Source organism: Diadema antillarum, unplaced genomic scaffold, assembly GCF_040938485.1.
Source record: "Diadema antillarum isolate AM-2024a unplaced genomic scaffold, OU_Dant_1.0 seq00002221_RagTag, whole genome shotgun sequence".
NCBI classification, from domain to species: Eukaryota; Metazoa; Echinodermata; class Echinoidea; order Diadematoida; family Diadematidae; genus Diadema; species Diadema antillarum.
In genome coordinates, this window is record NW_027272855.1 from 158,936 (window position 1) to 231,024 (window position 72,089).

A 72,089-nucleotide genomic window follows, 5' to 3' on the forward strand; every position below is an offset into this window, starting at 1 on the left:
AAGTGGTAGTCTTCTTCAGATCAAAGTTAAATGCAGCATGCACAGTGCATTCGTAACAAAGCTGGATAGTCAGTGAACACAATATACTGCATACATGAAACATCTTGCATTCATTTGGCAGTGGTCATTCATGTTTTAGACAATTAAAGTCAAATTTCTTTCATCAACAGCTTGCCAAATCTGCTTCACACACATTTCTTTTGTTGTTGTTGTTGTTACTGTTATGCAATGTCCATGGAACAGAATTTGGGCAGCGGAGGTACACATGTATTCCTGTGCTACTTGCACCATATACTGCACCATTTTGGTAGTAGCACCTGCCGATGTCCTTGCTTTTACATGCTTGAATATAACAACAGGAATCCACTGCAAAGGGAAAGCTGGATCAGCACCGACTTCATATCACACTGTTGTGTAAATATAGATGTGATGCTCAAAGAGCAGAACCCTGCGAGAATTATGATTTTGATGAAAAAAGATCAAGATTTCTATCAGAGATGACTGGAATGCATAAAGGAATGATATAGTAAAAGTCTGCGCAATCGATGAGTCTTTGTCCTTTCTTGAGATTTTTTTTTTAACTCAACCAGTATGTCACATGGAGCTCATGATAGGACAGCCTCCTCTCAAATCCAGGCTTGGATAATTATTTTCTTCACAATGAGAAGATATCAAATTAAAGGATGTGTACAGTTCTGGTCGAGGTGAGGATTTAGCTTTTGACATTTTGCGAGATATTCAGAAACCACTCTATGAGATGTCAAAGAGCATGCAATTCTAAAGGGTATCAAAAGTTTATTTGATGAAAATCGGTTTTGAAATGGCTGAGATATCCAAAAACAAGGTGAAACAAAGAGATCTTAATAAAGTTGTGGCCTGTCGCCTTTTATTATTATCACTTTTTTTTTTGGATATCTCAACCATTTCAAAACCAATTTTCATCAAATAAACGATGAATCCTTCTTAAAATTACATGCTCTTTCATATTTCATAAGTGGTTTCTCATTATCTCACTTACAAATGTTCAAAACATGAATCCCTTACCTCAACTAGTACTGTACAGTCCCTTTAAGACCTCACACTGCTAAATTAACAATTCTTTGTTTTTCTCCCTTGATCCTGCAAGATCTTGCAGTTGAATGAAGGTTGACATGCATTTGTGAAATGGATTTTACTTTTCTACATAGCTACATACAACCGACTTTGGTCATTCTGTAATGAGATTTATGTAAAGACTTTTATTTGCTGACTTCATGAAATGGACCCCTGGACTACCCTGTTATCTTATCAATGACAGTCACAGTAAGACTGCATCAGAGAAATAGATGTCTACAAGAAAAATAAACTGTATGTACAGTTGTATATGAGAGAAATATCTGTCACAACTCTATCTTTGTAATGTCCTCAAGATACAATTATAAAGACGGAATGGGTTTGTAGTAAAATGCCCTTTAATACAGAACTCCTTTGAAATTTTTCCATTGATGCATTAAATAATATCATGATAATTTCTCTTTATCAGCTGCAGCTACCATGCTACATGAACATTGGCAGACACTATGAGTCTTCAAAATATATATAGAATACTATATTCACTACACTAAGTACTGAATTACTGGGATGGAATACACAATTATTTCAAGATAAACGAATACAATGCCATTTCAGTACCACAACACAACCACAAACTTATTTATCACAATATGCACATTAAGAAAAATTGAATGTTTACCACTAAATAGCAAATATGCACCACAAATGCTAATGGAATACACTGTCTACTCAAGTTGAAGCACACAACTGCCTTGCACAAGATTAGAAATAAAATACAAACCTAACATTAAAAAAAACAAATATACCTCACACTGGAAAGTAAGTTACCTTGATGTTCTGATATAAATATCACAACCCTCATTCAAGACAGTTTATAGATGGAGACCAGATAATGGAATGATTACTGTAAAACGAGGAATGTTCGCGTGAATTTTAATTTCGCATGAACCACGATTCGCGAAATCAAAATGCACGCGAAAGTTCTTGTCTACACTATGATTGAATGCCAGTGGCAGTTCGCGAAAATTTCATGCTGCAAAAAAGGCCGTCGGCTCCAATTCGCGAAAAATTCATGCCGCGAATATATCATGTTTTACAGTAGTCCTTCAAAAGGAAATTCAACTAGGAAAAAAGTGTAAACTGCTTGTAGCAAACATTGACATGACAGCAAACTTTCCCTTAAACTTTAAAACCACTCTCAACTAAACATACTAAAAGAAGTGCAACCGATTGACAAATTGCCCTATATCGACGTAAATAAGCACTGAATTGATCAGTGTTTAGTAGTAGCCATGATAAAAAATCAAGGGCGTACATACTAAAAGAATGCTGAAAACATAGAGGACAACACAACATGGCAAGAAAACAATAAACCAGGATTACACAGAAGATGTTTGCTTATATAACCAAAGTCCCACTTAACATATGCAGATTAGTATTCCTATTGTACTCTTAATTTCATAACAATATTTGGCATTTGGTTACAGCTACAATGCCAGTCTGCAGAACTTGTCCTAAATTGAACACTGCATACACTGTAGGGCTTGTTTCTTGCAAAACAATATCCACACCAACAATAGAACAGAAAGAAGTTTTTGGTATTAAGGCTGGGACAGATTCATACAATCTACACTAATAATCTCCATGAGCATATATTTTGTGTTACATGAAAGTGACATTAATCTTGTTCTGCACAAAAATATCTGAAAGCGGCAGTCAGTGTACAATGTAGATATGCGTTGCACAATTTTACCAGGTAATTTGTCCCCATTGTGATGTCACAACGTGATAAACCACTATATTATAATTCATTATGTACAAGTACGAAGTTATCACCATCATTTCTCTCCCTACTATCATCTGTTGAAAATAGTCTCCCTCTTTGACATGTGATTTACAGTTTTGGAGGTGGAGTAACCACTGATCTCTGTAGGAAGTATCTAGATATGTCATTGGCTACTTGCTTTGAAACCTGCATGTCGCCATCTTACCACACATATAGCCCACACACTTGTGTACTGAGCTCAAAATATCATGTGACCTTGGTGACATTCTCTGTAGGTAAATGTGTGCATGACTCCCATAGAGTGTGCATGGTAACATGGAGGCATGGCAGCTTCAGTTGCTAGTATGGCATGAATGGGCAATGAGATGTCCATAATAATACATTCTATAGAGATCAGTGGGAGCAATAGACAAAGTGGAGCACGCCCTCTGGAGAGCCAGGCCATCACAGGTTGTGAATTAAAAGTGGCTGCATTACTCTACAGCCTCTCTGTGCAGTGCAGTGTTATGTCAATGACACAAATACGACAAAAGAAAAGGAAATGTCCGGACTGCTGGCTATGATAAGGTACAGAAATAACTTGGTGAAATGACAGAAGAATATTGTCATACTGTACATGTAAATTCTGATTTTACAATGATACAGAATGAAACATCACATGAGAAATGTGCCTTACAACCGGACTATGTCTGTACTGTGCATACTTCAGCACATTGATTCTTAATCATAGGATTTCCATAACAGCATCTAGAGCACCATGGAAATTTGTGCAGTCCACTATAAATAAATAAGACTGAAATGCTACTACATGTGTAGTTTTACTTTAATTTTGTTTTACTATGGCTAAAACAAATATCAAGCTATATGACAAAGGATATCCAAAGACATAAAAAGAATAAAAATCAGGCTTGAAAGGTGCCTGCTTCCTAGAGAAAATACATTGGCCTACATACTGTATGTGATAGCATTGATAGACATGCCACTCGAAGGGGATGACAACAGGAATAGAAACATACTGCACATATTCATATTGGAACTTGGTCCATATTGTACCAGAAGCTACATACATGTAGAATACCAGAATATAATCTACAGTGTACTTCCTGTATTTGACGAACTCAAGTAAATAATAGTAATTTTGGCCTGCTGCACTTGAAAAATTGATGCCATAAGATTAATTTCATAAATATTGCATCCATCCACGATGAAATTTAGTGAGATTGCATTGGTGACTAGTACTACTGGTGAATGAATAGTAAGCAAATAATCAACGTTGGTGAAGGTGATGGGACAAACTATCACTTCCGAGGCGATCTGGATGTAGCTAACTTTCCGAAGCGCAGCTGAGGAAAGATAGCGTACACATTCAGATCGCCGAGGAAGTGATAGTTTGTCTCATTGCCTGAAACTAAAAGTTGATTATTTGCTTTATATTCCACATCTAGGGTCCTAGATATTCCCATTCTATTCCACATCTGAAACCGTTTTAGCTGTCTTAGGGTATCCTCAGGGCTTAGGCTACGTAGTTTACTTTAGACGTATGCGCCTAGATGACAAAACAACGAATTTGCTCCGCGCCCTGCGCGTGGCACGGATATAAAAGTGCATTGCACTGTGGTCTATCACTTGACCCAGGTCAAATGATAGACCACAGTGCAACGCACTTGTCTTTCGCGCGTACTCAAAATTGTATAGTTATATCACGCGTTAGGACTGTGTGGACTAAGAGATCAGCGAAACAAAATGTCTTATCATCATAGAGTGTAACGAACTTTTCTTCTCAGGTGATGTGATGGGCAAAACTATGCTTTATCCCGTGATCAGCTCTTGACCAATCCTATAGCAAGATTCTTAGTATGTGGAATATAATAGTGGCTTAACCACTTGTGTGTTAGAGTGCTGACTGGCACAGAAATCCCATAGTGCTTTTAACACACTGTCCAAAGTCCCCTACACAGATAAGGTTAAGAATATGCGCCAAAACACAATTATTGTGACCTTGATTGATAAATAAACAAGATGCGACTAATACAATAATATTTCATGTACAACTAGGAAAGGTACAAATGTAGCTTTCATGTTTTCAGCAATATCATTCAAATTCACAGAAGATTGATACATTGTAAGTGTGACCATTTATGAGCTCAACCATGGGAATGTTTTACATTTGTACACACACATGCACATTCCACGCACAGATATCATGTAAGAGAGTGCTTGTATTTGGAATCGAGTGAGGTACTGCTGCAGTGTTTGTGACAAAGTTTTCTTCTGATACACTTTTCAAGACTTAGACTATGAAATTTATGTGATATATGTCTAATAAAGATATCAAAGCTCACTATCCACAAGTTCAAAACATATGCTCTATAATTATTTTATGGTATGAAGAAAGCAAGCAGCCCTGATCTCCTCAATTGTTTACATATTCATAATCTTCAAAATTTGTCTGATTGGTCATCGATTGATGATAGCGCCCTCTGGAGGCGAAATCTTGGTTATCTTCTGTCAGTTGCTCTGTTGTGATCTTGGGGGCAAAGTTCTGAGAGGGGACAACCATGTGCTCTGTTGAGGGTGGTGTGCGCCTGTAAAGTAAGAAACAAAAACAAACAACCAATGCAGATGTGAATGAAACAAGTACATCAGAAAGGCAGTGCTGGGGGAAGAAATTTATAATATTTTCTAACCAGTCATGTTCCACATATTATGATTGTGATTATGATTATGATTATGATTATGATTATGATTATGATTATGATTATGATTATGATTATGATTATGATTATTATTATTATTATTATTATATTTATTTATTTACTTATTTATCTATTCATTTGGCAATTCAACATAAAATACAAGCAGACAAAGAATACAAACAGATAATCATACTTATTTCCTCACATTTTATAAATGAGCAAATGATAAAGACAGCACCAAAATGATTGCAAAACATTGCAACATGTAACTTTTAAAGACATTCACAGTAAGAGGACAAGCATTTCTGGCTGTATGGACAGCAATGGATACAAGTCCAAAGGAAATGGAGATCCACTGAGCATCTGCATATCAAACTTGATGAGCTGCAAAAAAAGGTTGTCTTGACATATCTTAGTACTAAATGTGTGAAGGAGCATGCATTCTTTTTGAAAGAAATGGAGATTGTGACATTGTATTTGTATTTTCTAGTTAATGTTCACTTAAAATACAAAGAAATGTAACAAGAGTCTCTGATTTTTGTGCAAAAGTTGCTTGCAGTTTTATTTTTTGTTTGCCTTTTTGATGCATCCTATGTCAAGTGTAAGTGAAGGAAATGTGTATTCATCATAATGTAGATTTGTGAAATGCCATTATATTTCATGCTGTGTACTATTCTACCATCAAATTTGATTATTTATACAGTAAAATCCTTAATAAGGAAGTTGGATTTGCTATTAAAACAAAACACTCTTGGAACAAGATGACTCTGCAGGTTCCAACCCTTGATACATTTTTGATTTTGTACCTTGATATAGTGAGAAACCTGATATAACAAGGAAATATTTAATACAGTGGACTCGAGTTATAATGAAGTCCTCAGGACCGTCAATTTTCTTTCGTTATATCGAATTTTCGTTAGAAACAAACAAATAAACAATAAAAAACATATAGAGGATAATGTTGCGGCCTGAACTTTTATTTCGTTGTAACCAGAATTTCATTATAACCGTGGCCGTTATAACGGGAGTGCACTGTACGATGATGTGTGGATGTCAGCAATGTATGACAATGAATCTGAATGTTTGAGACAAATGCTGTAATTACAACAATGCACACTAGTAAAGACAACAAGGCAAAAGTAATTTATATAAATCTTTATTACACATGTGTCAGCTACATCCATTGCACAAGAAGTCAACGAGATTTTCGACTAGCTGTAGCAGGTGGAAACTGCTCCTTTCTACTAACAAAATAATAGAAATACTTTTATCTATGATACAGAAATTCAATATAGTTTGCACATTAGAAATGTTGCCTTAATCCTGTAATAGCAAGTGCATTAGAAATATGTATGGTACATTGGTTCTTTGGCAGTCAAAATCGCTAAACTATACAATGTACCATGTACATGGTATTTCAGCTATCATGGTGACTTTTAATTTCAGTGAGACATTGTTTATTTTTAAGTATGAATGTGTAGCATCTGCAAAGAATTTCAAGACATAAACACGTACAAGCCATTTGCTATGAAATAAACCAGATTATGATCCACCGGTGTTGGAGACAATCATAAATTTAAAATTTACCACATAGAAAGTGAATACATTTATGTAAGTTGCATACACAGGAATTTTGACAATTACATGGAAATTATGCAATCTCTCATGGCAATCTACCACTGTACATACAGTTCTATATCATACTGTCACGTAGCAAATGTCCCAACATAGAGAATTCTTTCGTGAAATTTGTGAAATTCCTTTGTGTGACCTTAGTATTTTTAAGTAAAGATGATATTACATAAACATGAAAATATTTCCCAGGGTTAGGGTGATACTTTTTCACAAATTTGCAAAAATAACAATATGCAGATTAATTTTGTATTTTGCTAGCATTGACTTACATATGCATTTACGATGAACAAGATGACATTAAGCCATATAAAATATATGCGAAATTCATCTTCACTGACTAACATATAAAGGACTTAATTATGTGAAAAGTTCCTCTACTAAGTTATAGATATTGATAAAATTGGTACTGCAGTTTTACAACAGAAAGCTATGTCACATCTTGACAGAACATTCTCATTTTAAATCCATAATCACTAGTAGAAAATAACCACATAAAATGTACACTGTACGTTTATATTGAGATGTCTCCAGAGAAGTCATCAAACATGGCATTGACGATTTCTGGACAAATCTGAACTTCCAAGCTGGTGTTTTCAAGCCTATGATTGCTTTCTTTCTTGTTGTGTGGCTGGTCACTTGAAGTGAAGTGGAACAAGTTTAAAGCCACTACTTACCACTTGCAGATGAAAAAAAAAAAAGCTTTAGTGCTTCAAAATAGTTCTAAAAAGTAAGTTAGGGATAGAAACGACCAATGTAAAAAATGATTATCAGTATAATCAATGTTAAATATTGTTGAATATAGAAAATGTGAACAATAGTTTCATTAAAACAGTTTCCAGAATAAGACGCCTAGAGTTACTGTATGATTTATTGAGAAAATTAGTGATATCTCCTTATATTTGGGGCTCTATTTCAACATATTTATATGGTAGGATGTTTTGAGATACAACTGTACAACTGAACTTTACATGTGCATCAGATGTGATGAATTGAACATTGTTTTTTTTTTTTCTACAATCACTGCATCCTACAGTAAACAGTGGCTTAAATATATAATATGATTAGAGATTGTGGGGTCTGGAGAATTTCAAAAATACCACAATCAAATTATTTTCTGTGATTTCCTGGAAATTTTAGTGTAAATGCAATATGAGATGACATTTGTGAAGTGCATGAAAACAAACTTTAAATGTAGAGTTAGTTTCATTATCTTACTTAGTAAAAAAGGAATACCTACAGAATCAAGCATAGATTTATGGTGATGTCTGCATGAATATTAACCATTTCCAACAGCAGATTTGGTACACACATATCATAACCACAGCAAATCCACACATACATTCAGTACTTTAGATCAAGGGTTTGACCTTTTAAGTAATGTGCAAAACATAAAAACTTTGTCTGTAGATGAAAGTAAGACAGAAAAGGTGAAATTAAAAAAAAATCAACATGCCCAACTGCAATATCAACTGACAGTGTCTAGCTTTCACTATTATCACTGGATATTGATGAATCTCATTTTGTTTTGACTGAAGGTGAAAAATTACTATATCCTGCAGCATCAGCAGCATAGATTGAATGAATACAATCTTGTGGTATGCTCCAATTCTTCCTGCTTTAAAGTTAATCACAATAAGTGCAATATTTTGGTGGCTGTATTTTCTGATTTGCTCCCATACCACAGATTCATAAGTTGCAGATTCAGTAGTACAAAGTCTTAACATGTCAGATTCATTTGTAGTAAGTCCAAACATTTACATTTTGTTGTCAGTATAGTGTCGAGCATCAGTAATTGGTATTCTTCTATGACAGCGTGCTAGAAAAGCAATCCCCAACTTTCTAACAGTGCAAAAATTTTTACTACATGCAGCTTTTCTTGTGAAAATCAATGCCTCAATTTAGAATCTCAAACCTTTCCTTTTGAAGAACAATTCCAGACAATGTTCTAACCTTTCAAACATGTTCAAATCATAGTTGCAATGTAATGTTTTATAATTGATTACAAATCAGGCTTTGGCAGTTTCCATCGATCTTCCGCGCAGGGGTGACCACTGTACAGTTGTTGGGGAATACTACTGCTAGGGCATGATCAATCATCACATAACATTCTACCAAACCACTACTGAATGGGGTGGGTGCTAGAACAATTTCATTTTGGATAAAAGCCATGTACAGTGTACTACTAGCATCAAAACTATTTTAAACTGTTGATCTCAAAATACTCTAAAATAACTGATTATCCTGGCAAATAGAATCAGCTGGATAAGTTTCTTGGTAGACCGTTGTGATATACTGTAAGAAAATTCCAAATGGTGGAAGATGAATCTGGAGTCCTTCTGGGAGGTACATTTTATTTTTAAAGTTCCATTACTTTCTAAGTTTATGTCTCATTTTCATGAAACTTCTGTCCCTCTGCTGGTACGGTTTTACTCTATTCACGACAGCATCTTGAACATGGTGTGCAATATTGCACTTTTAAGCTGTGCACATGTACATGTATATTGCACGAAATAAAAACCTATTACTGGTACACCTTTGATAATAGAAAAATTATATATAAGTAGCTTCTCTTTAATCTTAAGTTCAGAAATCTTTTGAAATGCAGCCTTCTTCATGATGACATCACTGGTCCTATACACCTTTATCACACATACAATGCAGCATACAACATTGCTGTTGCCAAATGTTACAGCAATCTTGAAAACAAAAATCCATCACATCTCCGAATATAATGTCAATCAAGACATCTGCTCCTCCTCTGTGCTCCACCAGAATTCTCACAGTAAACCATCATAAAATGCTATTAAAGGAGGAAAAGGTCACATGAGGTAAAAGTGGATGTTGTGACATACACACAGTCGTCAAATATCTGGGCCTTGTGTCACATCTTTGTCTTGAAGTAAAGGCTCAATTTCCCCTTTGACAAGTCCCTTCTCTTTCTGACTATTTCTCTCCAAACGATCTACAGCGCCCCCTGTGAATATCTCTTCCTCCGACTCGCTGTCTGGGGCGTGAATGGCGGACAGAGGCTGGTCCTCCACGAAGCTGTTGCCGTTGACGACGGACGAGTGGTGGAAGCGGTGGCGGTCCGCAAAATCCTCATTGTCCTGGTTGATGCTCGTCTCCCTCATTCCCAAATTGTCGACGATTGGAGTTAGGACCATCTGCGCTGGAGGTGGTGTGGCCCTGTAGAGTAGACATTGGGAAAGACACTGGTGGTTGTGACTTCAAAAAGGGCGCTTGTGTGTCTGGACAGTGTGTACAATGTTACATGGTGTTTTCTGTGCCAATAGGCACTCAAACCAAGGGGTAACACCTTGGAACAAAATCAACATTATAATATATAATTTTTTTTTTTTTTTTTTCAGTCGATTCTTGCCCTAATATGCTTTAATTGCTAACTACAATTGGTACATCTTGACCAGAAATATCAACATAGAATTGCTGCAAATATCCCATGGAAGTCTTCCAGTCCGGATGCAAACAGCAACATGTTATTTAATGACTAGATTGATCATATGTATACAGTCTTTATAATATCCAATCTACTACTTTTAAAATGGAAATGAAAAATGAAGCTCAGAACCAAAACTAATATATTTGAATGTTAGTGAGTCATCTACAAATAACACAATGAGTATATTACGTGAATTGAAAAACACATTTCTCTTTAGTTTGATATATAATTTATACATCTTTAACTCCCTCAATGGCTAATGTGTATACGTAGAAACCAGTATCTCTATTTCATGAACCTCTCTCCACTAAAATTAATTCAAGCTTAGAGAATATTCAGTATAAAACTTGTTTGTTAGACAAGTCTTTCAGCATTTCTCTTTGGCACAACACTCTTGCAGCTATGAATTTTACATCATTTATCTCTTCTTTTACAAATGAAATTAAATAAAAAGTAAAGAATCTACACAAACCCTTCCAATTCTGGAAAATAACTATAGTAGCTGGAGTAACAGGTGGTCATGAAATAAAGACTGGTGTTGCAAGGAAGATTATATTGCATGAAAAGCTTTATAGAAGTTTAGAGAAAACTAAACTATAGCTACATGGAGGCTACAGTGCTATGCAACTGAAAAATTAAAAAATGAAGAAATTTAGGCAAATGGAAAATAAAAGTCAAGAAGTTAATGTACTTACATCTGGGTACTTGTCAGAAATACCGAAACCGGCAACGAAAGAGTTTGAAAGCCTCAGGACCTCAGCTAGGAAACCCATCACCAAAGTTGCGCGCTCCGCGAGCATTGAAATCGCACCATAGTTTGAATTTTAACAATCTCTTGCTCAATGCTATATCTAGTGCTGTACTCAGGGTGTGTTTCATGATCTGTGTAGGTTATTGTACATAGTAACATACAGAGGGTATCGAGTTATTATCACAAATTATAATACACCTACAAGTTTTGTAGATAGATCCTTGTCATTTGATTGGTTGTTTGATAATGGTCAATCGTTCCATTTTACTATTACATCATCATTCGTGCAATTGTGGCTCCATTTATCGTGCATTCTTGGATCAATACGATTTGCTCCGTTGCATGCACGCCGAGAGCCCTGAACACTACGCATGTAAAATGCTAATGTTTGCAGTGTGTACTTGTATGCGACAACGCGCTGCGCACTCTCCCGATCTCAGAATCCCGCACATTCTCTCTTGTTTCTAAATTCATAAAATATCAAATGACAAGGATCTATTTTAATTGTTATAAAAATTAAATAAATACTTTTCATTCGTGCAATGGATAGAACAGTTCATTCCGTGAAAGATGAAATGATCCATTGCACTCATAACCAATCATTAATTGTATAACATTTGCAATGATGGCCTGCAAAGATATTTTACGCTGATGGAAAAATGTTCTTTTGTGATCACGTTCTTGCCATTAGAAAGAGTAATTCATGCAGTCCTTATACAGTGTAGCTATTAAAGTTAAAAAGTTGCCTCTTTTGCTCCAATATTTGTTCCCACATTCATCTGAGGTGTGCCTCATTTAGCAATAAGTCATGGCTTAGTTCTGTTTTATGTGTCAAGTCATTTTTCCTCAAGAAGTGTAACTGGAGGTATCAGAACTGCGATGCATTAGTACACTTGTCTTGCGTACAAAATCAATGATGAAAAATTAATGATTTGCTACCTGTGACAGTTATTTTGGAAAGAGGATTCATGAAATTCACCATCAAAACCCCCATCATCACCATCACCACCACCATTAGCGCATGCATTATAAATGAACCACTTGCAATGTTAAAAGGTAAATAAACCTCAGCCTATAGCATGCTACCATGACAAAAAACAATTTCTATGAAGCATTATCATTTGCCATTTCACATCCATTCCATTCTCTCTATTTCCATACAATATCAGCTCCAAGTACTTCTCTCTCTTTCTCACCCCCCCCCCCCCCCCCCCCCCCCCCCCCCCCTCGGCTCTCTACATTACACATTAGTACAATACAGACCCCAATTCATGATTTTTTTTTTAATCTTTTCAAACTGGGCACTGATATTACAATGTATACTACATTTATAGTGTAACAAAATATGACAAAGTGTGACATCATAACCTTTCATTGCCTCGGAAGCTGATTTCCAACAACCTCACAATGCTCAAATACCTGTGAACACAATGCTTGCCAGCAATGCTCATACCCCATTCCATTTCAGTTTAAAGGGATAGTACAGTATTGGTGGAGATGAGAATTGGGCTTTTAACTTGTTGTGAGATACCAAGAAAACACTTATGAAATAGTACAGAGCATGCCATTTTAAGAGGAATTCCAAGTTTATGTGATGAAAATCGGGTTTGGAATGACTGAAACATCCACAAACAAAGTAGAACAAAGTGATTGTAATAAAGTGTGGGTCCCACACTTATTACAATCGCTCTGTTATGGATATCTCAGCCATTATTTCAAAACCAATTTTCATCAAATAAATGTTGAATTCCTCATGGAATTACATGCTCTTTCATATTTCATAAGAGGTTTCTCATTATCTCACCATGAAATGTTAGAAACCTGAAATTAGATCTCAACCAAAACTATACGATCCCCTCAAACTCACTGCCCAAAGCTCATGCTCATGGCATGACTGGCATAAAATTTTCTGAAAAAAAAAAAAAACACGTACATGTATACACGGTTCGAAAAACAGAATGTTTTCCAAAAGTGCTCGTATGTTGCTGTCTAAGAACAGTGTGGCACACAGGGGGGTTATGCCATGGCACACATAAGGTTAATATTAATATTTTTTATAGTTTTTTGTCTTTTACCATCCTCTGGACAGTAGGTCTTGTCAGCAACATTGCTTTGTTGTTGTTTTTGTCACTCTCACCTCACATCTCACACTGCATATCCATGACATCTTGCTGAGATATAAATTTGCTTTATTGTTTTGCATGCTTTAACATGTGAAAAGCTTGAACAGGTGCCAATGTATCTCTCCAAATACACATATCAGTAGTATAATTAGAGTGGTTGCCTGATATATACAGGTGTAGATGCTTTGTTTGTTTTGCATGCATGAGAAAGAGAAAAGGTTGAAAAAGTGTAAATGTTCATCTCTCCAACTACACACATCTGTGTGACAGTGGTCCCCAAGATATGATTTGAACATGCATGCAATTTGCGAAGAGATAAGATGATCATGAATTAAACATAAAGGCAAAGAAAAAATGATAATGATCTTTGTGACATGTCACTGGAGTGCCTCCGTACCTGAACAGCCTCTGGCAGAGCGATTTTATCCACCGAAAGAACTGGAAGTCTGCGATCCCCGGTTTGACGCCCGGATTGGCCTGCCCGATGTAGATGTAGACGATGAGATAGACACAGACGTTGGCAAGAGCGTAGCCCCACTGGATGGCAAACATGATTGCAACAGAAACCACGGCCTGAAGGGAGAATGACGACAGAGAGAGAAAAGAAAACTTTTTTAACATTTCCACATATGACTGCGCAAACAAGAATCTCAATTTAGTATCTAACTCATCACAATCAAAATCCAGTGCAGCCTCGATATTATGAGGTGGTATAATGTACAATGAGGAATGTTCGCATGCATTTTAATTTCCCAAATTTCGGGAGAGGCAAGATTTATGAAATTAAAATGCACATGAAAGTTCTTGTCTACACTATACCCATTGAATGTTAGAGGCAACTCGCCAAAGTTTTATACCGCAAAAAAGGCAGTCGGCTCCAATTCGCGAAAATTTCACGCCGCGAAAATATTGTGTTTACGGTAGAGCCAGATATGTGTACCTGACATAACATGGTAATTTTGCCGGTCCCATTCCTTTTGAATACATTCTTGTGTGTTTATCCATGACAAAAGAAGGTACCCAATATATCATTATTATATCATAATTCTACATGGGAAATCTCCAAATTTTCTCATGGAAAAAGAATAGTGCTTGAACTTCCACTCAATCACTGTAGGTGTCTATCATTAATTTAATCGTTTGCGTAATTGTCACATTAGTCCCTATATGTGAGATATCACACTTACAAAATACACACGTATATGGTGTACAAGTATACAGAATGACAACCTTGATGGGGGAAATACGATGTCTGCCATCTGTGCTACTTACCCCTATGAGGGAGACCCATCTGTTACAGAATCTTGAGTACCACGACGGGGGCATTCGAGTTATCTCGTGACTGAATGGTCCTTTCATCTCTGAAAATGAAAACAAATCCATAATCACGACTGGTTGTCGATGAGTGTGATTGTGCTCAAGAAAAAAAATTTTGTGAAATATTCGCTATTATTGTGACTTAAAAAAACTTGTGATACCATTCTCAATTCTGTTTCATATGTAACACATCACAAAGAAGTCTACATAAATGTATGCTGAATCGTAAGTCATGGCTTCATTATACGAACACAAAAAATGCAAAAATTTTAACAGATCTGACTATTAAATGTATATCAATTTGGAAAATTATGGAATTAAGGAATGATCCTACTGTTTCAATTTTACCAGAGCTTTGTTCAAAATTATTCAGTCAACAGAAATGATACACCATGACTGTAGGCTAGATAGAAAGTAGCCTGAGATACAGATTTAACTCTTTATGTGCCATGGTGGAAACCCCCTGTGTGCCACGTTATTCTGAGACACGAAGGTAGTCATGCTTTGAGAAAGAATTCTGTTTTTCCAATTTGTATAACTTCTACAAATTTCTGTTAAGCTGGACATAATGGTGAGCAAAGTTAAAGAGGAATGCCAAACTTTGCTTCCATATACAATGTATGACAGTTCTATTTTCAATTTTTTTCTTTTGAATCACCAGTGGCTACATGTGTGACCCTGCACTTCAAAACAAACAAAAAGACGCCAGACATGAATTTTTAGTTAAGACCATATTCTGAAAGAGCAGACTTTAAGCGTTAAAATGATGTATAACTCAATTCAAATGGACTCTCCTAACCTATCTAAATATTGGAAAGAAAGCACAAACTCAGGAAAAGTGTGAACTGAGAAAAGAGGCTCTGAAGTACAGTGTCTATTCAAGCGCTTAATCTTTACCAAACCATGCTGGCTGTGCGATGAATGGGACAAAAAACAGGAAGTAAACCACCAGAGTAACAACAACGAAGGGATTATCAGATTAAAGTGAAATTAAGCATGCCTCATTAACACATTCTGTCTATAATTAATGCCAACTTTCAAAGCAGTAGCACTATCCTTTCAAAAGTTATTAGAGTTGAAAGTGAAGAGTGTGGACAAGTTTTTCAGAAATGAAAAAAGGATTCTAAAGACACACCTAATCACACTATTCCACCAAAAATGTTCGAGATAAACTGCTAAAAAAACACACTTTCCTGCCCGTTTTATTATATCAAATTTTAGCATTATGTAAAAGAAGACCCGCTCTTTCAGAAAATATGAAAAAGTCAAGTTCGGCTAGGTTGACCCATTTCACTTATTTTCAGTCCTCATGCAAAATCAGTGTGTGCGACTTTATGTTCGTTTTGAGGTGCACGGTAACATATACTGTAAAGGCATGACTTTTGCATAAAATAGAGACAGAAACTTAGAATGTACACGCAAATTTAGTTTGGAACACCGCTTGATAGTCAATCACCACATAGAATGCCAGCCGTATGTGAGAGGAAAAAAAGCGCGAGAAACGCTTTGATTGTAATGTGGGATTAGCGATTTATCGATCGGTTTTGGCGGCTTTGTTTGTTGAGCAGAACATGCGAAGTTGGCACGCCGTCGACTGAGTCGGACGTGCGAACGTGGCACATAAAGAGTTAAATAGCGTAAGATTTAGAAAATAAGACTTTTACACTGAGTAAAGTGATCTTTTCACATGAAAGAAACTATAACTCATAAAGTATTAATCAATAAAACTATACAAATACATAGCTTAAGTATCTTTAGATCATCCAAAGCATATTTTATCACAAAGACAAGCTTGAACAATGCAATGTTTAGACAACCTCTACCAATAAACCCATTACATAGTCATCTTTTGTAAATCTTGCATACACGTTATCTTGACTCACCCTTCTCATCTTGGTTGCTAATAAGTGACTCCTTGTCGCTGACGCCTACCACTCCTCCGTACTGGCTCCCACCATTCTCAAGTGATGCGTTCTTCTCGTTGTCGCCCTCTTTCCTGGCGGCGGGCGACACGCCAAACGCCTTCTCCGCCTTCTCGATGTCCTTCTTGAACTCGTCCAGGGAGTCGCGCCGCTCGTCCGGCTCATTGACGAGGGCGCCGTAGGACATGCCGCCGTCCTCGCGGTTCTTGTCAATGACGTGGGAGAGGAGGCTGTCCTTCTCCTTGCGGCTGGGGTCGCCGCCCACCCGGTCGAAGCTCATGGCCAGGGAGAAGTAGGCGTAGTCGATGCCGGCATAGGAGAGTAGGAAGGGCATGGTGACGATGGGGCCGAGGTAGTTCACCTGGCCGATGAAGATGAAGAGGATGGCGATGAAGCAGACGAGGAGTTGGGCGATGACCGGCTCCTTGTTGGGTCCTTTCTGTGGGGACAACCATCACACGAACATCTTAACTACTTGAGGACAAGCTGATTTTGCTATAACACACATTTCCCATAGACACCTGCCTGAGTATACACAGGACTTACTTTTCAACAGGCTACAGATATGCTTTAAATTTCACCCTTGCTCTCAACAAGACCAACCTTACAGGGCAGCTTGGAAAGTCCTTGTATTCCAATTTATGAAATTCTTCCGTCAAGATGTTTTCATTGCAACTGACTGACAAGTTGCCCGACATCGACGTAAATAAAACACTGATCAATTCAGTGCTTACTGTATTTACGTCGATGTAGGGCAATTTGTCAATCAGTTGCAAGTCCTTGTAGGTCTTCAACATCAACTTTAACAACTCACTGCAGATTATATCAAGCAACTACATTTCTACATGTAACATAACATTTGTATACTTGTTGAAGAAGTACATTTGCTCACATGATGTGATGAAACATTATCATTTCAAGGCTTACCAGTATATGGAGTAAATGAGATACTGATTCCAAACTCTCCTAAAATACATGACATTGTCACACACACACACACAAAAAAAAAACCTTTTATTCTGAATTCTACACTAGATGTGAATGAAAAAATATGCTTACTTTAAGAAATCAATATGACTTATTTCACTTATTCATACGTGTGATTACCTTTTGTATGAGCACACTATACATTTTGACATATTAAAAAAAAAATTAGAACAAGATATGTTTTGTACATTTATACTTTTTTCATTGAGAATAAAAATGAAAATCTAAATGAAATTAAAAATGAAATGTGTCTAACATGACCTCGGACACAGGTTGAGTGCTAACAACACACACACACACACACACACACACATGTACACACACACACACATCAAAAAAAAAAAGAAGAAGAAAATACTGGAAAGAGACTAACCCCATGGCCTAGAAATCTTATGATAGGAATAACATTCTCGTTGGCTATACACTGTAGGATCCTGGGGGCGCCGTAGAGACCCCCTAAACAGGATGACAGGGATGAGATGTAGAGACCTAGGAGCCACAAGAAGCCCGTCAGAGAAACCTGGAGGCAGAAAAGGTCAAAGGTCCTATGTAGGATCTGGATCTGAGGCTAGGGTAATACTGCTTTTTGCTTGCCTGAAATTTACTAGATGACATCAGGAACTTTGTTCAAGCTCTCACTATTGGTAAAGATTTAATGGTGGAATGTTACAGTCATAACTTTACCTCTTTCACTATCTAAAAGTCACAGCGACAGACACTGTATGATAATACTACAGATTTTTTTAGTTTGCTAAGAATTATAAAAATCTGTTTCCCCCATTTTACTGCCCTTGATAGTATACAAATGATGCACAGGATAGAGTGCGTTAGTGGAGGCGTTATGCATACTTGCATTCTCATACATCCTTGTAGTTCTATTGGATTTGACTGAAATGCAAATTTTATAACACTTTTTTCTAGATGTGGCTGCAATAATGTAAGGAATCAGGTAATCAGGTACTTATTCAATCATAAAATCAATTAACATAGACTATATATGCATCATTTGGAAAATAAATTGTACCCATGTTGGAGGAAAAAAAAAAATATAACTAATTGGGAAAGAAACTTTTTGAGAGGGTTTGTTAAAGTTGCCTCATTAACCTGGCTCTAAGACAGAAATAAAGATGTCTCACTTTAGGGCTTTTAGCAACAAAATTGTGCCACAAATACTTCACCTTAGAATTCAAATAGACACAGACCTGCTACTAGTATTTCTCAATCCCATATGAAGATCTGCACTACTGTAAACGAACTCCCCTAGGAACACAATATCACCTATTTCAGGTTGGAGACTTTCTGTGTCCCAGATTGGATGGGTGCACTCACCGTCTCGGCTATCATGTAGTCATTTTGTAGGTACCACCTGTCACAGGTTGCCCCCAGCAAGATGGCAAAAAGAAGGTAGAGGACTGTGGTCACTCCCAGGGCGGACAGCGTCCCCTCCGGAATGCTCTTGCGCGCATCCCGCAGGTCGCCGCTCATGTTGATGCCCGCCATCACCCCGGTGGCCGTGGGGAAGAAGACACCGAATACGGTGAAGAAGTTTTCCCCGGGCAGGTAGTCGGCGGCCGAGTTATTCTTGAAGACCGTCCGGTTGTAGCCCATGAAGCCGTCGTCTGTGGTGTGGAGTGAAGAGAAATTGAAAGGAAATTACTTAGGAATTTTGTGCTGACTTATTCTACTCTCGCATATTACTGGGTTATTCCTACCTTCCTCACTCTACACTTCTCATAAGCTAGAAATACTATGGATAGTTAAAATGTAAAGGTAAATGTAAGGCCGGCCTGCCTCAGATATATCAGGGAATCCCCGTAACAAATTGTACACAGCTTTTATCACTGATTGACAAAGGTATACTGTATATCTTTGAGGTATATGTAAGTACACACACAGCCAAAGAACCTCAGCTGGAGTCGAACATTAACGATGAGCATATTAGCATTTGCTGATGGCCAATTCTCTTCTAGCAAGCCTCTGCCAGTCATATTTTTCGAATGTACCCTGGTGGGCAGAGAATAAAGATAGATTCAATCTGGCCACCCTTCTCTCCCCATGCTACCATATTTTTTAACCCGTTGAGGAGGAGTCCTGAGACTACTCGGGTAGGTGTCTATGGGAAATGTGTGTTGTAGCAAAATCAGTCCGTCCTCAACGGGTTAAAGGGGCATTCCAGATGATTTTCATAATTTTACATCATGTAGTACATAAATCGACAGCTCCATGTATAGAATCGTGGAATCTTTTGTTGTCCTTGAGTAGAGAAACCAATTAACTGCAAATCTTAAACAAATTACACTGAACAGGGATGATGACATAGCAGCCTCACATATTTCAGAAATGTAGCAGTGTAATTCCGTTACAATATCGCCTGCTTTTAACAAGTTCACTTGTGAAGAATCTATGCATGCCTTATTCTTTTGTTCTGCTTCCTTGAGCCCAATTCATGCATTCTTATGGTGAGGCTGCCATGTCATCACCCTTGTACATTGCATTTGTTATAAATTTTGAAAACATTCTCAATCCTCATCCCAATCACTATCTAAATTCGGAAACTCCGTACTCAGTTTAACTAATTTAAAGTCGTTCAAATGTTAAAGTCTTAAAATCATCAGAAGGTCCCCTTTAAAGGACACGTCCACCTTCATATACATAAGGATTGAGAGGATGCAGCAATATTAGTAGAACACATCAGTGAAAGTTTGAGGAAAATTGGACAATCCGTTCAAAAGTTACGAATATTTTAAGTATCTGCGCAGTCACTGCTGGAAGAGAAGACTACTACAGTGTATGATGCCACATTTTACAACTATATAAGGAAAATAAAAAGAGAATTTCACAAAACTTGACTTTTTGAATAAAGTGCACATTTCTTCGACTTGCTACTGACGTATATTAAGGGTAATATTATTCCCCCTGCCTTCTAAAAGAGAGAAGTCGAGTGTTCTTTTGTTATGCGAGAAAAATGGAAATATGTTGAATTTTTTCTATTCTTTCTTTATATTGTTGTACTCATGTGACATCACAAGCTATAGTAGTCTTTTCATCCAGCCGTGACTGAGCAGAAACTTCAAAAATTCATTAATTTTGAACGGATTGTCCGATTTTGCTCAAACTCTCACTGATGTGTTCTACTAATATTGCTGCATTCACTCAACCCACATGTCTATGAAGGTGAACTTGTCCTTTAAGCTATCTGAAAGGAACCAAGGAATGTGAAGACCACCAACCTTTATCTGTGTGGGCCACAGTTCCCACCAGAAAGTCCAGTGTGGCCACACCCAGCACGGCCAGGAGAAGGAGCTGCATCTTAATGACCCACTTGACCCCTGCGATGTTGATGGCCAAGAGCAGGAGGATGACCGCTATGCCCACGCCTCTCACTGCCCAGGGGTTGGTCCAGTGAAACATCTCGGCCACCGATTCGCCAAAACCGGTGCAGTACAGAGCACATGCCACGGTCTGAGATACAATGTATATAAAGCAACGATGTTATAAGAATAGATGAGACAGCTGCATCAATGCTACAAATATTTTCAATTTCCATGGACTTTCACTCAAAAAAACCCCCCAAAATAAATGTACTGAACAAAATGTGCAAAATTTTGCTCGAACAAAAGTGTTGCAATGAAATCATTACAATACTCATTAGTTTTCCTCTTTTTTTAAAATACTTTAAGCATTCTCCTGTTTGAACATGTAAACAAAAACTGATCTTTCACCCTTATATTGAATGAAATGCTACACCATGCTCCTCTTGCAGATTTTCATTACAAATGAGTGTGAGTAATGTGTTAGTGCACACAAGTTCATTCTTTTTTACTCACACTGAAGAAAATAATCCATTATATGACCTAATGATACTTTTTTTTTCTTTTGTTAGAATATGGAGAAAATTGAAAAATAAAATAAAAAAATAAAAAATGTAATCAGCAGCAGCCTCAGAGAGAGAATGCCGTAGCCTCGGAATCAGAGATTTGATCGAGATTGAGGTGCTGCCACTCCATATTACAATTTGAAAGAGGAAATCCAATCAAAATGGAAATTACAAAATAAGATCTTTGTTTTGTGTGGTTTAACAACACAGTGACATTAGCCATTATCATTGTATAAAAGCAAATGAAATACATTTGAAAACCAAACAAATTGCCAAATGATACGCACACAGCTTCTTTTCTACATTTCCTTCTTAACTGATAACAAAGTGGGATCAAAAGAAAAAGAAAAAGAACATTCTCAGTACCCATATCTTTGAAACAAGCTGTGATATGATTTTATGCATCTAGAATGAACAACGGCAAAGAATTGATGCTACTTGTAGTAGCTACAGGATGTACACTCAAATTTGAAAAGGTATCTAATTGAATCGCAGCTGCTCCAGCCTTTCTCAACTTTGCTTGCATGTGTGTAACATGCTGGGAATCAGTGTCTTGGACAAGATTACAGAACACATCATATGCAGACCATGTAGAAAGAAGAAGAGGAAGAAGAAGAAAAAAGTGCACAAACAACTGCTAGACTCCGGCTATACAGGGTGGCCCAGAAAGAATGGAACACCTAAGATCTTTAATTGTAAAAGCAATATTGTTGCAAATATGTCATTATTTTGCATACTATTGGAAAGGCCATTCTTTTTCCAATAGAATGACATCAAGTTCTTTAATTTTGGTTAATGTATTATGATTTTATGACCATTTTTGTCAACCCTTGCAATTTTCAAAATGTAACCATTTTGCATTCTCAGAGATACCAAAACCAGCGAGAATTCGGCTTGCCATAGAACCAGTTGCGTTCACAATGTGTGGAATGTGGGGCGGACAGTGTGATTGTCACTGTCCGTTATCAATGTGAATAATGTGAATGTCATTGTTAATATCATTGTGAATGCTATTGGTTCTATGGCAAGCCGAATTCTCTCTGGTTTCAGTATCTCTGAGAGTGAAAAATGATCACATTTTGAAAATTGCAAGGGTTGACTAAAATGGTCATAAAATCATAATGCATCAACCAAAATTAAAGAACTTGGTGTCATTCTATTGGAAAAAGAATGGTCTTTCCAATAGTATGCAAAACAATGACATATTTGCAACAATATTGCTGAAATTAAAGATCTTAGGTGTTCCGTTCTTTTTGGACCACCCTGTATAGTAATGTACATTTTTTATGAGACCTAGATGATTTAATATGGGTAACAGCAAACAATTCAGATGTTCCATCTCCCAGACCCGCAGGGGTGGAAGACAAGGCACATACTGTCATTTCAGAAGATGTTCACAGTCACGCCTGACCTTTTGAAGAACTGAGTTCACATATATCGAGACAAATCCCTACAGAAGCAAAGTCTGAGCCATGGAGCGGCGGGGAAAATTACTCCAGCAGCTAGGAGACAGAGCTGTAATTGTTGTGCTGGATTACATCCCATTGGATGGAAATGCAATAACAGTGGCAAGTGGTGAAGGAATGAGAATGGAAAATGTGCACTGGACAGAAAAATAAAAAGGTGAATGCCTCACGTCCTGAAAATGAAGGCTGAGGGTGAAAAAAGTACTTTCCATTCAAGTCAAATGACACACGTATACAAAAAGAAAAAGGGAATAAATTGTAGAAAATGTTGGCACTTAAAAAAGCAATGAGATGGGGCAAGGTCAGTAACTTACAGCTCTCTGACAGGCTTGTACAAAAAGTGTTACACCAAAAACGAAATATCTAAAAAAGACACTGTTATATCTAGGGTCACTGTCCTTACCTGGCCAAAAGAATACAGAATGCCCAAAGTGGCCCCCATCCGGGCCCCCAGTACGTGGGACAGTAGGAAGTAGATGCCCCCGCTCTCCATTTTACATCGCTCGCAGACACCGATGGCCGCCAGGGAGGAGATCAGCGCCACGGTAACCGTCATGAGGATGATGAGAACCGAGAGGCCCACTCCAGCGTTGCCCTGGCAACAGATGATGACAAGTGTTAAAAGATCTATGATGAGAAACAATCACTACCAGACAGAGTTGAGTGCTTTTAATAATCCTTATCACCATCTCATCCATTCCACCTACAGAGGTAGTCCACAATCCCAGCCTTGGATGCAATGGAAGGACCATACAAGCCTCCAACTTGGGTGATGATATCATAATATATTCAACCTAATGCCTAGAAGACTACTCTTTAGCCTTAAACAGTATCAGTATCCATGGAAACAAACATTTGACAGTCTAAATTCAGTACTTAACATGATAAATCACATTATCACACTCAGCTACAGACGTATAATTACGTTACAACTTTCCTGTGTGATGTTTAGAATAAACCAACTAAATTCCTTGCATCACCAGCTTATTTCTGCAAATGTCATGGTACATTGTATTTCTATGCTCTCCTCATTCATCTGATCACACTGTTGCTGCTGTTAATACCTCAAACTTCCAAAAATAGGGATATCATGAATTGCATTTTGTCAAGAATAGTGTAAACCAGAAATTTTTGCATGCACATTATTTTTGTGAATTTTTCAAGGAGCCAAGAGTTGTGAAATCAAAATGCACCCATAGGGAAAGTTTTTGTCTACATTACAGTATAAATGCACTAAATGCCAGTGGCATTTGTGAGGATTTCATGCCGAGAATATTTTTGGTTTTGTGTACATGTAAGCTAATGATAGACTCTTTGCATGTACATAAATATGAACAGTGCTTCAGAGAACTCCTTATAAAAGTATCAGAAACACTTTTTACAGGAAGCACTACTTTATGTCCAGGTTACAGAAATCTGGAATAAAATCCATTTAGCCCTCATCCATGTTAACTTGATACACATGTACATTGTATGCTCGGAGGGCATCTACCCGTACTAGTATTCATACACAAAATCAATGTTATTACACTGTATTATGTATGCATGCACAGTAAAATACATTTATGTGTAGCAACATATGGATTGTACCTCTTGATATTTGAGCAAAATCAGGCAATTAAAACAAAAGCGATTACTATTTGAATGTGTGTTTAGTTATCTACAATGTATTATGGCTTTCCAAGAGCATACTGAATTAGTAGTCCAGTGTGGTTATGTTAAAATGAATGTTTGTTTAATTTCTACATATAATAAGCTTATGTATGGTTTGGTAGAAAGCAAAGAATATTAAACAATAATAGTGCTATATGTGACCGTGCATCACAAAACGAACAAAAAGTTGCACCCCTTGATTTACGTGAGGACTCAAAAAAGGTAAACCGGGTCAATCAAGTCAATATTAAGTTTTTCATATTTTCTGGAAGAACTATCCTTCTTCTACATTATTCTTAAGTTTGGGATCATAAAATGAATGGGAAAGTGGATTTTCTGCAATTTTTCTACAACCCTTTTTTGTCGAGTAGTGAGATCAGGTGTGTCTTAGAGGCCCCTTTTCATTTCTTGATTAGACCCTTTGCACGCTCTTCACTTTCAAGTCTGATAACTATGGAAGGGATAGCGCTACTGCTTTGAAAGTTAGCATTAATCATGGACAGAATGTGTTAATAGAGCATGCTCAATTTCATTTCAATCTGATAATCCCTTCATTGTTGTTACTCCAGTGGTTTACATCTTGTTTTTTGTCCCATTCATCACACAGCGAGCACGGTTTGGTAAAGATTAAACACTTGAATAGACAGATAGACCCTGTACTTCAGAGCCTCTTTTCTCGGTTCATACTTTTCCAGAGTGTGTGCTTTCTTTCCAATATTTAGATAGGTTAGGAGAGTCCATTTTAATTGAGCTATATATCATTTTAAAGCTTAGAGTCTGCTCTTTCAGAATCTGCCCTTAAATAAAAATCTGTGTCTGGTGACTTTTTGCTTGTTTTGTGATGCAGGGTCACATATACCATTTGTGGTTTTTATTAGGTCCACAACAATCATAACAGTTCCTGTACTCACTTAACCCCTTGAAGACGGACTGATTTTGCTACAACACGCATTTCCCATAGACACTTGCCCAAGTATACTCGGGACTCGTCCTCAATGGGTTATAAAGGTGTACGTGAAATATCTGTCATTTTGCATTTTCTTGTGGAGTGAATGCAAATGCTTCATATCAGTGAGTACATCAAAATATGTACATCGAAAAAAATTATCATTTGAGTTTTAATTAAGTTTGAAATCACTTTTTTTTTTCCGTCTTACGTGAACACGTCCGGATGGTGGAAAGGTCTGAATAAGAGATGGTCAGATACTAAACGAGGTTTGACTGATTTCACAGCCATGCCCACTCCGACGCATGCAATGTACTGTCTCACCAATACTTTGGCCATGAACTGCTCAAGGGACAGTATTCAAGTGCTACATTCATTCCCAGACGGTGTGCAACGTAGGGCACATCCACTACAACAATGTAGTTGTACAATGCATGTCATTCTAGTTTCTTTCCAGCAGTGTGTGTGCTTCAGCCTGCTAACTGCAACTCCCACACAAAACCTTGCGGAAGCAAATCTACATTAAAGTACCAGTATGTTATTTCATCGTTCGCGGTTCGAGTGGCTTGGCATGATTTCTGATGCAGTAGATTCATCCAGGCTCAAAAACAGGTGGTTTTATCTTACACACACTTGGAAACATAATCCCCAATCCCACACTCTATACTAACTTGCTGGCATGCAGTGATTTTATGTTTTCTCTTTTATCACAAACCAAAAAAAAAAAAAAAATAACAGAATGTACTGTATGGATGTACCTTGTGCTGAACTTTTAACCGGTCGAGGACGGTTTGCTTTTGCAATAACACACAAAATCACTACAAGGCTGCTTCCTCGTTAAAAAAGAAAAAAAAAATACACAAACTGAAGACATATAAATGCACAAACTACAGGACATGCAAATATCTGGGCACCATTTCATGAAAGATAAATCAGCCCTGACAAGTTATCAGTCTAGTACAATTTTAGTAAAATCTGTGGTTTTGATTCAGGGCAAGTCCAAGATAAGGTCCCCTCAGAAGGCAAAATTTCATCTGTGCTCAATATTGACATGTTTGGTATCATTTTGAAGCTTATGAGTTGAAGTTTTGATTTCCGTGGAGGAAAAAATGATGTTATGTAAATTTATGCAAATTTCAAGGGCTTCATTTGCATATATGTGAAACACAGCGTTACGTATGGGACATTTATAAAAATTCATATTAATTCAAAGGAAAGCAAATAATATTTGATTAATATGTGGACATAAGAAGTTCATCACATAGTTTAACTTGGTATGGAAATTTAGGGATTATGCAAATGATTATGCAAATTAGCTCGTGTCCTATCATGAGATGTCCCATACGTAACAAAATGAGGTCATTTTTTTAGGTTTTTTCTGAAATTGCTAAGGTTATTTTAATGCCCTTTTGAAAAGTTCTAATTTATTGTTTAGAGATATTAAATACCAGAGAAAAAAGAAAAAAAAGTAAAACAAATATTTTTTATTAGGCATTGAAATAATGTTACGTATGGGACAAATGCGTTACGTATGGGACATCGTCATACATATTGCATGTGAATGCATGTGTAGCTAGCTGGGAAGGTCTCTCAGTACACAAATGGTCAATCATCCTGAAGAAAGCATCCCAACATTGTACATAGTGTGTAGCTACTTTTTGACTTATAGAAACTTGAAACAATACATGAACTTGACTGAACAATTTTCAGAAAGGGGGAGGGGAAAATGGCAAAATACACAATGAAAAATCAGCATTAAAGGGATGGTATAGTTTTTTGTAGAAATGGGGATTCAGTTTTCAACATTTAAAGAGATGATTGGAAACCAATTATATGAAATACTTAAGAACATAAAATCCTAAGACTAGAGGAATTCAAAGTTTATGTGATGGAGATCCAATTTGAAATGGTTGTGATATCGTATAGAAAAAAAAAAAGTAAAATGATTTTTTTTTTTATTGCAAGTGATACACAAATTGTCCTTATTCAGTTTTCAGTAGTAGCCACAACAAAATTCATGGGTATACATACTGAGGTGTGACTCAAATCAATGACCTGACTGCTAGACAGACATCATATCTACTCGATCACTGGGGTTCCACGCAGCAGGTATTGCTTATTTATTAAACTTAATATTTCTTGTGTCAAGTTGTTTTTTATTGAAACTAAATGGCAAACTGCCCTTCATCAATGGAAGTAAACACTTTAAACTACCAGGTATTCAATTTTTCAGTAGTAACTATCCTGATAAAAATAGGGCATACATACTCAGGTTGGTCATAAAAAATATAGAATATGATTGAATGTGATTATGATGGTAAATATCTGGGGAATATTGTTCCCTTGTCAATATGGATCAGTATTTGAGTAATTTCAACTGATTCCACCTTAATAATTATGCAAAAATTTGTTAATGGGTATTTTGCAAAATTATTTTGCAAAATACTCATAAACATGCTTCTCCACACACTAAACGAATGGGGGACAAAGGGCATGCATACCCAGGTTGGTCAAAAAAATATAAGAATATGATTGAATATGATTATGATGGTGAATATTTGGGGAATATTGTTTCCTTGACAATCTGGATCAGTATTTGAGTAGTTTCAACTGATTCTACTTCAATAATTATGCAAAATACCCATAAACATGGTTCTTCACACACTAAATGAATGGGGGACAAACTGTCCCATACGTAACGGTCCCATACGTAACGCGTCATGTCTGTCTTTAATTAGAACCTGTAATTAGAGCTTTTTGCCTAATGACATGAAACTTACCTGTGATAATCTTGAGTGTTGTGACTTTCATCACAGTGAGTTACAAGTTATAGAATGATATACTTTCAGAGAGTTTTGAGGTTGAAAAAAATGTTCAAAAAAACAAAATTTTTCTGGTCCCATACGTAACGGCACATATTTTCTCTTCTAGAATATAATTGTCAAGGTCATTTTTTTCAATTTTTTACATGATAATACTTCTCGTAGATATCAATCACCATGATGAAGTTCAATATGATCAAAGGCCATTAACACTATTTTTCAGGTCATAAAAGTCTCTGAATGTCCCATACATAACGTGCGCGTTATCTTGGACTTGCCCTTCACTATAAAGAAGCTCTGGTTGCTGACTGTTACTATGGTAATTGTCAGAGAAGTACTGACAACTTGTCAGGGCTGTCAACTTTCATGAAATACTGTCCTGGTTATTTCACGTGTTGCAAATGTCCTAGATGTATTATTGTTGAATAATTCATGTGAATGATGACAGGATTTTGATTGTTTAATCTTGTATACACAACAAAGAGAATGCAAGGTATAAATTTATGTATCAAATATGAGGCATTACTTTAATACTGGTGGGTAATGCCCAAAGTGGATGAGGACTTTAAGATCTCAAGAAGGACAGGGATAAACAACTATTATACACCAGAAAATATGCTTTATACCTTGGTGAAAAAGACAAAAAAAAATATTCAAATGGAGTTACAATACAAATGATAATGTTCTCGTTTTAAGTATAAACATGCATAACTTTTGATTGACAAAAAAAAATATGTGATATTTCAACTGAATGAAATTCCTTTCCTTGGAAAGATTTGCAGGGGCGGATCCAGGAATTCTGTAAAGGGGGTGGGGGGGGGGGCGTGACTAATATTTCTGGTGCCACTTCCGGGTTTCATTTCATTTTTTTCTTTTTATTTCTTTTATTTTTAACGAAAAATAAAGGGGGGCGTGTGTGCCGGTTGCGCCCCCCTCTGGATCCACCACTGATTTGCATAGTTTATCATTAATATTATGTGTGCATAACTTTACAGTCAGCCTGTTTTAAATCAAGTACCAGCAGATGGTTAGGGGTCACTCACTGACCCATCTCTATTCTTGACCTCATTCCCTTTCATATGGCCATAAGGTCTGTCTGAGTGAGTCACCGTGATACAAATACCTGTGTGATATTGGCAGCTGTTAAATTGTCTCTTTTCATATTTTAATGAGGAATGGAGGGGAGGTGGGGATGGGGTAGTTAAGGAGGAAGGGGAGGGGAGGGGAGGGGAGGGAAAAGGAGAAGGGGAGGGGAAAGGGGAAGGGGAGGGGAGGGAAAGGGGGAAGGGAAGGGGAGGGGAGGGGAGGGGAGGGGAGGGGAGGGGAGGGAAAGGGGGAAGGGAGGGGAAAGTAGGAAGGGGAGGGGAGGGAGGGGAAGGAGAGGGGAAAAGGGGAAGGGGAGGGGAGGGGAGGAAAAGAAGGAAGGAGAGGGAAAATGGGGGAGGGGAGAGAAAGGGGGAAGGGGAGGGGAAAGGGGAAAAGGAGAAGGGGAGGGGAAAAGGGGAAAGGGGAAAAGGGGAACGGGAGGGGAGGGAAAGGGGGAAGGGGAAAGGGGGAAAGGGGAGGGGAGGAAAAGGGGGAAGGGGAGGGGAAAGGGGAAGGGGAAGGGAGAGAAAGGGGGAAGGGAGGGGAAAGTAGGAAGGGGAGGGGAGGGAGGGGAAGGAGAGGGGAAAAGGGGAAGGGGAGGGGAGGGGAGGAAAAGAAGGAAGGAGAGGGAAAATGGGGGAGGGGAGGGGAGAGAAAGGGGGAAGGGGAGGGGAAAGGGGAAAAGGAGAAGGGGAGGGGAAAAGGGGAAAGGGGAAAAGGGGAACGGGAGGGGAGGGAAAGGGGGAAGGGAAAGGGGGAAAGGGGAGGGGAGGAAAAGGGGGAAGGGGAGGGGAAAGGGGAAGGGGAAGGGAGAGAAAGGGGGAAGGGAGGGGAAAGTAGGAAGGGGAGGGGAGGGAGGGGAAGGAGAGGGGAAAAGGGGAAGGGGAGGGGAGGGGAGGAAAAGAAGGAAGGAGAGGGAAAATGGGGGAGGGGAGGGGAGAGAAAGGGGGAAGGGGAGGGGAAAGGGGGAGGGGAGGGACAGAGGGAAGGGGAGGAGAGGGGAGACTGGGGAGTGGAGAGTCAATCTTCTGGGTTGAATTTGGTGGAGATGATAGGATTCTGGTCATCCTTGAGTGATCACAGCAAGAGTCCGGAACCATCTCTAATGGCCTTAATGAAGGTGCTTTTGATGTCATCATTTCTGCAATTTTAAAATCTGAGGGGTTTAGTCTCCTTTGATAAATTATTTGCAGATAGGTATAAATGTATAAATCTTAAAGTCTAGATTTTTGCTTATCACAGAAGAAAAAGAATTCCAATGCAGTTCAAGAGCATGAATCATATAGCACTTAAAATTGCATTTATGATACAATAAAATCTAATAAAATGATACCATCCACCATTATCTAAATTTTCACACTACCAAAATTTCACTGGGACTGTACCAGTACTTTACAGTAGACTAGATACACAGTACCTTGCAACATTTTGAGCAGCCATTTATGACAGCATTTAACCCAATCCTTTGACACATACAAATTTGTATAGTCTGAGACACCTTTCAATGTACAAACAAATGTGGGTGTGAATTCTGCCCCAGCTGTTGCTTTTTCTACACGTGTACAAGTCTTCCTTGTACATCTGCAGTGCACAAGGGTACTAATAGTAGATTCCTGTTTTGGTAATTGCATTTTTTACCTGCAACAGCAAAATTATACCATTGTACCTTAACCTACATTTGTATACAATGACATATGCTGTCCTATTAAATCATCAATATTTTACTATCAAGAACCGCTTTTACAGTATTCACAAATGAAAGTGGAAAAGAAAAAAAAAACAACAAACAAACAAACTGAAGTGTTTACTATCAATATTAAAGCTATTACTATGAAATAGCCCAATAATGGCTATTCCCATCAATAGTTTCTATGGTACAGTGTACTTCGTTTCATGAGGAAATCAATTCAGAACATTTCTTTGTTTCTTTTTCCATGCGACTATTGTGAATCTAACTTGTAATTTTATGAATGTAGTAATACTTGATTGCCATAGCATAAGATATGTTATATGCTTACGGGATTTTTTTTTCTCGATAACTAGCAAACATCGAGAATGACACTGTACAGCATGTGATGGACATCTCCAACACGTACAGTGTATCCAATCCACTGTGCTCATTAACACAGGAACATACACACTGTACTGTAACTTTAAATTCCTCACAAACCTCAAAACCTGTGCGTATTTTTAAAACTCTCATACAAGTAATATGCTTGAATGGCAAGGGTGCAATAATTACACGAGTATTGATCTATGCAGTAATATACATTACTGTGACTGTGAGTGTCAGATTTTGATCATCAGCCATGTAGCATAATGTTAGTTAACACAATATTGCATATTAAAGATGAATTAGGTAGCATGCATGCTGTATGGTGTATAGTGTATTTGAATGAGTCAACTATTAAAAGTTTTGATGTACATATGTGTTATGTTCAGCCTCAAGTTTCCCACGCTACATGTATATTAGTAAACCGAGCAACCTCTGCCACTGAATATTCTTGTAAATAGTGGATGAATTTAAACGGGGTTAATTAATGTTGTTAGGCTTTTGGGATCCTTTTCCCATCATTTCACTCCAGTTGTTATCATCCAATCTTACATTGTAAATGTGATCAGGAAAACAAATCAGCAATTTGTGCTGGAAAAATGTAACTTACATTTTCATAAACACTATATTTTCATATCTTCCATAGACAGTTGGGATGCAATGCCTTTGATATTAAATTCATACAGTATAGTAAATGATTACTTGCATTCCTCTATGAATGGGCAATGTTGTATTCTTGAAGCACACACAGAAAATAGGAAATTAAACAATTATGGGGATACCTGACCTGGCAAAGGACCTCCCTAAAGAGAAAAAAAAATCTCTCAAGAGGGGTGCAGAGAAGTTATACAATTTCTTGGACAGTCCTTTGCTTCAATCTTAAAGTAAATCATATTCATTGGGCATCTGACTATGAGATCAAAAATGCTCAGATTTTCATCTTTTAATCTAAACAATGCATCACAATGATACAAAAACCTACAATACCTTTGTTCCACACCAGTACGGAGGGTTTAGTACAAAAATCATGTTTTTTCTCTGTTATCTTCAGTTGTTGGGGTCCCGCATTTACAACAGATCCACAGTATGAATTGATGTAATTGAGACTAGTATTTCTTGGTGATCATGTGTTCTAAACAGACCTGTTTAAAGTCTCCTCAAGAACATTAAAATGATAAACGCTGGATATCACATTTTATATCTACATTCACTGTACAAAAGATGTTTAACAGTGGGCAGTCAATGTAGCTCACTGGATACTTTGGTTTATAGAAAGTACATTAAATAAATTTGGATAATGAAAGTATTGGATGATTCATCGCTGTGCAACAAGAAAATAAAAAAACTATCCTGCTTTCAAGTTCTGAAGACAATGAATGCAACATCTGTCTTTTTTATATCCATGTACATCTTTACTCAGTGATGAAGGTGTGTGGATAATAGCTCCTGTTAGTGTTTGTTAGTGCTCCAATTGCTAGATGCAAATACTTTTTATACCGCACCCAAAAGTCATGCGATTATGATAATCGTGTAGTCTACCATTCCAAACACCTGCATTAGGCGTTGATTTCCGTTGTTATCCAATGGAGAATTCAGGGTTAGGTGAATAGCTTGCCAAAAGCATGTGGGAAGCAAGCAAAAGCATTTTAAAATAGTATGAGGCTTTTGCTACAGTACATACTCCTGGAAATCTTCTGGCATGCTGGCTGCAATCTCGATACATACCATGGACCGTTCTCTGTACGCTCGTCTGATGGCAACTAATTACTGTCTCTCGCAACCAATTCGCATCTCAATTGCAAATTCATCTGTGTGAAGGATAGTCAAGTGATGTATCGCGTGCAATGAAATAAATTTCAATGGAGCGGCAATTTTCGTTTGAGTATCGGAAATCCACATTGCGATGTCATTTCATTACACTGCATTTAGGGAACCAATTGCACACACACAAAAAAAAAAACACCAACAACAACAACATTTAAGCATATCCAGAAACTGTCGGTCAATTTATCTATCAAAATCTCCAGCTAGCATAATTTAGGCAATTTTTGCCATTATGCCATTCACAATCACTCACACCAAACTTTCCTCAATTACATGATAGAATACAGACTAACTATAGAAATGAGGTTTTGTCATTTTATTCCATTAATCCCTTGTGCAACTCTGAGGTGTTCAGACTGAGGTATCATGACGTTTGCTGCAAAGTGATGCGACATTGAAATATTAGAAAGGTTTCTGTATATTTACAGGGTCAAGATTTTATTCCTGTGTGTCACTGTTCATGCACAAAACAATATAGATATGTTGGCAATGATAACACAGTATGTTGAGATGGTTCAATCAGTCTTTTAAATGTCACTCTGTTGCATTGTACAGTCAAACATCATGATCTCAGTGTTCTTCTGGTAGAAAAAAAAAAGAATAATTAACCAGGAATGGCAGTCAGATGTGTACTTATATGCAGGTAATGGTAATACACTGGAATACATGATGATGCATAGCATCTTTGACGTAGAATGCACACAAAATTTGGTGCAATGTATGAATGTTGTAGATTGCCTCACTTTAAATACTCAGCTGGTGCTGCAGATTCTCCGAGCCAGGTTGCACTATTCTCAACTGGAAATAGACAAATTGACAGATAAAAACCCAGCTTTAGGACCTTCTGTCACTTCAGTAGTCTATTCTTTTAAAATTGTTACTCTGATCCCTATCATGTGTCATGTCCTATTTCCTTTATGAATTTCCCCCTCCATTTCTTTTCTTTGTTTTGTTTTGCTTTGTTTGTTTGAACATTTGTTTGTTTTTTAAAGGACAAGTTCACCTTCATAAACATAAGGATTGAGAAAATGCAACACTATTAGTAGAACACATCAGTGAAAGTTTGAGGAAAATTGCACAATCGATGCAAAAGTTATGAATTTTTTAAATTTTTGTGTTGGAACCGCTGGATGAGGAGACTACTACAGCTTGTGAGTCATATGCGTACAACAGTATAAAGAAAATGTAAAAGAAAATTCAACATATTTTCACTTTTTTGGCATAATAAAAGTGCACTTGACTTGCCTCTTTCTAAAGGCAGGGGGAATAATATTACCAATAACATTTGTCGGTAACGAGTCAGGGGAATGTGTACTTTTTTCAAAAGATGGAATTTTGTGAAATTCTCTTTATATTTTCCTTATATTGTTGTACGCATGTGACATCTAAGTTATTCATACACTGCAGTAGTCTTCTCATCCAGCGGTTACTGCACAAAAACTTCAAAAATTCATAACTTTTGAACGGATTGTCTGATTTTCCTCAAACTTTCAATGATGTGTTCTACTAATATTGCTACATTCTCTCAATCCTTATGTTTATGAAGGTGAACTTGTCCTTTAAAGACAAAACCACCCTTTGATAATGACTCATGTGTCCTTACCACCATCCATCCTGTTCGGAGAAATATGACCACACCAAAGATGTTAATCATACAGGAGGTGAACACCCCATCCCAGGTACCGAAGAGGACCGGTTCCCTCACAAAGAAGTTGGCCTTCCACCATGGCGTCTGGCTGTGGCTGCTCTGCCCCGCCTACAAATGAGGAGAAGAAAAAAAACAAGAAAAAAAAAAGAAAAGAAATGATTAACTACAGATCTTGACAAAATTTAACAACTGGTGTACCTTTACTGTGTCACAATTCAAAAATCAGCGGTAGATGTGAAACAAGGACAAACATAATGTCATCAAAAACAAAAGAATACTGACAAAAGGAACAATAACAGCCATCAAAGCCATTACAGAGCTCTATTAAAAACAAAATGATTGCAGTTTTAGGTACTAAAGAACAAGTACTGACAACATCTTTGCTTTTGTCATATAGATTTGACAATATTGTTTAAGACTAATATAATTTTGTAGCATTTTTTTTACTGATTATAATAACATATTTGGGATGGTCGACCCCCCAAAAAACTAGAAATATCACTTAAGGTGATTAATACCCCCGCCCCGTGACGACAGTCTTACCCAAGGAATGATCTTTCCTTGATCTTCTGCCATTTAAATGCCGTTACCATGGCAACGCAGCTTCCGACACGTCCGAAAAATATGTCTTGCACATCTTCCCACCAAGACTATTGTGTGTGCCACATTTCATAAGCTTTTGTCAAAAACTGAGGAAGTAGTTCAATCCACAAGATCTTTCCTTGATCTTCCGCCATTAATATGCCGTTACCATGGCAACGCAGCTTCCGACACGTCCAAAAAATGTGTCTTGCACATCTTCCCACCAAGACCAATGTGTGTGCCACATTTCATGAGCTTCAGTCGAATACAGAGGAAGTAGTTCAATCCGCAAGATCTTTCCTTGATCTTCTGCCATTTATATGCCGTTACCATGGCAACGCAGCTTCCGACACGTCCGAAAAATATGTCTTCCACATCTTCCCACCAAGATCAAGGTGTGTGCCACATTTCATAAGCTTTGGTCAAAAAACTGAGGAAGTAGTTAAATCCGCAAGATCTTTCCTTGATCTTCTGCCATTAATATGCCGTTACCATGGCAACGTACTTTCGGGTACTGTCAAAAAATGCGTCTTGCACATCTACAACCAAAGGCACACATCTGTACCAAGTTTCATGGAAATTGGGCAAAAACTGAGGAAGTAGTTTGCAACACAAAATTTTCCATCATTTTGGCTCATAATATGTGAGCTGTTACCATGGCAACATACTTTTTGTCACTGTCAAGAAATGTGTCATGCTGACCTATATCCTAAGACAAACATTCAATATGAATTCCATGAGAATTGGAAGAACACTGATGAAGCAGTTTTGCCATGAAGCATTTTGCCCTATATTTTACCAATAACATGCCGTTACCATGGCAACGCACTTTTTGCCACTGCAGAAATATGTGTCTTGCACATTAACATATTCAGATGAACATCTGTACCTAATTTCATAAAAATTGATCAAAAACTGTGGGACGAGTTCGCGACGCAAGATTTGTACCCATTTTTGCCCATAATATGCCGTTACCATGGCAACGTACTTTTGGGTACTGTCAAAAAATACGTCTTGCACATCTACAACCCAAGGCACACATCTGTGCCAAGTTTTATCGGAATCGGTTGAAAACTGAGGAAGTAGTTCGCGACGCAAGATTTGCAACGGACCGACCGCCCGACCGCCCGACCGACCGCCCGACCGACCGCCCGACCGCCGACCGTCCGCTGATTCCTATATACCCCCTTCAAACTTCGTTTGGCGGGGGTATAAAAAAGAGAGATAATCAGACATAATAGTCTTATTCGTGAAAATGATTCCTTTTATAATTCAAAAATTTTGCAGTACACAGGAAGGATCAGATTGTAGCAAGGTATAACCTGCAGAGAGTAGGTCTAATGTAAAACTACAATGTATTGATCCTATACAATGCATAGTCCCAGTGTACTTCAAGTATTTCCCTAAAATACTGAGTGTGTTTTAAGAGAGCAAGATGTTGCTTTAGATCATGTTTTCACTTTAAAGCTTGTACAAGTGTAGTCTGCGCATTACACTACACTGATTTTATTAAAGCTCTGATCAATCTTTTAATACCGCATAAAATCCATTGTTCCATGTACATTTGTACGAAAGCAAAATTGAAAGGTGCTGATGTGTTGTTGTTGCTGTTTTTGTTGTTGTTGTTGTTGTGTTTTTTTTTAAATCATTATTATTGTTATTGTTCTTGTTTTGCTGTGCTTAGCAATATTAACTAGACACAAGGATAGCATACTATACATACATGTACCAGAGAGACAGGGGTACAGTTTTATGTATTAAAATGCATACAGGTCTGTACAGTGTATATTATCTGCTACCACGAACCACACAGCTACAAGTGTACTACACAGTGTAGAGATCACAGAATGCTTGGCACACTCAACAGTGAAGTGGACGGTAAAAGGCTATTCCTGCACTTTGAGTGCTTCCGTATTTGGCAATATACAGATTATTCCTCGGCTGTCAGCCAAGTCCAAAGCAGAAAGCATTTCCAGTGAAAATTCTTTGAGTGGTTTGGGATTTTCATAAAGCAGTCCCAAGTACACAGTTGTATGTGCATGTACTATACTGTACTTGGGCAGGTGTCTATGGAAAATGCGTGACTAGAGCAAAACCAGTTCGTCCTCAACAGGTTAATATATTCGGAAACCATAAAAACCTGCTAAAAACTTTGCTATGTGCACAGCTCATGTTGTTCCCAATATCCAATAAACTGAGATTTAATACAAGTGCACTTCCCGATATTTTTAACGGTAATGCCTATAGCCTGAACAATACACAGCATTCAACATCATGCAAAATGTACATGTGTATATACTTTAATTTGCAGATTATAATGGATTGGGTGCCATTTTGTGCATGGTATGTTGTATTAAACAGCCTTTTCTATCATTTGTTTCTGAAGACAACTGCAGAAATACAAGTACACTGTACAGTGTGATTTTGTATGGGAAAAACAGTTTTCCAGATTTTTAAATCTCCTAGCTTGGTGATTCCTGGTTCCTGAAATCAGACCCTGGAGCAATTCACACTATGCTTTGAAAATCAAAAATTTTTGTAACACATTCTTTCTTTTCTTTTTCAAAACAAATTGATGCAATATACTTTTGGGAATGCACATTACAAAGTGGATAAAATACTGTAACGGTGGAAATTTTCGCGGTGTTGAAATTTTCGTGCATTTCGCGCAACCAGAAGCTAGCGCGAAAATAAAAACACGCGAATATTTTTGAGTGCCATATGTTCCAGTGCTTGATGTCTTGATTCCGCGGAATTAAAAACACGCGAAAGTCTTCTTACACGGCCAAGCGCGAAAAATTAGTCGCACGAAAATATCCACTTTTACAGTAGAACTTGTAAAGTAGGCAGAGCTCTGCTTGCTTTAAGTACATAATTTGGCTGAGGGATTGTATATATTCCAACTAGTATCAGGAATCTGAATATTTTGCAATGTTTTTATTTTTGAACATTTTGCAAGTCTGGTGCTATTTGTGAATTTAGAAACACACAAAAATATTAACTCTGAATGATCCTAACATGAAAGTGACATGCATTATAATGCTTCATTTCTCCATTGTAGTAATTTCTCCACTCAGCATTCAGCTGTACTACAAAACTGAAAATTTAACCAATCCCCAAATCGTCAGGAAGTCCTGATTTGCGAAAAATTAGACTCACTATTCATGGTGTAATGATGTACCATTTGTACAAGTGTATGTTTATTCATTCAAAGATTTGGAGCTTTGCCCAAATTGTCACAAAATATTAACAACATTTGAATACACCATCCCCTCCAAAAAATAAATAAATAAATAAATACTAACAACCCATACAGCATATCTGCTTTATTATTATTTGTGTACTTTGCACACAGAAATTTCACACATTAGCATTCTTTCTTAAAAATCTACCATTTTATGGCACTTGAATGGTACAACACACAGTAAAATTGTGTCCACTATCAATACTGTACCTGTCAAACGTTTACAACAGACCTAGTTTTAGGTTTATAAAGCACACCTCTTGTGCAATGTGCACAACACAGTAAATGACAGTGTAGGAAATATTCACGACGGCCTGGAGGTAATCTGCACCGGATCAATGAAATCAATCTGTGGCATTGTAAGGCATGTAGGCTGCTCCTCAACACTGGATAAAGCCTCACTTTGTAGGTCGGTGATGTACAGTGTATACACTACTTCTCCACTTTGTCACAAACACTGCCGTCCAACAGCTGTGGACACAGAGTGTATAAATTGTATCGGTCTGTACCTACAATTTGTACACATGATATAGAATTGGTACCGTAAACCGGGGTGGCTTTGGACAAATTTGAATCATTTCTATTGATATCTTCATTAAGAACAAAGGAATTCTGGGGTTAATGTGGGGGTTAACAAGTACTAATAAAGAGGATATCATGCCATGTAGAGACTTCTTCAGTTTATTCTATTTCATGTTAATTTTTTTTGGTTAAAGTTTGTCCAAAGTGCCCCCGGGGTTCGGGGCAACTTTGGACAACCATATAAACCTTGTCAATATACCCTACAGGATTGTTGTTTGTCCAAGGATTAACTCTCTAAGGGGGGAGTTTAGACTACTAACAAGTTTTTTTTTAAGTTTTAACAACTCTAACATGTATAAATGTATCATAACAAGTTTTTGAAAAAGTTTTAACAACTCGAACATGTTGAAATGTTTCATAACAACCAGCAAGTATACAAAATACACATGAATGATTTATACATTGTGCACGGTAGTTTTTACAAGCAAAATTCTGCAGTAATGAACATGTGAAGAATTTAACTTTAAAGAGGCATTCACAGATATTTGGTTGCACAATTTTTTCAAGATACTAGTAATAGAATTACTGGTACCCCTACATTTGAAAATCTGAATTTTCAATAGACCTAAATAGTCATAATAGTTTAGAACAAAAATGAAAAAAAAAATGCTACTTAAACAAGGCACTGCATGAATTTTCTTGCAGATTAGGAAAGTCAGCAAGTTTGATCACATGGATAAGTGAGGTATTGTACATGTACTATCACTGAGTTGTCCAATTCTACAGATGTTAATTTACTATTCAAATGGGTCATAAATCACTTTCAAGTCATTTTAAAGAATAATTTGGGGTTTTACCCCAAGAAATGCATGTACAGTGTACGCATGAGGTTGGCCAGATTAAAGTACCGGAGTATGTAGTTCTACAAGATGATTTTGTAATTTCCTTTGAATGTTGTTCATTGTAACTTTAGGTCAATTTGAAATGTTTGCAAAATAACACATTTTTATATTTAAAAAAAAAATGCATTTGGAAAGAAAGAACAAGATCGTGTCTTCTGGAAACACAAGGCTTTTCTTGGCCCTATAGTTATCACAAAAGTTAAACCAATGTCTATTGGAAATACAAGGTTTTCTTGGCCCTAGGAATCACAAAAGTACAACCAACTACAGGAAATATTTGCTTAAATTCTTGGACCTAGGTTCACAAAATGAAAACAAATGTCCACTGGAAATCTTGTGTGCCGATTGTTCAGTCTGTAATACACAAAGTCCCTCTTTTAACGTTAAATTCTGCACATGCTTTCCTGATCGACATTCCATTTTTGCAAGCTTTCACAGCATCTTTCATGCTTTCTTCTTGAAAATTTCTATAGTCTCTTGACCCAGACCGTCTTTTATATGATCTCCCCATCCTAACTTATTATCTCATCTGTAAAAGAAAGAAAAAAACATTGCGCAGCCGTCGAATATTTGGTACTTCTTTGGTGTCCAAAGTCACCCCGTAAGTGACCCCAAATCCAGGGGTGAAATTGGACATGACCTTTTTTTAAATTTGTAAGGATGGTCAGGTATCCTGAGTATACAGGTGGGTTCATGACCACTTCATGTTCACTATCCAACAAATAGGTTTGAGCTTCCATACTTCTGTATTCCTAGAGTACCAAAAGTTTGACGGCCACAAAATTCAAGCATTCCATGGACCCTGCAAAGAAAAGCCCCCAAAACATATAAGGTAATGCAATATACAAGAGAAGAGCAGTCATTCAAATATTCACATATATCCGTCTTTCATAACCTACAAAAATATTTTCAGAAAAACCAACAGCAAAAAAAATGTAAGTGAAACAATCTTTTTTTTCTGAACTGTCCAAAGTCACCCGCCTGTCCAATGTCCCCCCAGTTTACGGTACTATTTTGTGTTGCGTACCGTATTGTTTTGGATGCATGCACATTAAATTGTATTAAATGATACACTTGTACATTTTATGTACAGCTGTGCAGTGTATTTTTATAGTATGTGTAAAGTTTAATAGTATGGACACTGTCCAGTATGAATACTGTAGTAAAAAGTGGATATTTTCATGCGACTAATTTTTCGCGCTTTGCCTGGTGAGAAGAGTTTCACATGTTTTTAATCCCAAGGAATCAAGACACCAAGTACACGAACATACGGCAAGCAAAAATATTTGCGTGCTTTTACAAAATGTATATTCGCGCTGGCTTCTGGTTGCGCGAAATGCGCGAAAAATTTCAACACCGCGAAAATGTCAACTTTTACAGTACTGTAAAATGAGGAACATTCGCATGCATTTTAATTTCGCAAATTTCACGAGAGCCACGATTCGTGAAATTAAAGTGCATGCAAAGGCTCTTGTTTACAGTACTGTACATTGTAAGCATTGAATGCCTGAGGCAAAAATTTTGTGCTGTGAAAAAGGCTGTCAGCTCCAATTCGCGAAAATTTCATGCGCTATTAAAAATATCATGTTTTACAGTACTGCCAATGTTGTACATTATACACTGCATTGTGTAAAGATCTACTTTGTAACATGGCATTTCGAAAAACCTTTTAGTCACCGAAGGTTGTGTTAAATTTACACCTTCTACACAAGTTTGTTCCCTTACCAATCACATCACATACACTAGTGTAAACCTTGACTTTATGTTGTACGTACAGCTGTAGATAGCGATAAGGTTTATAATGAGGTGAATAATGAAATGGAAATGACCTTCACATTCTTTTTTCAACATAAAAAACATATAGACAGTACATGTACAACATAGGCCCTACCGTAAAAGCACATATTTCATGAAGTCTGTCAACCAAGAGCTGGAAATTTGCACATGTACGTATATATGTCGACATATGTCGTACACTATGTACGCAGTATCATAGGACCAAGTGGAAAGGAGCACAATTTGTATGATGTCATACACTGTAATTGTACCAAGTTGTATTCTGTGAAGAACACAACAACACTTCACCGGAATTCTGGGATGTGCTACATGTAGCTACTGTAGCATGGATAATGCAGGGTGGTACAACATCCACTTTGTTTTTGTGCATTGTACACGCACGATGTACTGTAATTTAAAGATAATAAAAAGTTTTGGTACCTCAAAAGTGTCCTTGAATTTCCTTGTCTTAGTTCGTGTTTCAGGTTAAAGTACCTTTCATAAAACACTGTGAGACTTACTCGCCCCAAAGTGCTCTCATGTCTTAGTAATCATGCAATTACTGTAGTAACTGCGACCAGCAGCCCCATACGCATAGTGACCAGCAGTCCCATACGCATAGCGTAATCGGGCTTCGCATTGTAGCATTCAGGATCATGACAGATTTAGTATCGCAGGGTAAATGTCAACTTAAAATCCCATAAATTCTTCAATTTAAAGACTTACCAATTAAGGTGAAGTATTGAAAACAGGCTTTGGGCAACGTTTGGTTCTGCCTATAGTCCCTTTCTGTTCGAATTGATAACTGAATGTGACTCGGTCGAGAGGACCTTAGGAGAGCTACATTACAGTACACTGAATACTACAGCCAGTGCATGCGAACACATCACATGCGCACAAATTTCAAATCCATGAACGGATAAGATGTTTGTGTGCGCATGCGCTGGCCATAGTATTCAGTGTATGTAGCTCTCCCAAGGTCCTCTCGACCGAGTCACATTCAGTCATCAATTCGAACAGAAAGGGACTATTGGTCGAACCAAACGTTGTTCGAAGCCTGTTTTCAATACTTCACCTTAATTGGTAAGTCTTCAAATCGAAGAAATTTTTGGATTTTAAGTTGACATTTACCCGCGATACAAATTCTGTCATGATCCTGAATGCTACAATGTGAAGCCCCATTACGCTATGCGTATGGGGCTGCTGGTCGCAGTTAGCTATGCGTACAATGGGCTGCACGCTGCTGGTCGCAGTCAGTGGTTTCGTACAATATTTATCGACGCCGTACAGCGACGGCTCTGGTACGAAACCATTATTGCATGATTACTAAGACATGAGAGCACTTTGGGGCGAGTAATTCTCACAGACAACGTACTTTAACCTGAAACACGTACCAAGACAAGGAAATTCAGGGAAGCTTTTGAGGTACCAAAACTTTTTATTATCTTTTAAAAAAAAAAGTACAGTGTGTGTATGCTTGCCTACAGGGTACAATTTAAAACTTTTTATGGGCCTAAATTGTGTACGGTAATATCTACAGTGTATGCATCTACTGGACAGTTGCCTGGCACTAGAAATGCAAGCCATGAATTTTGACATTGTACAAGTACATTGGCTTGTACTGTACACTGTACATAATTACACTTAAATGTACAATACACTGTGAATGTGCGTATGATGCTTGCAAGCATTACTATTTGAGCCTTTTTCGAGCAGAGGGAAATTCTTTGGTAACACACAGTACACTCAAACATACTGTATGTTCTTTACTGCTCTGTGAGTAATCCCACTGTAGCATGTTCATTATTGTACTACATGTTGTACATTGTTACTGTACAGTACATTGTACGTGTACAACTGTACATTGCACTATACAATGTATCCCTCTGACAGTACCAGGTAGCGACACAGAGGATAGTGACAGCTGTTCAATATTGCACGGACAGTGCACTGTTTTGTGAAGGTGATATCACCTCACTCTAATCAAAGCATAGATCTACAAAGGTTGTACACAGGGTATTACTGTTTACCCACATGGGCATTACAAAATTAAACACACTATCCTGTATCAGCTAAAACTGTGTAAAAAAAAAACACACACACAACAACTCCACCTTGCAAATGACATAACAATAATTTGTTTAAAGTTCACAATTTTGCACTCAGGTGTTTATTGTCCTTTTTAATGAGAAAATAATTTCTGCCAATTTCTATTATTTCTACAATTTGTACCTCAGGGAAAAATAATGTTTGTCAGTCAGAGGTTAAATTTGGATGGCTTCACTGTTGGAATCTTATGGAAATGAAACAAAAATATGTACATGCACATATTACCTTCACTTTTAAAAGCCAAAGCGTAATTTGCACATTGCATGATAAACATGCATCATACAAACTGTATCATTTTGCCACATGGCTTTTATACTTTTAATTAGTCTTTTAAAAACTCTGCCTGCTTGAAGACATGTGACAACGACATGAGAAAGATTGACAGCCTCCAGAACAAAGAAGGATAATGAGAGCTAAAAAGGCAAGTAGATTGAAAATAGGGAGAGAGAAAATACAGAGAGAGAAAGAGTGAGGGGAAGACAGGTACATTGTGCTATTAAAGGAGGGGGTGTTGATCAGGGCTGTGATGATAATTATCCAGTGTGAAGGAGACCTTGGAATATCCTTAACAGCAGAGAAGGAATGGTCAACTCATGAAAGCTGAGTATGTACACACCCGTGATGATTTTTTTTTTTATATAATTTTTCACTTTATCTAATATTTTCCACATAATGATAAAAAGCATTTAAAAAAATACAGGAACTTTACGCACACACTAGAACATTGGAACAACACTGGAAAAAATGGTCAACTTACAACAATTTCACAACAGACAAACACAACATAAAAGCAGTTATTTCAGTTTGTGGGGGGGGGGGGGGGAATCAACATAGACCATTTCTTTCTATGGCTGATCCCGAATATTCAGCAAAAAAAAAAAATAGTTGATTTTATGCAATGTGATACACACAAGAAAACTATACTACAGAAAGCACACAATACAAGGATGAGAAGGCAAGAGTCATCAAAGTGTGGTGCTCATTATACGCTGAATAAAACTTGAAATTTACAGCATGAACAGGAAAGAATTTGTAAGTTCTTTTAAATATTGAAAGCCTATTGGACAACTTTATTACAGTTGGCAAATCATTCCATAGAACAGGTCCCGTACATTTGAAAGTGTATGCAGTATCTAAAATTTGGGATAATATACAATCTATTCATCTGTCTAGTATTGTAATTATTCTTATTTTGGATGAAGGAAGTATCAAGAAACCTTGGCAAAATGTAGTTCATATGTGTACATGGCTACTGTACTACTGACCAATTCAATGCTGGTTTGCGTCAATGTAGGGCAATTTAATCATTTGCAATGAAAACATCTCGACGGAAGAATTTCACGAATTGGAATGATTATGCAGTACCCGCTGCATGATGTCAGGATTAGAACTAAACACTTGCTGTTGGGCAGAAGCTCGGTGGTCTAGTGGAGATGACGCCTGTCTGGAGATCAGGAGGTCCTTCTCGACGTACATACAATGTACATATGTACACTGTAGGTTCGAATCCTGCTCGAGTATGTACGCCCAAGATTTTTTACCATCGCTACTACTGTACTACAAATAAAAACACTGATCAATTCAGTGCTTGTTTACATCAATGTAGGGCAATTTGTTAATCATTTGTAATGAAAGCTGCTCAGCGAGTCTGAAACAAGAAAAGCACGGATTTCCCTCCCTCCCCCTCCCCCCCCCCTTCCCGTCCCCTCCCCTTTCCTCCCAAACAAGAAACCATACAAATTTGTTTCACCCTCAAAGGCTAGACAGTGAACGGGATAGAAGCATGCATGTGGAGTTCTCCCAATGAGATGCCTCAAAGTTGTCCTGGATTGCATCAAGCGACAACACCATTACAGACAAGTGGAGTAGAAAGAGCACCTTGCAAATTTTTTACGGCAGGAAATTGCATCTGCCCGAGCATTGATCTGATCTTTGATTCAGGCCTCAAGAAGCATGGCTCTGCGACAAAAGCTCTGGCGGCACACATCGTATCGTAGCCTGGGAAAAATCTTTCTCACACCACTCTTCAAATAGGTCCTACACTACTCTGCAGATTTTTGCTGCCATGTACATTGTACATGGAGTTCTATAAAAAAATATCTTGCTCCATTCTGGGGATTATATTTTTGTTGTTCTAGGTAGCAACTAAATTCTCAATAATCTACAGTACCATTGCCAGATTGAACATGAATAGTATTATGTACTCAAAACCGTGAGTCTGATTTGAGTAGCATGCAATGTAATGAATGAAAGCCACCACTATTTTGAACATCAAAACTGAATTGTTGTCTAGATTTTAACTGAAATTCTGAACACTACATTGATCTTTCTTCTTTCTTTTTTTTCAGTCACATATTTATACAAATTGTACAAGTTGTATAGTGTACTGTCTACCTTGGTAGTGCAATTTATCAAAACAATATGTATTCATGGTCTAATAATGGACTGAATACTTGACAGATTAATATGAATATTAGTTAACATCTGAGAGTCTATTCTGAATAGCTACAATGTAAATACTGTATATATGGCATACAACTACACATGATACACAATGAGTAGTAATGAAAGCAATCTGAGTGGGAAAAAAAAAAAAAAGAGTCTTGAAAGTATTGAAGAGGGTACTTTTACAGTGGTAACAAGAAGCCAAGAGATTCATGATACACCAAAAAAGTTGGTACCAGAAAGACAAAACAGCAGGTGCAGAAAGCCCAACACATCAACGCTGACAAGTCATTCATTTTAGCCAAAAAAACGTGTTATAAATATATTCTATTCTTACCGCAGCCATTTAAAGACTGCACCTTTATCAGACAGCCCCCTACAATACAAGCCTTTTTTTATACACATCCTCTCTCATCTTCCTTTCTCCCTTGTTCGAGGGATGCTTTGCCGGTAAAATGAATGCACTCCTACAGTACCATACGTCGTCGTATTGCTCACAGTTTGACGTCATTCGGCACAGTGCATGCGGGTCAGTGTGAGTGGAGGAGAGAGGCTAATGAACATATGGGATGTGGCTCCATAGAGCTGTATGGTACTACTCTGTGTGGGAGAAACCTGGCGAGGAGAGAATGGCATTCTGTAGTGTGTGGCTTAACAACAGCTAGGCAATGGTGTTTCCTATGATAACACGACTGTTTATCATACACTTCGACTCCCAAGAATATGCAAATAATACCCTGAATACCATGTACAACTCAGTGTGTATTGCAGACTGCTGGTACATTGTAGTTTGGTAATACATTTGTATAATTCAGCTCCAAGACAGAACTATAATCACTTGCTTCAAGTAAAAATGTATGTTCAGGAACACAGGTGAAATCTCATTTTGTGCTGGTGGCCGTAGCCTGTCAAAATACAGTGTACCATATGTTCTACAGTGGACACTTCCAAAGTTGAGTGTATAATGTACACTAACTTCATAAACCACTCACACAGTGGCATCCCAAGCATACAATTGTATACATGGCTGCAGACAGTGGAGTACACTGTGACATTTGAATGTGGTACATTGTAACTTGTACAAATGTACTATGAATGGTGACAATATCAGACTATGATACACATTATATCATAAAGAGCTACAACTTGTACACAATGTACAAGATATCTTTATACATTCTATGTTCAATTTCTCATGAGAAAAAGTAGATACATACCTCTGGGATCATAGGATCATACAATGCAATTATGTGTAAATAAGAGAATATGTTTGCGAGCTACATTAAATACAAAAATTTTTATTTATGTGTAATCTATGTGCTTATTCGCAAAAGTGAAAACACCGAAAAATATGCAATTGTTCGTACACTGTACATGTATGTACTGTGTTCCATACAATTTGTACATGTACACTGTACAATGTGAAGAAACGAAATTGTACAAACTGATGAACGGAAAAACAAAAATGTACATTTTCCACATGTTATTGCTTCCTTTCTCAACTCTCCTCTTTCTACAGTCGAACAGTTGTAGGCTAGCCTTCTTTTGTCAAGCCACTATTCCTATGGGGACTATGTACAATTGTATCATGCATGGTACATTGTACTAGTACTGCAAACCTTTCTCCCTCAAAACATTTAATGGCTCTTAAAAGTGATTTTGAAAGAGCTACCTATGCACTTTTACAAATGTACCTACTGTAAATGCATCATGTCTAATAAATTACTTTTTTTTAAAGAAATATAATCCAAGGCACTGATACTGCAGGCTTGATTCATTCTCTCTGTCTCTCCCACTTTCTCTACACAAGCTCTCAAAAAATGTCTAACAAAATTAAAAAAAACACGGCCATTCAACCATCTGCCCTAGATGTTAGCATTACACTTGAGATCAGGCCAGAAATAATCGTCCAATGCACAGAGGTAACCTCTGACATTTTGGCACATGTTTATATGCAAGCAAGCCGACTGTAACCTTTGAAAAGAATATGGGGTAAAATTCATACAATTTCACACATAAACGGATATGGCTCCATGGAAATATTTAAGGAGACTGTGCAAAGTAAGGCACGATAATCATGCTAGTGTTAAACATTCTTTACCATTTCTCTTGTACAGTACAGCTTTCTACATGGTTATCAACACCACAATGTTTGTTACCGTAGGATCTGCACAATCTCTTGATTTGATTGTTATTGTTTAATACAAGTTGTTACAATAACACAATACTGTTTTAATAGATCATTACATCTATAGATCTATATAATAATTAATTGAGTGAACACATTCTTCATGCTATTTCTCAGTGTAATAATGGACACCACTGAGAACTGAATTTAATTTATTAATGCATAAGTTTGATGTGCACACTGTATCCTTGCCATGAAGCATGTACAAATTTAACTCACTGACAATTTGTTCATCTACATTGTAGTTTTCTCATTGCTACAAGGTGTACCAACAATAAAAAAAAGAGAAAAATCATCTGAATGTTGTTGTTCATCTTTTCACTCAATTTCAGTTTTTGAACACTTTCACATAATGGTCATTTACTACTGTATACTGTGTAGCTGCTGTATACAACAATCTGAACACACTACGGTATAACAAACGTGGTTGATCATCGGAGGTACTGTCTACTGCATACAGGGTGTACATACGGATGTACATTGTATGTACTCTTCTTATCAAAATTGGTGATTAAAGTTGCACAGCAACCATGTACAGCTCTGTGCTAAGGAGATACAATGTAATCTCTAGTCGAGCCATGGCAGAACAGGTACAGTAGCCACTTTTATAGGAAATTATCTATGGCATACACTGTATATAGCCTGCACTTGTACAACTGTACACCACATTGCATACTGTGTGTGATGAATATTAAACCCTTAAAAAAAAAACAGAAGATGCATACAAATCAGCAAAACCAGAGCTGTAAACAATATTACTTTAATGAATACGTCGTATGCATCAAAATGAAATACTGTAAAACACGATAAATGTATATTTGGGGTACGAAAATTTCGCGAATAGGAGCCGACGGCTTTTCTCGCAGCATGATATTTTCGCGACTTACCACTGGCATCCAATGCATTGTGTAGGCAAGAACTTTCACATGCATTTTAATTCTAATTCACGAAATTAAAATGCACGTGAACATTCCTCCTTTTACAGTACCAAGCCTGTGTACAAATGTATTTTGTCTATGACTGTTTCACTAATGATGTCCCATGGTTTTTTGTGGTTTATGTTGTGACATAAATATATGCCATTTTCATGGCAATGTAAAACAGGAATATACAACCTTTCAGCATTATGCCTATCATAATTAAGAGAGGCAAGGTGATTTCTACAAAGACTACAAGGCACATAAACATTTGTAACAAAATAAGAACACCAGAGCATCTTCAAGCAACCTCATACCTATGTTATAAACGATGTCCATGGCAATTTTTGTTGTAACATAGGTATAGCATGGTTTTACATACACTTCCAATCATAATATGATTAGAAACTTTATTTCTGTAATGAGATTTATATTTCAGGAGTATTCTTATCCAATAATTAGCATCAAAATCCTCCAAATAAACGAGAAAATACGGAACATATCACTGTACTTCAGTGCGATGTCCGGCCTCTTCGTGTAACGTAGGTAAGGAAAGACGCGTCTCGCGATAAAAAGAAGAGCTACTAACTTCAGCAATCGTATTCATGTCACTGGCAGTCCTCCCCCAATGGCAGAAAAACTACTCACAGCCAATATACACCTACCTGGACAGCGCAAGATCTGTTTTTCTGCCGTTGTCCATGTAACATAGGTACAGGAGTTTTAATGTTTCTGATGTCAATTGGTAAGCTTTTACGCTATTTAAGAAAATAATAACATTTGTCATATTCTGTAACTCTATTAGAGAGAAAAAAATGACATCTAAACCTCTGAACTGGCCAAAAATACTGTGGACGATGATACTGTAGTCCCACATACTGAGATATTTGTTACAGGTTCATGTTCATAACTTTGATTGCCAAATTTTCCGTCCATGCCGGTCTCTGCAAAAGGAGCATATATTCCTCTCTTAGAAAACCATACAAAAGTATATCAGTGTATCTTCACTGCAATATAAAATTGTTTTACCTCCTGATTATTGTGAATTTTTGGACCCTTTTGTCATTAGGTATCTACCAAGGTAGACGTGCTAGAGTTAGTATTAATCACTTTATACTAGTTGGAAAACGTAGATGTCCAGACTGCATCTGAACTGGAGAAATAGAGTTTGCCTTATTTTGCTGGTGATATTGAGGGAACTAGGAGCTGTGAAATTCTTTCTCTTTAACAGATTTACTTCGAAAATGTCAATGTTTTCCATCCAAGATTTCACTGACCTGTTAGATGCTCTGATGAAGTTGTTAACATTTCACAAGGATTCACCATTTCCATTCCATGTTCACCCACGTGTGCAGTCTCAAAGCTAAAATGCCAGTGTCCTATTCAGTTTGGGTGGGTAGTGGGTAGGAAAGGCTTCAATAAAATTATGAACCCCAATCAAAACTGGACTATTATTGCTCTACACTATCATTCAAAAAGAGGGCGACAATTTCGATGGGGGATGAGTATAATAGGGCCTAGTATTATTTTGGGAGTCTATTGAAAGAACCATAACCGTAACTGTAACCCTGACCCTAGCCCTAACCTTAGCTAGGACACTGGGGGCAGCGACCTGCCCTTCCTACAGTGTAGCTTGCATCTGAAAACAAGTTTTTAGCATAGAGTATGAAAATGATATTTTCCTATGTTTTACATGCTATATTATTATTATCAATATTTACATAATTTTAAGCATAACCCATTTTTTTTTTTCAATTTTGGTGGGAGGTACACATGGAACTCTAGCTAATGGGTATGCCAAGAGGTAGAAATGTAAGCAAAATTGTTAAAATCATTTAATTCCATTCATAAACACACAGATACATCAACAGGAATATATAGTCAACCCCGACAAAAATTTTCTTTTAATTTTTTTTATTCTACACATATTTCTCTTTACACCTTTTGTTCAGTTTGTTGATGAACCTGCCATGGCTCCTCCTCTACCACCGCTACGTGTTAAACTACATGAAAGAGTGAAAAGGACACATCCACAGCACTCCACAAACAGAGAGGAAGCCGACAAAAGAACACCCAAGAAGAGCGAATGTAACAAACTAGACAAGAAGAAAACTGCACAGAGGGAAAATGGACAGAAGAAAAACAAAAATCGAGGGCTAAATGGACATTGGACAAAAGAGCAGAAATTAATTTCAAACAAAGAACATGGAGAAGACAAGAAGACTTGTCTGATTTCTCTTTATTAGTTTTCTTAGTTAGTTGACAACTAGTTGATGATGTTGTTAGTGTATATTAGGTCACATTGTGTAAAGCTTCACTTTCTTCTTCTTCTTCTGATTAAGTCTGCCTTCTTTCATATCAGAGTTACAAAGAATTGAAGTCTGTGTAACATAGGTATTGTTCCACAAGTGTGCAGTAGATATAATTCCAAAGAACTGTTACAATAGTGTTATTTGTGGGAACATACATAAAGTCTATATGTGTAGGTTTTAACATCTCACACCACAATAAAGGAAATCAGTTGATATGTCGTAGTGTACCTATGTTACAAAGACATACTGTCCATGTAACATAGGTAGTACACCGTGGGCGAGGTTGTTGTCTGAAAACCCCTGAATATAACAATAAAATCATGTTTTCACTTGAATACCCATACAAATCACTTGCTTCAATTGTGGTGCTTTTAAGAATATTGTCATTGTGTCACTCTTGATGAAAAAGTTAAACCTTTGATTGAAATTGTTAATGGTTTGTAGAAAAAAACATGTTAATAAAAGTGGCTTGCAGTTGACATCAGAACATACAATCTTACTAATAATGATCTCATGCGCCTGTTAAATAACATGTTGATGTGCTATGGACGAAAAAAATGTGGATGTGTTCATTGTTATCATTTCAGAACACAAAATGATGAAGGATGTCAACAAATGAAGTCCTTGTAACATAGGTATTTTGCCATACCTGTTTACCCATGCTGACTGAAAGTGTGCGAAGTAATAAACAGATTTCTAGTGGAATATGTTGAAGAATGGGAGTAACAAATCAGGGGGAAAAAGGAAATTTCAATTTACCCAACTTGAATTTTCAACTTGGTCACAATTTCACTCCCAACCCCATGGAATTACCCCTCTATTCCTTCGCGGACGTTGTTATCGTTCACTGTTTCCTTCATGAATATCTTTATTAATCGTGGAAAACTAAAATATAAGGAATTATCGTAATCTATGACCATCATTCAATAACCGGTATGCGATTTTTTGTTTAATTACGTCTAAAACTTACCGAAATCTATGGCTGAAATCAGGTCTGTAAACGTCCTTACTGCTTCACTCCTCATCTGCGTGTTATATGAATGGCATTCACTCTCGTATACTACAACGTAGGTAGTCGGGGCGGAAGTGATGAGATAGTCGGATGACCCCGACTAAAAAAGTTCAAATCATTGCCGGTGCAGCACGCGCGGATCTACTACAAGCTTTACGTAACACATGAAACGCACAGGCGCACGGGCGTACGTAAAAAGCAACCACTTCTGAATGCGCATGCGTGGTAGTTTGTTGCTTTTGTGAAGCTCTCGAAGGAAAAGATGCCACCGCACGATCTACTCCGAAAAATTCAACAATAAGGTCTGGATACCAACAAAACGCCGAATTCAACTCAACCATCAGGAAAATACGCTGTAGGTAAGTGTTGCAAATTATATTACTCTTAAAATCATACAAAATAAATGGTATTGTATGTGATTTTGCCGTCAATAGTGACGGTCGTTTACAACGTTGAAACACTAACACATGTCAGACCCTGTGCGCAGCACAGTGTCTGGTCAGGCTATCACTCTACATGAATCACCCACACGATTGATAGATTACATGAAGCTCAAATTGCAAGCAAATCTCTGAAATTTGCAACCTGAATTAGAGACTGAACCCCAAGATACTATTAAAAGGAGAAAGAAAAAGCGACCCCTCCCCCCCCCCCCAAAAAAAAAAGTCTCAGCAATGGCTCTCTGCAGTGTTTCAATATGACATGCGAAACTAAAAAACAAAACAAAACCAAAACACACAGGAAAGGTACACAGTCTGATATGATAAAAACAAAAGGAAACTAGAAATGTCACTACAGCGACTGGTTATACCCCCGCCAACCAACATTTCATAAGCTTTGGTCAAAACAACATTTCATAAGCTTTGGTCAAAAAACTGAGGAAGTAGTTAAATCCGCAAGATCTTTGCTTGATCTTCTGCCATTAATATGCCGTTACCATGGCAACATACTTTCGGGTACTGTCGAAAAATGCGTCTTGCACATCTACAACCAAAGGCACACATCTGTACCAAGTTTCATGGAAATTGGGCAAAAACTGAGGAAGTAGTTTGCAACACAAAATTTTCCATCATTTTGGCTCATAATATGTGAGCTGTTACCATGGCAACATACTTTTTGTCACTGTCAAGAAATGTGTCATGCTGACCTATATCCTAAGACAAACATTCAATATGAATTCCATGAGAATTGGAAGAACACTGATGAAGCAGTTTTGCCATGAAGCATTTTGCCCTATATTTTACCAATAATATGCCGTTACCATGGCAACGCACTTTTTGCCACTGTGGAAATATGTGTCTTGCACATTAACATATCCAGATGAACATCTGTACCTAATTTCATAAAAATTGATCAAAAACTGTGGGAGGAGTTCGCGACGCAAGATTTGTACCCATTTTTGCCCATAATATGCCGTTACCATGGCAACGTACTTTTGGGTACTGTCAAAAAATACGTCTTGCACATCTACAACTCAAGGCACACATCTGTGCCAAGTTTTATGGGAATCGGTTGAAAACTGAGGAAGTAGTTCGCGACGCAAGATTTGCAACCGCCCGACCACCCGACCGCCCGACCGACCGCCCGACCGACCGCCCGACCGACCACCCGACCGACCGTCCGCTGATTCCTATATACCCCCTTCAAACTTCGTTTGGCGGGGGTATAACAAAGAGAAAAGGATTACAGATCAGCACAATGGTTATTCCTTTGAGCCAAATTTTATACAGTCTACTAGATTCCTAGAGGCATATACAAACTTTGTACATGGACTTCATTTTTCATTATTACAATGTACCGGTACTTCTTTATCTTCAGGAGCATACTTGTAACACAACTTTGCTAAACTGAATGAGTACACATTGTGAGGGATGGGAAAAATGATGAAGTTGCAAAGTGGTCCATGGCAACCAAGAATAAGCTTCACGCAATCTTCACTTACAGTGGAGTATGCCTGACTGTAAAGCAAATATCTGCACATACACCTCAAATACAGGTATTGTATGTTTTGAAATGCTGTGTGTACACTACAAGTTGAGAATTTCTAGTTTTCTGTATAAAGTGCACCTACACAAGTATACCTATTGGGGACAAGCTGATTTTGCTTCGATAATGTCATGTATTTCCCATAGACACCTGCCAGAGTACACTGTACAACTACAATGTGTTTGGGACTACATGTAGTCTTAAACAGTTTAAAACATCACCAAATTTCTTCCAAATGTTTCTGCAGGAAAATCACTGCAGACTTTTTGGTCTGAAAACATAAACCCAACATGAGTATGATCTGTACATGTTCATAATACATTATACAAATGTATAGCGTGTGTATTGATTGAAATGAATGCTGATACACTATACAGTACAAATCCTGGGACATTCAGTGTACTTGACGGTGCGTTTGAACGTTGCAAACATCAAATATTTGACCCATTGAGGACGAGCTGATTTTGCTATAACATTAACAACACATATTTCACAGACATCTGCTCGAGTGTACTCATGAATAGTCTCTGATGGCTAAGCAGAATTTACTTTATTTTACCACTTACTCAGACAGGCAAGCAGATTTTCAAATTCGCTGCAAAACACTTGCCCAAACATTAATTTCACTTGCCAAAAAAGGAAGTTCAAAACATAAAATTTAAAGGAATACAATGCAGTATAGAAAATCATGTGTTAGTCAAGGGCTTGATAAAACACAATCATTTGAATAAAAATCACACATTGATTTGCATGCTTAAACACAATGGAGTAACAAACTTGGTCTGATTAAGTGTTGCCGTTACATTGCACTGGGGCTTCTTCAAGTACTGTAAAGTGTTGGAAAATTGCTGAAATGATGAAGTATAAAGTGTGTCGCATCACTAAACAGCCATTATCTGTGGGCTTCTGTATGGTTGACTTTGTGGGTTTGTTGGGGGGAATAAGTGAAAAAAAGGGCAATCGAGCAAGTGCTTATGTAGCACCCTGCTATTAAAGTATTTGAAATGTACAGTTGTAATTACTACGAAGGATATTACAACAATAAATCCTCTAAGTCGTTCAGGCATTATCCTTTCATGTATTAAAATCATTTGTGCATTGATCAAGCAATGATGAATTAAACCATTTTAATAAACGAATTGTCTATGAGAATTATGAGGGACATACAAGTGTAATTGCGTATGATGACGCACACTGCAAAGTACTGGTGGACACAAGAGATTGTAAAAGCTGCCTCACTGTGACATCAGATTATGGGAGAAGTGACTGAAATTTTTTTTTTTAAATCACTGCCTTCACACTGAAGTGAGAATTTGCCAATCTTTAACTGCATCAAGTACCGGTAGTAATAAATTCTAAGTGAGAACACAAATTCAGCAGAGCGACTGTGGCAGAAACTGAAACTACCGGTGTAGGTAAAAATTGACATTGTAAAAGTGTTACTCTCTGACTGGTGGGTATAAATTTTAAATGGTTGTGTTAAAAAAAGAAAAAAAAGAATGCTTATAGAACTATGAAAGTATGGTAAAGTAATTCCTTGATTTGATTTCTTTTGTTTTGTTTTTCCATTCACTGTTTCCAATTTCGATTGAACAATGTGTTGTCCAATGCACAATGAACAGTTCAAGGTACAATAATATGCAAAGTGTAGGATTGGGAAATGAGGGAGATTATGTAAAAAGTACCCGGGTCCATTTGTACCTTAGATTTTCATAGGCATAGTGTCAACCCACATTGTATGAGCCAAAATGGTGGTATACACTGTAGGACTCACCTGCTGTTCATCAAATAATTCCTGAATCTTCTGCCCGCTCTCCCCTTGCTGGTAACCGCTCTCACCGCCGTAACCCGTCAGAGTGTTATCCGAATAGTTTTTGGCATGGCTTTCTTCGCTCAGGCCAAAGCGGCCCCAGTCGATCTCCTTCTTCCCTCCAGCTTTGTTGTCCGCTGTGGGGCTGGGGTCGCCAATCAGTTTCTCCGATCCTTCCCCTCCAGTTCCGCCATTGTAGTCATCAGCCATTGTGTCTCAAATACTGAAGATACAAGACCACAAAAATTCAAAAAAAAGTTCAAAAGTTTAAGTTAACCTTCAAAAATGTAAAGCAAAATCAGGATAGACGAAGAAGTTTTATCAAAATCTGAAATACATAGATTGTACTTTAAGCCATGGAATTCTGCAGCTTCATTTTATTGTTCTACATGAATAGTGATATTATTTTGCTTTCAAATCAAATTTTACCATATGCAAATATAGGCCTACATATCTAGATGCAATTTCATGCTTAAATTGAGGTGAGGTCATGAACTCAGATTTCTTTGTTTTTGCACACACACACACACACACACACACACACACAAGAGTACAGCTAGATACCTTCTAGTTCTACCTAGACATGGGCAGTTGGACACTAATGTTTGAGATTCATAAATTTCCCATCATTTCCCATGCAAACATCATAATTGCTAAATATTGCAATGCGCCCCCCCCCCCAAAAAAAAGGCCGATGAGGTGTAGACACTCAGTCTCAGCCTACATAATAAAATTTGCAACATTACAAAACACTGCAATACACATTCATATCCAAAAAATCAAGTACTTTATCAACGATATCTCCCATAAAGTCATCATTGCTAACTTATAGCAACAGAACAGAAACACACACACACACACACACACACACACACACACACATAAATCATGTTACTGATGTACCGGTAACTAGCGGGTAGTGTGTTAGGTCTACATTTTGGATTGATAGATCCAAAGCCAAAGCCTTAATGCTTATTAAAAACCTACTGTAACATAAAAGGAATTTTAAAAAAAAAAATCTTGATTTCAATCATTATTGGATACTGATGAATGATTGGGCCTGGGGCAAATGAGAAACTACATCACATGATGTAAATTGTAGAACACAACCACAACTTAACAACACAAGCGCAAGCTGTACAAATACAAAACAGGTAATTTCGAGTATGATCCAGCATGATCCAGACCTACTGTAAAAAGTGATAAATATACACCCATTGAGAGGGTTTCGGTAATCATGTAGAAATGCACACCATGCACACCTACCATTTCTTTGCTTAATTTGTCATTAAAACTTCTCGTGGCTATCAGAAATATCAAGAAGAACGATATCTGATGGTTTTATGAAATTTCATAGCCAATTACAGAAGAAAAGTAGCTAATTTTTACTGAAAAGTACGCCGATCGACGGCGGTGTCAGCGTAGCATGATTGATGATCGATTATGTGGAAAAGCGATATAATGATGATGATCGATCGTTGTAGTCTGTGATACAGCCGTTTGTTTGGTGTTTAACCACAATAATTACGTCGGCTTGACAGTAAAAAGTTGAAGAAAGAAAGTGATCTTGATGCGTTGTTTTTTTGGCTTTTTTTTTAGTTAATTTTCTCCTGCGTGCTGCGTTTGACTGTATATCTGTCAACATATTTTGCTGACTAAATGATGGGAGGATAATAAGTGTACAAAACAAAAGATATATGAAAAAATGAATAATACACAATAAAATGGACCTTCCTACAAAACAAAAGCAAATATTGGGGTTTTTCTTGTATACATAATTAATAAAATGAAATGGAAAAATGAATACTATCATAAAAACAATAATTTATACTATAAATTGAACTCATCAATTAAAAACATAAATTTGATACCATTTACCATCACCAGAAACAAACAAATCCCCTTCGAAATCAACTTCCTTCTCATCTTCTTTTCTCTCTCTTTCTCTCTCTCCCTCCTTCTAACAGCCTAACCCTTTTCTTCCACTTTTCCTCCAACCTCATTCTTTTCCCTTCAACTCTAAACGTTATTCAAATTAAATCACCAACTTTTGTCATGATAAAATCAATACTTGCCACAATTTCTAAAGAAAGGACGTCTAAATCCTGGTAGACATCTATGAATAATCTATCAATAATTTGAATAGTGACATTCATGATAGTGGCAATGAAAAGAATGAGAAAAACAATACGAAAATGAAAGTAGATCTAGGGGCCTAGGGCCCACACGTATTGCACAAGTCATGTTAATATTGTTAGAAAGCGGCTAATTAGAGACTACCAGAATCGATTATAATCGTTGACATTATTCTCTGTAAAATCGATGCACTACTTACTACGTCGGAACTATGATCGCGACCGACGTACTTTTCAACTCCGATTTCTCATTTTTCTTCCCTTTCCGGCTTTCTAATTCTATGAAAACTCTCTGATATGGTTCAATTTAGCATCTCCAAGAGCTGCACAAAATTTGATTGACAAACGGTGAAGTGAACGGTAGGTGTGCATTTCTACATGATTACCTCTGGTTTCTACAGCTGTAGACTGCAAATGTCGTGAACTTGTGTAAAAATTATTACAATGCAATGCTACTGAATCATCATCATTTTGATAATAAACACTGACCAAGGCATGGGTCTATATGCATAAATAGGGCAGTAGCAGACGTAAATAAGATGGACGGACAGCGCGAGCGCGCGGTGCCGGTGACACCGATTGTCAAGCAGGGTATTGGCAGAGCGCATCACCTACACACTCCATCTCATGGGATCTCATTCCACACGTACTGTACCAATACCATACAGCTACTGTACTATCATGGATGATGGCGATATCATCAACACAAAACAGATGACACGAATTCATTCATACCAGGATGAACTGAAAGACCCAAAATCCATGTCTTACCTTTTATATACAGACTGGCCGCATAATCATCTATTTGAAGTTGAATTTACTGCGGCATATAGACTGTAATTAACAGTTTCACCGACCCCTTGTCATTCTGGCCCGAGGAAGCCCGCATCCAATATTATTCTTCGATGCTTTATGCGTAGCGCATAGCGAGCGCGCATACAGTATACGAGTACGTACGATGTGCGTACGTCATGCAAACACACGCAGTGAGTTTTCGTACTGGAGTACGTGTGAGATGCAGAGAGACGGGTACGAGGAATCAATCAATCTTTGCCCCCAACTGCCCAAGAAGACGGGCTGTGATACAGTAGTCTCCGCATAATTGGAGACCACTAATTAATCGGGTATAGTCCGTTCAATTCTTGACGTATAAGAACCGAGTTGTAAACTTGAATAAACAGCTCCGATGAGTGTAAGTTTTATATCCGGGTAAAGTTGGATATGATACGGGTAAAGGCATTTCGGTAAAACGGAACGAAATGCCACGAAAGCTCTAGATACATCTCTTCTATTCTCATAATTTTCCACAGAAAATGTATATAAATATCCGCCTAGACGTTCTAATTTCAATTCTGAAGTTTCAATTCTGAAGAAACTGCGGGGGTGCTTAGAACACGCGCTCCACCACAGTACAAGGGCGGATCCAAGAATTCCGTGGGCTTACGGGGGGGGGGGGGGGGGGGAGGGGGGGCGCGCAAACAAAAATATTTCTTGTGCCACAGTTCCGGGTTTGATCAGCTGACAAAAAAAAGGGGGGAGGGGGCTCCCGTGCCGTTTCTTCTGGGTGTCATCTCTGACATACACAAGCAAGCAACCCCCCCCCCCCCCCCCCCAAAAAAAAAAAGAAAAAAAGAAAAAAGAAAAGGCTTCAATATTCTGGCGCAACTACAATCGAAAATAAATGTAGGGGGGCGCAAGCACCCCTGTTCATTTTTTTTATTTCTTTTGTTTTTAGAAAAATTTAAGGGAGCGAGCGCACGACGGAGCGCCAACCCCCCCCCCCCGATCCGCCACTGCTGTGAGGCACAAGAACAATATTGATATCAATCTGTTGATTGGTAGATACATAGCGGCCATAATATTTCTGTAGGTGTGAACGGTTGCAAATTTAAAAAAAAAAAAAAAAGTCGAGTTTGGAGCGCACTCGCTAACCCGCTACATTTGCACGTGTGAATGCGGCCTTCAAGAGTCCCAGTCATTCTCTGCAGGAGGAGGCATGTACGTAGTGTAGGACGCATGTGGCTGCAAGGAAAGAAAAGACCCAAATAACAAATCTGAGTGAAAGTAACAATGTTAGAAGAACGCCGTGATAAATTAAAGTTTTCAAGGAAGTTTGGCCCGGTTATCGATTCAAAAGTTACGAATTTTTAGAGTTTCAGTGCTAATATCGCTGAATAGGGAGATTACTATCCCTACAATAAAGAAAATATAAAGAAAATTCAAGATTATTCACTTTTCAAGCTTCATGAACGAGCGCCTTCGACAGGGGGAATGACATTGCCACATGATGTCAGTGACAAGGCCGATGGGAGCAGTGAGTTTCACGGTAAATAGATTTATTGAATTCTCCTTATGAATTTACTGACGTCATGAATGTTGCTGTTGCTGTTATCATCATGGCCGGCGGAACGGGGGCGGGGGGCCGGGGGGGGGGGGGGGGGGGGCTCGCCCTCCCCCCACTTTTTGTGCACCATAGATAACAAAGGAATACATAAGGTGTCATGACCTTGGGCCCGCTGCTTTTTTTTAACCCGATAGTAAGTACGTAAGTGGCACTAAAAAGAAATAGATAGAGATTTTTAAGTGTGAGCGCGGTAAGGTTATATTTCTGCGCTCCACTCCTTTTTTTTTTGTGTGTGTGTGTGTGTGTTAGCTCGGACATGAAGTCCCCCCCCCCCCCCCCATCGCCTGTCATTCAATGCCATTACACTGTAAGCCCTATACTAGTAGTCTTCTTATCCAGCAAAGGAGTGTCACCGAATCTTTGAAAGCATTCATAACTTCTAAACGGATTGTCAGAAGGGAAAACTGTTCTGCGCATGTGCAAACTTGCTCAAAATCGACGCGATTGATCACTCTGTCGTCTGAGTTCACACGACCGGTCGGTTCTTGGCTAGCTTGCGTCAGCTCCATATTCACGATGTAGAGAGCTACTCTTGTCAGCTGAAGAAACGTGGAAGTGGAAGGAGGAAGATGAGCTGAAAACCTTTTTTTCTCTCTCTCTCTCTTGCTTGTTAGCTCATGAAACCCGGAAGTCCCCCCACCCTTTTTTTTTTTTTTTGAAAACGCTCCGCCGGCCCTGGATTATCGCCTGTCATTCAATGCCCTATAAGCCCTATACTAGTAGTCTTCTTATCCAGCAATAGAGTCACCGAATCTTTGAAAGCATTCATAACTTTTTAAAGGGATTGTCAGAGGGGAAAACTGTTCTGCGCATGTGCAAACTTGCTCGAAATTGACGCGCGCGATTGATCACTCTGTCGTCTGAGTTCACACGGTCGGTTCTTGGCTATATACTCCACTGATATCCCCTACTCGCGTCAGCTCCATATTCACGATGTAGAGAGCTACTCTGCAGTGATCAAATGGGGGCGCTATTTTACTTTTTTTTCGAGGTTCCGTCTTAGCGTGAACTTTCAAATAAACTTACAATTTCACACAAATTTATAGGCTTTGTTCATACTAGAATCTTGGAAAGGACAAAATGTGAGAATTTTTTGCTCATTCCACAACGAGGAATGCAACAAAAGCAAAAAGAAATTCCATACGCTGCCTGCGGCAAAGCAAGCACTTCGGATGTCTAAGTCTTGAAAATTGATGATTCGGCGAAGGTTTTACAGACGTCATCATAATGGACCAATCTAACAGCAGCAAACAACGTGTCACAGCTAATAAAACACAAATCATAAGTGCATTCATTGCTACTAAAGAAGTGCACGTTTGTAATTGTGCTTCGGTTTACGCTAATTATTGTGATATTCTTCGAAATAAATGGTGGCACAGAATGCTACTTGGCTATGTGTCCAGCTTTGAAACCATTACTGGAAAGGCATTTAGAATACATTTAGAATGCAAGGGCCATCACATTCTTTATCAATAGTTTGAAAAGCCTGTCTAGAGATGGTAAATGTGCATAAACAGCAAACCACCCGAATACAGGACTTTTAACGATAAACAAGGCCAAGCGAATACTGACAATTATTACTTATGTCAAAGTATTCAGGACGGGCAAGTGCATGAGAGACTTGAAATTAATTTACCTTCTATTGAAAGATTGCTGTTACCAATGATGATTTTTTTAAAGAGGAAATCTAGTCCAAGCAATTAGTTTAATATAAAGAGTAAAATTTTACGGGTTCAAAGGGAAAAAAAATTGACTAAAATCGGACGAAAAATAAGGAAGTTATATGAAATTTTGAAGTTTTGATAATTTTTCCTGAAACAATTCTTGTACAGAATGGGTATGAAATCAATATGCAAATGAGTGAGCTAACCTTTCCTACCCTCACAATTTTCCAATGATCATTGTATACAAAAAAAAAAAAATAACGAAAATTTAATGTTTCTGTCATTGAAGTCTGAAACATGACGTTATTCCTGGTTGAATAACTTCAGAATGGATGAGTTAGATATCTTTGAGGATTTGAGCCTCGGGCATATTGCGTTTGAAGGAAAAACTGGAAATTTCAAAATTTTATGTACAAGCTATATAAGTTGTGAGGGAATGACATGCTCACTTTTCCATTTGCATATTCATATTGACTGTTCAAGAACTGCCCCCCCCCCCAAAAAAAAAAAAATAGCGAAACTTCGAATTTAGTGTAATAACTTCCTTATTTTTCCTCCAATTTCGATCAAATCTATACCGTCGAACTAGTAACATTTTACTCTTTGTTACTAGACTAACTTATATTTGGACTGGATTTCCCCTTTAAGGCAGATCATTCAAATGACACGGAAAAGCTTCAAGTTCACTTTGTATATTGGTATGGCATTTATCCCAGCTAAATGTCATTCTAGGACTTAGTTTGTTTTTGCTTGCTGAGAATGACAAGTATCAGGTGTGCTGGACGAGTTTCGGTATATTTTTCGGAATTATATATAGAAAGGAAAACGATGCATGGCCGGCAGGCGCCACGTTTTCAAAAGTGGGGGGGGGGGGGGGAGGGCACTTTATACTTTTCCGGGTTTCATCAGCTAACAAGGAAAGAATTGTTGTACATTGTTGTACAACTATGGTTGTACATTGATTATTAGTGAGGGGAAAAGATATCCGAAGAATGCATGTGCAATGAGCGAGGAAAACTTTTGTTGACATGTTATACGACCGCTGCTATAAAAACTACAATCACATGTACACAAGCAAGTCAAAACGGGAACAAGAAATCATTACATTATTATTTTCGAGTCATGTGTGTGTGTGTGTGTGTGTGTGTGTATGATTTTTTTTTCTGTTTTTTTTTTTTCCAGAGGGACCTATTATAATCAATTGAGTATCTGAATATAAGAACGACCCAAGTCCATGGAAGACCATTTCGAGTACACTTAAAAAAACTTCATGTCTTTTTTATTTGTCCAATAATATTCTATTTAGTTGTGATGGGAAGGCAACGTTGTATATTATACAAAATTAATTAGAACATAATATTATTATGACAATTAAATTTATATTAATTGTGGAGAGGCCATTTTGTGTGATGGACTTGGGTCGTTCTTTGAATCATACATGATATTCTGCTATAGAGATGAGAGAAGGATGAGAGAGGGCACTATAATGTAAGAATGACCCAAGTCCTTCATTCTTACATTCATATAAGATTTAACTCATTCATCTCAGGCACTTCCGGGGGTTATTAGGATTTATACACAAGATGAGTCCATGCATAAGCTACAATTTCCCATGTCAAACTGAATTTGGCCAAAAACTGGACTTGGGTCGTTCTTATATTCAGGTCTTCAATTGCACCAAGACAAACAATGTATCCAATAATAATTTTATTTTTCTCCGATTCACGGTGTCATGTATTACACAAAATATAATATTCTTACATGTTCTTCGAATACAAAAAAGGAACACAAATCAGCTTGATTTATTCAAGCATGATATGAGAAATACATGGAAAGTTATTATGAATATATCTGGAAATATTTCTTAAGTTTCAAAAATAAGATGGGGTAATGTTATCAGTGAGAAGTCAATTGATATAGCTGAAACTTTTAATGAGTATCTCTCTTCAGTTGGTATAAGATTCAGCTCGGAATGTTCAACCGACGCAAAAAACATTCAATGACATCTTAGGTGCGTCTAACCCCAATTATTGTTTGTATCAACTCAACTATAGAGAAGGAGTTTTCAAAATTGTATGTGACCTTTATTATGATAAGAAAAGTTCTGGTTTTTATGGTATCAATAACTGTTTTCTGAAAAATGTTATTGTTTATGTCATTGATCCCCTTGTCCACAGTTTTAATTTATCTATCTCGACTGGTATTGTTATACCCGATAGTATGAAAATAGCTAAGGTTGCCCCATAATACAGTGTTTAAAAGGGGGATAAAAGTGATGTTAATAATTACAGGCCCATTTCTTTACTCTCTTGTATGTTAAAGGTTTTAGAAAGAATTATACAAATGCATGATAGAACATTTAGATTTTGCCAAGCAAATCATATCTGTGTACTGATTCACAATTTGGTTTTCGTGAAAACTATAGCACATCACATGCTCTATTACGTTCGTTTGTAGAAAATACGACACAAGCATTAGATATAGGTTTTGTCAAAATGATCTCCCCGGACTTCTCCAAGGCCTTCGACACTATCAATCATGAAATACTACTCAGCAAATTATATCATTATGGAATTCGTGGGAAGGCCTTGTATTGGTTCAGGACTCTTAAAAAAAAAAAAAAAAAAAAAAAAAAATCCGGGTCAGAACTAACCAGGAACATTGTCCGTTGGGGTCACACCCGTTCCGGGCCAAAAATGACTTGGAATTTGGTCATGAAGACCCAGAATGGGGTCACCCTGACCCAATTCATGACTCTGAATGGGATCATATCTGACCCCATTCCTTCTTGCCATTTCTGACCCGGAACGGGATGTGACCCCAACGGACCCTTTCCGAGTAAGTTTTGACCCGGATGTTTTAAGAGTGTACCTGTCTAACAGAAAACAATTTGTGACTTTTAACAACATAAATTCTTAGATGTTATTATAGCTATTAGTTGTGGTGTTTCACAAGGTATAGTTTATTAGGCCCACTGCTCTTTATAATTCATATTAATGATTTTTACAGATCTTCGAAAATATCATCGTTTATCCTGTTTGCAGATGATTCTAATCTTTTTTTTTGCCCATCCTAAACCTCTTCTACATACCCTGAATTCAGAATTGATAAAAGTTTCACATTGGATTAAGGCTAATAAACTTTCGCTTAATGTTGCTAAATCCAAATTTATAATTTTCAGTAATTCAATAGAATTACTGCCTGGGGACATATTTATCGATAATATTCTTCTTGAACAAGTCTTGTTTGTTTGTTTGTTTGCTTTTATTTCTGCATTCAATCAGATGCAATTTGAATGCAAACTTCAAAAAGTACAAAGACAAAGAATAACAAGTGCAGTGAAATAAATCGATAACAGTACATAAATAGATACACATAGGTGATTGCATTGAGCAATGTAGATACACAGAAACATAAAATAAAATATACAGTTTTTTTTCAGTAAACAACAGAGATAATTGAATGCAGGAGACCACCATCATAAGCGATTAAACTTGAAATGGATGGAGGCCTCAAGTCAATAGTATAAAATTTCTTGGTATTTGTGTTGACAATAAACTTACATGGAGAGATCATGTCAATGTTCTCTGTAAAACAATTTCACAAAATAGAGGTATGATAAATAGACTAAAATATTTTTTTACCATCTTCCACATTTATATGCTTTACTCCAGTTTTCTTTTTACCGTATTTGGATTCTGGAATTTTAGTGTGGGGCAACAAGCATATATTCCTTTTGGGAAAAAAAAATTATTGCACAAAAAAAAGTCGTTGCGAGTAATCTTTAACTTAAATCCGCGTGCTCATACTGATAATTTGTTTTGTGATAATAAATTATCAAAGATATTAAATGATTTAATATTTATTTCAGTTGGGTCAATTTATGTTGAAACATAATAATAAAAGTTTACCACATATATTTGATCAAATCTTTCGACGCAATGATGCGACACACAATAACCTATACTCGACTTTCCAGTGAATATGATTTACCATTACTATGTACAATTCTCGCCCAAAACACATTTGTTTTCACTGGCCCGAGGTTCTGGAACAGCCTTAATAATACGAAAGGGAAATCTGTTACAAGTGCGACTGTAGACGAGCTGTCAGTGGCTCTAAAGTGACAATACCATGGTAATAATGGTGTGTATGTGATTCAGATAGGTGCTTAGTTAGTTTGTAGTGTATGTGACATGCAGTACTAAAGAAAGGTATTCTCGATCCGGTCAATCGGGTAGAGGCCATGCATAGGCCCTATTAGGCTCTACTCCGTCTATTAATCGGACAAGAGAAGCGCTGATCGACACTACCCGATTAAAGCAGAGACGCCTGTACAAGAAACCGTTCCTACGTGAGTGACCTTTATGCACAGTGCCCACGGAAGTCTACTAGCACTGTAACTTCACAGCCCATGCCCAGTCGCTGTAAAAAACGGCGTCTGGTCACTAGCACTGAGGGGATCAAATACTAGTAGTACTAGGAAGTAAAGTAGTACGCGCAACCATAGACCCACATGCATAGTTCTGTGTGTTGAAGCCATTGTTGTATCATTGGTTGAGTGATCCTCAATGTCATTATTTTAGAAATTTGATTTAGCCGTCGTATTTATCAAAAAAATGAAAATATTAGCTTTAAAAATATACTTTTCATCTAATTATTTTTTTTTCACATTCAATCATTCCTTAATTGCTTCACTACCTGCAAAATATTTTCCAAATCAATCTGAATTGTTCCATGTATATCGGCAACGCAACTGATAAGATTCTCTCTCCACGGTCCCTGCGAAAGGTACGTGACTCCTGTCAATGTAAATCATGAATTTTCGTTAGTTTTTCTCCTATTTGCGGTTTCATGAATAATTAAATAAAGTTTTAGTGCAAGGAATAGCGGTGAAACATAATCAAATCGTTCATTATGCAACTTACTGTCTGTGTTATGTTATATTTACGTACAAATTCGTACCAAGTTATGAAACTTTCATTCGAGCGACCGCGACAACTTCGCGGCCAGGGCAGAGGGCCACGTAGGCAGTAGGATGTATGGTGGTGTGTCGTGGCCATGGCCGATGGCCTTTGCCTGTTATGTGAGGCGCGTATGCGTGCGTGAGCTGCGGTGTGGTGACGATGTCCTTGTTTATTAAACCCGAGAAGCAGAGAGGTATGGGGAATGTAGTCTCTTCCCACCTCCTTGGTTATCCCACGAATATCTGTACCATTAATACTACAGCAGCTTTGCTGTTGAGTTAACTGCGACCAGCCCCAACACGCAGTGTTGGGGCTGCGCATTGTAGCAGACATGATCATGACAGGCGAAGTATAGCGCCTAAAAATCAATATGAAATCGCAAAAATTCTGCAATATGAAGACTTACAGGTGAAGATGTAATGTTGAAGACTGACTGCGTTCAACTTTTGGTTCTGGCAATAGTCCCTTTCTGCTCGGTTTGATGAGTTAAATGCGACTCGGTCGAGAGGAACTCGGGAGAACTACATCTTATACAGTCAATGGATTTGAGATTTGTGCGCATGCGCTGGCCGTCAAGTCGTGTAGCTTTGTGGCAAGGCCTTATCATACTGTTGGCAAACCCTCTCGCTGTATATTGCGTTGCTTTCTGGGTGGGTGCGCGCGCGCAGGCCTTGTCAGAAGGCTAAACGCATTGCGACTCCGCCAGCACATGAATATTTACGTGCGCAGTGTACTGCATACTGATTTCGAAAATGGTGAATGGGATGGGGAGCTAGGACTACGGACCCGTATATGGCCGTGAAAAAAACGTTTTTTCAAGATCATTGGACCAGTGTGAACAAGAACAAGGTGAACGAAGGGTATTAATTAGATAAGAATCTTATGTATACTATAAAAGTACGTTTTTTCCTCGTGATATTCGAAACTTACGGAGGTGCGAAAATCTGTGACAGACTGTGTATGTTTTTCAAGCTTACCGATATAGCAGTCTATTGACTCAGGACGCTCCCACAGTGTGTAACTGTATACGGAGCGTCCCGGGGTTACTGTTGAGTATACTATTACAACTTGTGATTTCAGCCTCACAAAGCACAGGCGCAGGCACAGGCACAGTGCACAGACCACAGTGTGGTCTGTGTGGCGTTCGCGTTCAGTGCGGTGGTACTAAGCGTGCTTAAGTAAGTAATCATGATCATGATCATGATCATCTATCTGTATGGGAGTGTAGGTAGGTCCTGTCAAGTCTCCCGGTCGTCAGCGCTTGGTAACACGAGTAGACAACAGTCTGTAACGATATCAAGCGTGGGCGGGGCGTGGATGTCGGACAATTTCAAAATGTTTGTCTGACCAGAATGTGTCTAAATGGTGTTTGCAAGAAGCTAGTGGATGTCACAAGTGATGATGTAGGCAAACTGGTCCATGTCTGGATGACTCTTTTGCTAAAACAGTTGCTGCGCATGTTCATTATGACAATGGGTGGCAAATAATATAAAAGGATGGCTTCTCGTTCCACGATAAGAGCATCTACTGTGATTGTACAATGAAGGACTGTGGGTTAATTCTGTCTAGATGTCTATACCATGTAGTATTTTGAAGACCTGGATCATGTCCATCCCCTCTTTCCCTCCGGTAATGCAATGAGTAAAGATTAAGCTTCACAAGTCTCTCTCTCTCTGTAAGAAAAAAGGGTGCTGACTGCTGAGTCCAGGAAACAGTTCTTCTTCTTCTTCTTCTTCCGATAAAGTGCTGCCCTCAAATGGTCGAGGATGAACGCACTGCGAGAACATACGCATACGCCGCACCGGGGCAACAGAAATGTGAAATCAGGTGCAAAATATTTACAGGTGCGAGTAAAAATCTCTGGATGAAGAGTTACGTCCTACAGTGCTCCCTCGATGCAGTTTTGAAGGCGATGAGAGATGGGTATGTGGCAGGATCATCAGGCAGGTTGTTCCAGTCCCGGATGGTGCGTGGGAAGAATGAGTTGGCATACGCAGTAGTACTGGTGTGGGGGATAGTGAATCGGGAACAGTGTCCTCTGTTCAACCGACGGTTCAACCAACAGTTTCAACCAACAGTGTCCTCTGTTCAAACCAACAGTTTGGTTGTTCTGCGCTGAACAGCTTCGATCCTTCTGTCATCAGTAATAAACCTGGGTTTCCATACGACACTGCAATATTCCAAATACGGTCGGACCAAAGCCTTGTACAGTGGCAGGAAAATATCAGGTCTGACGTTAATGAAAGCATGTTTAATAAGGCCAACATTTGGTTAGCCTTCTGGATAGATGAGGAGATGTGTTGGCGAAAGTTGAGCTCACTATCAATCAAAACACCCAGGTCCTTTTCACAGCTGGCATCATCAATTGTAAAAATAAACATTCTCAATTGAGTAGGAACAGTGTATGTTGTTATACCCAATGTGAAGGGTTTCACATTTCTGAGAGTTAAAAGGGAGTTGCCAGGTTAATGACCATTTTTCTACACCAGTCAGGTCCTCTTGCAATGATCGGCAGGAGTCAATATCGTATAGATAAGTAAGAATAGATTTAAACTAAAAAAGAAGAAAAAAAGCACAGCTTGGCAGTTGGGCTGGGCTTTCTTCCACAAGATTTATAATTCTAAGTAACGTTAGGAGTTTCAGACTCCTTTTGTTAGATGAAAGAGGAACTAGACCAAGTCGCTATAGACCTCCTAAATTAGAGATCAGACCCTGGGGTCTATAAATTTTTGTAGTCGCCATTTGTGGCGTGGTTGATGCATGCTGCTGCGTTCACTACATTATATTACGAGTAGAGGTCTAGTGCATAGTGGGAGTTTCAACGTTTGTGGGTGCTGTTTTAAAATTTCAGTGTTGGTGATTGATGTTCTACATTAGTGAGAGTTTCTACATTTGTCATGTTTGTGGGTGTTTCTACATTTGTTGGTTCAACAGTCCTTCATCGGCTCAGGCTCAGCTTCAGCTCAGGTTGACTTATAATACTCTAAAATTTCTTCTTTTTTTCTTATTTTTCTTGACTCGTTGCTATTATTAATGCAGGTCATGTTGACAGTAGCAAAGCAGTGCAGTGCTGCACATACGCCACTGGCACTGCTCTAACCTGCTTCTGCTGGCCATACACCTACATGGTCGAGTCATACTTGTAATCGAAGTTGACGAAAGAACATTCCAACAAAGCCAAGTTCATGTAGGCTCAGTGTACAGACGCTTGAATCCCCTGGCTTTGAACTGAACTGTTCAGTTACATGTGGCTTGAATTGTAGACTGAAACTTTAATAGAACAATATGCTCCCCAGCTAGACTATTTTTTGCAAAATTTCTGCAACAAATGGAATAACTTAAACTTGTAACAACAGAAGTGAAATCTGTGTCTAGGGCTTGTAGATGTAGTTCTCTGAAGTCTAATGCAAATTTGTACATCCTTTTTTTTTCTTTTTTTCTTGAATCCCTCCATGTGCATGATTAGCTCTCAAATTACACTGAAGTCTACAGCAAACTTGTGTATAGCCTGGCTCTAGGCTAGTGTTAGTAGACAATTCTGCTGTTAGGGCAGTCATGTACCATACTGGCCACTGAACTTTTACTTGAGGGACGTATAAATGTAGGAACCTACATCAAAGTAGGCAGTGTATACAGCTCAGAGATAGTACACCATGTTTGTTTTTCCTTGTACAGTTTTGGACTTTTCATGTACAGTTGAGTGAGCCATCATGAAGTGCACTGGCATACCATTGTTGAGACATTGTTACAGAAATTAAATACTGTAAGACATGATATATTCGCGGTATGAAATTTTCGCGAATTGGAGCTGCCGAAAATTCGTGAAATTAAAATGCACGCAAACATTCCTCCTTTTACAGTAGTGTCTCTGCCACATGAGCTCTTCATGTTGTATGCAGTAGTGAGAATTGAGATGGCAAAGAATCATGTACATGACAGGGTTGTGTGTGCAAGCAATGTCCAGATTGTGGTGCTTGCCCTGTCGTTGAGCCTCATGATGTTGGAATGAGTC

The 72,089-nt window shown here is 37.8% G+C and overlaps 2 protein-coding genes across 4 annotated transcripts in view; one reads left to right on the plus strand and one right to left on the minus strand.

The window, feature by feature from the left end:
* Positions 1–4,568: 4,568 nt before the first annotated feature.
* LOC139714281 (solute carrier family 12 member 8-like) lies at positions 4,569–59,941 on the minus strand. 3 transcript variants are annotated; one of them, XM_071625998.1, is made up of 11 exons: positions 59,814–59,941; positions 56,872–57,130; positions 35,058–35,210; positions 23,474–23,665; positions 20,958–21,189; positions 19,057–19,346; positions 18,101–18,247; positions 16,702–17,179; positions 14,774–14,862; positions 13,899–14,074; positions 4,569–5,424 (listed from the first exon to the last, which is right to left on the minus strand). In XM_071625998.1, the coding sequence occupies exons 2-11, from the start codon at positions 57,115–57,117 to the stop codon at positions 5,253–5,255; spliced, it is 2,175 nt and encodes a 724-aa protein (XP_071482099.1). In that variant the 5' UTR covers positions 57,118–57,130; positions 59,814–59,941; the 3' UTR covers positions 4,569–5,252. The 3 variants fall into 3 exon arrangements, with proteins under 3 accessions (XP_071482099.1, XP_071482098.1, XP_071482100.1); XM_071625997.1 differs by lacking the exon at positions 4,569–5,424 and adding an exon at positions 9,389–10,356; XM_071625999.1 differs by lacking the exons at positions 4,569–5,424; positions 35,058–35,210; positions 56,872–57,130; positions 59,814–59,941 and adding exons at positions 9,389–10,356; positions 33,356–33,533.
* A 7,949-nt stretch (positions 59,942–67,890) lies between these two features.
* Positions 67,891–72,089, plus strand: part of LOC139714283 (dolichyl-diphosphooligosaccharide--protein glycosyltransferase subunit STT3A-like) — a 23,388-nt gene continuing 19,189 nt past the window's right edge. Inside the window, exon 1 of the mRNA XM_071626000.1 lies at positions 67,891–67,901. The gene's annotated coding sequence lies outside the window, so the exon portion shown is untranslated. The remainder of the gene's footprint in view (positions 67,902–72,089) is intronic.

What these genes read in the sequence shown, in the direction of transcription:
- LOC139714281 (XM_071625997.1), bottom strand. Translation starts at nt 57,117, where the DNA reads ATGGCTGATGACTACAATGGCGGAACTGGAGGGGAAGGATCGGAGAAA. An exon ending in AATTATTTGATGAACAGCAG is followed by an intron (nt 35,211 to 56,871) that starts GTGAGTCCTACA and finishes CCTCATTTGTAG; the next exon opens with GCGGGGCAGAGCAGCCACAG. An exon ending in GATGGGTCTCCCTCATAGGG is followed by an intron (nt 14,075 to 14,773) that starts GTAAGTAGCACA and finishes TTCTCCCTTCAG; the next exon opens with GCCGTGGTTTCTGTTGCAAT.